At 33.3% G+C, this 72,089-nt stretch overlaps 3 protein-coding genes and 2 pseudogenes across 4 annotated transcripts in view; 3 read left to right on the top strand and 2 right to left on the bottom strand.

Moving 5' to 3' along the window:
• The first annotated feature begins 10,676 nt into the window (after positions 1-10,676).
• Positions 10,677-15,972, top strand: LOC100794410 (neutral ceramidase 1-like; annotated as a pseudogene).
• Positions 15,973-20,330: 4,358 nt separating this feature from the next.
• On the bottom strand, positions 20,331-21,840 carry LOC102659806 (protein MAINTENANCE OF MERISTEMS-like). The gene is made up of 4 exons (XM_006603075.1): positions 21,628-21,840; positions 21,144-21,521; positions 20,862-21,026; positions 20,331-20,741 (listed from the first exon to the last, which is right to left on the bottom strand). The coding sequence occupies exons 1-4, from the start codon at positions 21,838-21,840 to the stop codon at positions 20,331-20,333; spliced, it is 1,167 nt and encodes a 388-aa protein (XP_006603138.1).
• Positions 21,841-31,923: 10,083 nt separating this feature from the next.
• Positions 31,924-33,947, top strand: LOC121174014 (protein MAIN-LIKE 1-like). The gene is made up of 5 exons (XM_041011961.1): positions 31,924-32,035; positions 32,117-32,268; positions 32,354-33,013; positions 33,094-33,690; positions 33,765-33,947. The coding sequence occupies exons 1-5, from the start codon at positions 31,924-31,926 to the stop codon at positions 33,945-33,947; spliced, it is 1,704 nt and encodes a 567-aa protein (XP_040867895.1).
• Positions 33,948-47,176: 13,229 nt separating this feature from the next.
• On the top strand, positions 47,177-55,220 carry LOC100795472 (neutral ceramidase 1-like; annotated as a pseudogene).
• Positions 55,221-66,591: 11,371 nt separating this feature from the next.
• The window catches only part of LOC100796518 (protein EIN4), a 7,613-nt gene continuing 2,115 nt past the window's right edge, over positions 66,592-72,089 (bottom strand). Inside the window, exons 1-2 of one of the 2 annotated variants that reach the window (XM_006602045.4) lie at positions 69,488-72,089; positions 66,592-67,195 (exon numbers count right to left, since the gene is read on the bottom strand). The exon at positions 69,488-72,089 is cut by the window's right edge and continues 2,115 nt beyond it. In XM_006602045.4, coding sequence (XP_006602108.1) covers positions 66,668-67,195 — 528 coding nt within the window. In that variant the 5' untranslated portion in view covers positions 69,488-72,089 and the 3' untranslated portion in view covers positions 66,592-66,667. The other variant, XM_041012091.1, reaches the window with a different exon arrangement.

Below are 72,089 nucleotides of genomic sequence, written 5' to 3' on the forward strand. Positions count from 1 at the left end.
ATTTGGAGTGCTCTAAAATTCAAACTAATTTTGTCTCTTTACCCTCTATCTTAGCAGAATGTGTCTTAATGGGGGCCGTAAATCCGTATCTGGTCTCACATGGGGCATATGTTTCCCCCTCCATCAATCTATTCTGTTTCGACTTTCCCATTCCCTTCCAACCGTTTTTTTATTCCTATTATTTCTCGTTATCTTCCACCCGTTTTGTCTCTCTCTTATCCCTATGAATAGTTTATTGATCCCAGTCTTTACACTGTATATCTCGAATCCCCTTTTCTTGGATATCAATGTTGGTTCTGTGAATGAAAAAAATAAGGGTTAAAAATAATATCTTTTATTATTTTAAAATATATCATTTAAAACATGAAAAGAATATTAATAAATAAATTTATTTTTATAGAAATTAATTTCACATTAGAACATATTTATTTTAATCTCTCGTTTGTATAACTTTTACAATTACTCGTATTTTTTCAAATTCTCTTTTCACCAAATTTGTTTTTTATAATGATTTATTTGGAGGAGATATTTTTGTATATTATTTCTGTCCCCTTAATTCTTAAATTATAAAATTAAGCATGTTCTTCAAAGTCAACATGATATTTTTGTATTATTTCTGTCCTCTAAATTAATGATTAATTTTAAAAAAATCCATATATATACGATTAAATAGTAATCTAATGTTATAAAAATAATTCAAATTACTGAATACCTCTAATTACTGACATACATGGCACGGAATAGATTTGTTGATAATCCCACATCGCCTTGTTACTCGGACCAAATTACCAAATTAACTTTTCAAAGTCGACACATAAACCCCAAATAGAGAATCTTGTATCATCGTGTTGAAAGAGAAAAAATGATAAGTTCATGTTAATTACTGGATTGTTTTTTATTTGAATAATTAAGTGTGTGTTTGGGAGAGTATTTATAAATTTAATTTTATAAAATCTGATTTAACTTTTAGAAAAAGTTTAAAGTAGTTTTAAACACTTTAATTGGATACATTTTTAATAAATTTTATATAAAATTCTTAACTCAACATGTAAAATTTTGGTTCTACTATTCTCGTGTTTAACCACAAAATAAATGGCAAGCCAATGATAACTTTACAAATGTGACATATTGTGGTTTCTTCTTGTATGATTGTGATAGCTATGGTACATTGTCGGGCAAATTTTCGTTTTTTAAGATGAAAGAAACATTAAAAAAGAAAATATTAAATAATTTATATGAAAGAAAAAATGCAGGGAGTAGCAGGTTCAAATATTTGCAAAAACAAGTCAAGATCTCAAAAAGAAATACATAAGAGATAATGAATTATTATTGACAAACACTCACTTTCTCTTTCATCTTTTTCTATTTAATTTTCTTTTTATTTTTCACTTTTTCCCCATCATATACTTTATCAAATTTATTATTTTGCTTTTCTGCAAATTGCTTGATAGTAGTTAGAAAGAAACTTTGCATAAAAGCATCAAATAGTAAATGAATTCTAAGGTGGAAAAGTGACTCAAGTCTCCCATCATGGGACAGTAATTTTCTTCTATTAGATTTCTTCACTGCTAGATCTATGGCTAAAAATGATTTGTTTTTCTTTTTTTTTTCCCCTTATTTTTCTTCTCTTTGCTTATTAATGCCTCATTTATAACACCATCATTAAATATAATCTTTAATTTATGCCTTTTCAAATTTTATTTGAGTTAATTAATCACGCATACTCTTTCATTTTGAACAGTTTTTAAATACTTTTATCTTTAATTTTTAAATTATATATTCTTAAGTTTAAAAGTATATATAAATAGACGTCATTTAAAAGTACCTCGATCGTCATTCTCTTACCTTGAGATTCGATGAACTTTCCGAAAGAGTTTGACGTTAAATAAATAAATAAATCCAAAAATATACTTTAGAAGCGGGGAAATGCTTTGGTTAAAAAGAGAAAAAATGGATCTGTGAGGAACAGAATTAGAAGCGGGGAAATATGCTTTTGGTAAAAAGAGAATTTGAAAAAATAAGTGAGTAATTGTAAAAGTTACGTGAACGCGAGATTAAAATAATTATGTTCTGAAATTAATTTCTATAAATATATTTATTATTCTTTTCAAGTTATAAATTATATATTTTAAAATAATAAAAAATATTTTTCACACATAATTTGTGTGTGGTACGATGCATCGCACCTACACACCGTTATAAACTAATGAGAGTTGGAAAAGATAAAATTATAATGATATAAATCTTTTTTAGCGCCTATTTTTTCATTCACAAAACCACGTTGATATCTTGTATGAGCTTAAATTCTTTTACTATATGGATCACCAAGTATTTTCGAGCTGTTCACGTTTGGTTCCATTATTTTAATATTTCTCGTTGCTGTGTTTAGCAGGGTGAACCCAAGACAAATGATCAAGAACCAAAGGTCATCAGTTTGTAACTTCTTAGAGAAGAAAAATGCTGTTGTGCTACGTTTGTAGGAGATTTTGAATATCTATAAAAGTAGGAGATTTTGATTTACTTTTTTCTTTCTTTACTTTCATATAAATATGTAAATTTGTTGTTTATGATTGAGTTGTACAGTGATAATGATTAATATTTTTTATCCGTGAGAATTTAAATATTATAAAAATAGGGGAGTTTTGATTTACTCATTTCTTCCTTTACTTCCATGTAAATTTTTTTATTTTTTTCTTTAAGTTGAAAATCGGTCTATAGCGAAAACACTCATTTATGAATAGCTCCTGTATGAAAAAAAAATTGAAGTTATAGTTCATATACGCTCTTATTACTTTTTCACTAAACAAATTATATTTGAAGTTATATGCATATTTGCAACTTTATCACTAAACAACAAGAAGATGGCTACGTGATAAAAGATGAAGGGTTTAGCACGTATAAGTACTGTATAATAGTTGTTGATGTAAAATTTTTAAGGGGTTTCTTAAACTATCAATTATAGGAAACAACAGGATCTTCATATGATTCTCACAAACAATCAATAAATAATAGATAATGTTTTGTGTACCTTCCTCCATAGGAAGACTTGTATCTTTCTCCATAGGAATTTCTCTCCGGTGCACTTTGATTTTCTTGAAAAATGAGAGAAATAAGATTTCACTTCCTTAGGCTTTTCTTTTTTGCCTCTCTCCATTCGTGATGGTTATGGTGATAGAGAACACTTTTCTGATCAGGAAGGGGACCTTATTTCACGTTAGTGGGTATTAAGTCTCTTTTATAACCACTACTCCCATCAAGTAGCAATTAGCTCTAGAAACTTCTCTTATTAAGCCCAATTACAATTGAACCCTTAATCGTTAATTATTTATTTATTAGTCCCTATTAAGTCACATGCCTCTCACATGAGACATTAATTCTAACATTCTCCCACTTGGCTCATGTGACATTAATAAACATTATGGACTAAATAAATAAATAGATTAACTAACATAATGCGCATTAAAAATTGACTAAATTGTTCTATACATTAGGTACATCATAATTTCATGATTAAGAATAAAAACCAATTCGAGTCATGGCGGTTGGACATCATCTAATCAACATAGTCCCTTCCATGTACTACAAATTAGTCTTCTCCTTAATATGATCATTAGTTAGGAGTACATAATTAGTCCAACATAATGTTTTCATTCAAGACAAAACCTGTTAACATTACTCTAACGCAAATATGCATACAAACATAGAGAATAAGTAATCAGAAATATATCATAATTGAGCTCAGAGTGTCAGCAAAATTACATAAGGTAAATTTCATTTAATGATAATCAATAACAATAATGTTCATACTTTCAACATGTTCTATAATGTCTTGGGCAATAATCCCTTATTCACAGGGTCAACTATCATAAAATTTGTGCTAATATGTTCTATTGACACTCTTTGTTTTTGAACTTCTTCCTTCACGACAAAGTACCTCAATTTCATATGCTTAGCACCCTTAGAGTACTTGTCGTTCTTACAAAAATATTGTTGCGGAGTTATCACAATACATTTTCAGCGGCCTAGCAATACTGTCGACAATTCCAAGCCCTGAAATAAAGTTCCGTAGGCAATTAGCCTGAATTGTAGCCTCAAAACATACTACAAATTTAGCTCTCATATGCAACAACAACTGATGCATACAAAATTACTTTCATTTGTTTTCGTTCCATATCATTTCTAGGACATTGTGCGAAACTAACTTTGTCTCATTTCTAAATTAGAATAGGCGATGTTAAACACCTTTTCATCTTGAATCTCTTTAGCACTTTATCGATATATATACTTTTTGAGATAAGCCTAACAATCCTTGTGATCTATTATGGAATATTTCTATCCCTATCACATAGCTTACCTCACTCATATCTTTCACTTCAAAGTTTCTAGAGAGAAATTTCTTAGTCTTATGAAGAACACCAAGATCGTTAGCTGTAAGCAAGATATCATCAATATACAGAATTAGAAAATAACCTTACTCCCACTGACCTTCAGATACATATACCGATAAACAGTATTTTTCTTAAATCTAAAGGAAATAATGGTATCATTAAACCTCAAATACCATTGGCGGGAAGCTTGCTTTAAGACTATATATTGATTTTTTTAGTATGCACACCATGTGTTCATTTCCTTCAACTGAGAACCTCATTGGTTGATCCATACAAACATTCTCCTCTAAATCTTCATTCAGAAAGGTGGTTTTTACATCTATTTGATGTAGCTTCAAGTCATAATGGGCTACTAATGCCATGATAATCCTGAAATAATCCTTTCGTGAGACTAGTAAGATGTCTCTTTATAATCAATATCATCTTTCTAAGTAAATTCCTTAACAACAAGTCCAACCTTGTAACTTTGAAGGTTCTCATGAAAGTCACGTTTAGTCTTGAAAACTCACTTACAACCCTTTGGTAATTTTACAAAATCCCAAACACCATTATGTTCCATGGAATTTATCTCTTCTTTCATGACATTTAACCACTTCTCAGAATTATCACAACTTACGGCTTGTGAAAACGAAACTGGATCATTATCATTAATGCTTTTTCATTCATATTCAACTGAGCAATATAAGAAGGTACCGTGACGAAACTTCCTCACACCTCCAAATCTAGCGTCAAAAACGAAACTCCCTCCACACCATATAAAAAAAGATTATGTTGCAATATGTGATTTTTATTTCTATATAAACAACTACACACGTGTGTCAAAAAACATGATTTTGTTCCTAATTTGATAAATAATGTTGTCATAAAATAATGTAATTAACTTATATCAATTAAATAATAGTATAAATTCTAACACATCAATCTTAATTAATTTCATATCTCATACAATTTATTATACATGATCAAGTTGATTTTGGTCTAAAATCTAATAAATCAAGTTGAAATCAGTTAAATTTAAGAGATCAGTAAAAAGAATAAGAAATCAACTTTTCATTTTAACCTTTTAATATCATTTAATCCGTGGAGTGATCAAGTTGGTTAGAAGGAAGAAATAAAAAAATTACAGTACATTTATCTTTAATGACTTACATATATATATATATATATATAAATAATAAAAAGTAAAAGAATGAATAAATAAATTTACTATTCAATTATTTTATCCACTGAATTTATTATTCAAATTTCTTATAAAAAAGTAAAGAAGTAAGTAAAATTTGTTATAAAGAAAAACCATAAAAGAAATAAAAAATAAAAAAAAGCATATAAAAAACGTAAAAGGAAGAAGAAAACGTTAAAAAAAAATTGTAAGAGAAAATAAAATTGAAAAAGATCCGGTGGAAAAGAATTATATTGGAAGACATGGTAAAGTGTATGTGCTTTTGTAACAAGGAAAACAATGTAAAAAGCAAAGAAGTTATGCAGAATTCGTTTTACTCCTTATTCTGAAACAGAAAGCGGATTCGTGAATCTAAGATTGGTCGACATATTCTGTCCACATAACATGGTGCAAATATAGTACAATTAAGAAGGAACTAATAAAAAAGCGGAATGTAGTAAATCACTCCCCTTTATTCGGAATGTAGTAAATATTGAAAAAGATTCGGTGGAAAAGAATTATTTTGGAAGACAAGGTAAAGTGTATGCGCTTTTGTAACAGCGCATAGGCGCGCGTAGAATGAAACTACGACGTGTTGAATAATGTTGGTGGGCGCGAAAGAGTAAAGACAAAGATCACATACACTAAAAAGTAAGAGAAATGAACAACAATAAGCTATAGAAAAAATAGAATTTACGGCTAAGGGGTGTACAAGTATCGTTTGGATTGGATTTGAAAAAAATCTATGATTTAACTCAATAAATAGGTTGAGTTTTTAAGGAAAAAAATTTAAAATTCAATTTAAATTAACTTATTTATAAATAATTTGAATTTAATAAATCATTGAATTAAAACATCTAAATTTATTTATTCTTTTTAAATTTGATATTTTTTATAAATTAAATTTTTTATTAAATATTATTTTTTATGTGTGATCTCTAGTAAATTTTTTCTTTGAATTGATTTTTAATATTTAAATAATTCTATCTCATCTCCATGTCGTTATTCCAAAATCATTATCTTGCTGACAGATCAGATTTAATGATAGTTTGGAAGCTTTCTATTTAGTCAATGCTTCACCAAATCTTGTGCTTGGTCATGTTGTAACCAATATGCATATTATCATGTTGCTTGTGTGTTACAAAACACAATTTTGTCAGATTATGCTTTTAGCTCTAGTGGGGGTGGGGGAATACTTTTGGGGATATCGAGTTGAATTCCAGTTGGGACATGTTAGGTGCACCAGAAGTTCTTCCGGTAATTTCTCCGGAAGAAGGTTCTTCCGGATGAACAATTTGTTCTACCGGAAAAACCTTCTTCCGGAAGAAGGTTCTTTCGGATGAACAATTTGTTCTACCGGAAGAACCTTCTTCTGGAAACTTTTCGGAAAAACCTTCTTTCGGAAGAATAACAATTTGTTCTTCCGGAAAAAGGTTCTTCCGGTAGAACACAAATTGTTCTTCCGGAAGAAGAAATTATTTTTTTTAACGCAAGGGCAATTTTGCCCATTCACCTAATTGCTGGGTGCACCAGCAATGTTGCTGGGTGCACCTAGCATGTCCCATTCCAGTTATGTCTGCTGTTTCAATTCAATGATTTTTGGGGTGACGGAAATGTGACTCCCCGACTAAAAATAGTACCAAACAATATGTGAATGGTACATGGGTTCTGATTGGGCTCGGGCAAATGTTACCCCCTACACGTGTTTACTAAAATACTACCAAACATTATGTGTCTGCAGCTTTCCTACTTCTTTTTCTTTTATTTTCATTTTAATAAAACAATGTTAAAGTCAAATTACCATATAATATATACTTATGCTTAAATGTAATTTTAATTTTTTAATTTATTTAAATTCATAATTTTATTTATTTTTAATTTAAAATAAAAATATTTTTCCCATGTTTTTAAAAAACCATAATTTTATAATCTCTTTTAAAATAGAGATATTTAACCTTTCAATTTTACAAAATTTATAATCTTGATTCTTTTATCATATATGAAATATTTACTACTAAGAGATTAATATGATATAATTAAAATCAAAATTTAATTTTAATTATATGACATAAAATTATTATTTTTTCACATCATAATCAACTTTAATTTTTTAACTATCGTGAGATATTTTGTCATGTTGCAGAATTTAATCTTCTTTTACATGTTTTTTTTTTTATATTTATAAATAGTCATATTAATACTAAATTTAATCTTCTGTTACACACAAGTAACCATGCTTCAACCATTTTTATTGTTGAAGGACCTTAGCACTTATCACACGCAAACATTTTTAGCTTCATTGCAGTATCATACTCTCTGAATGTTCTTGTGCTTAGTGTTGCCATGTATGGACCGCCCCTTTGTCTAGAGTCCTTACCTTGGTCTTTGGAAGGCCTGATCCACATCTTGGCAATGTTGATTAAAACAATATAAGTTCAATATAATAAATTTTAAAATAGGAATAGCTAGAAGGGTATAATGTACCAAATACGGATGTAAAAAAAGTTGTTTAGAATAATTGAAAAAGAGTATTTTTTTTTTTTACTAGTTACAGCTTGCGAGTATAATGTACCAAATTTTCTACAAACTTGTGAATCATACATTTCTGCCACTGCTGAATATCATTTAATTAAGTTTTAATGGGCACACAGACAAACTTCTGCATAAACATTAACAAACTCAGTCCTAAACTTAAGAATCTGGCATCTTCTGCTGCCGGAATGTCTGTCACAAAATTTCCCACAATATATGAATACAAGTCTTCTTAGGTTTATCCTTAAAAATGCAAGTTTTTTCATAAGATATTCAAATGTATTTTTGGTTACAGCCTTGGTCATTATATGTGCGAACTGGTTTTCACAGTTGCTATGAGCTAGACTAAGCCAGCTTGTTCTCTTTCTTAGATTGCATGAAACTTAACTTTTGTGTGCCTAATCCTATCATGCTTGACTGGAGTGTTAGCGATGGCAATAGTTGACTTATGATGATCCCACGATAAAGAGTGAGGAAAAGCAGAAGGCTTGATTAGTTTTGGAGACTCCATAATTAATTACAATACAAGTTAACTCCAAGGCTACAAGAACAAGGTAGGAACCGAATAAAACAAAACGGTTGAAACGGAATCACGAAACACGGACACTACAATCTATTTATAATTTATAATAAATTTCAACCTGCAAACAGAATCTGACCTCACAACACTTTCACTATTCATTTAAATATAATAAGTTAAATTGTCAAATGCAGAATTTGTAAAAATAAAAAAGGTTGAAACAAAAACAAACAAACTCATTTCTTTCTAGAGGGTATCGAGAAACAGAAGAAATTGGAGATTTACATTGTGAAGACAGTGAAGGGGACATCTGTATAAATAATAGTTGATTTAAGTTAAATTGTCAAATGCAGAATTTATTGAAGATATATTTTTGTAATTGCATAATATTTTATTTTTTTAGTTTTTAAAATAAGATTTAGTAAATAAGTTGGTTTCCTATATTTTAGGAGTAAGTCAGTATTAATGGATTAGCCTACTCAATAAGTGGTTTCTATTTTTAAGGAGCAAGTTAGTTTTAATATTTTGTTTCGCTAATATTTTGTTATCTAATCCTCTTCTGCATTCGCATTGTCTCTCTTCTTTCTTCTGTTTTTTTTATAATTTTCTCCACAAAACCAGCAATTGGTATCGAGAGCCTTATTCTTACGAGACATGTTACCATGGAAGGTGAAGCAAGCTTTTCCCACATAACTCTTCCAATCTTTGATGGAGAGAATTATGATATTTGGGAAGTGAAAATGCAATCCTACATGGAGTCTTTGGATTTGTGGGATGCTGTGGAAGAGGATTATGAAATATATCCGCTGTCTGAAAATCCCACCATGGCCCAAATTAAAAATCACAAGGAAAGAAAGATGAAGAAGGCAAAGGCGAGGTCATGTTTGTTCACTGGTGTTTCACAAATGATATTCATCAGAATCATGACTCTTAAATCACCCAAAGCAATTTGGGATTATCTGAAAGAGGAATACGCTGGAGATTATAGAATACGAAGCATGCAAATACTGAATTTAAGGAGGGAATTTGAGCTTCAAAGGATGGAAGAGTCAGAGACAATCAAAGAATACTCAAACAAATTGTTGGGTATTGCCAACAAGACAAAGTTGTTGGGAAGTGATTTTGCTGATTCGAGAATTGTAGAGAAAATTTTGGTAACGGTGCCAGAGAGGTATGAAACATCTATAGCTTCATTGGAGAACACAAAGGATCTGTCGAAAATCACATTGGCAGAAGTGCTACATGCCCTGCAAGCTCAAGAGCAGCGAAGGTTGATGAGGCAAGATTGTGTTATCGAAGGTGCTTTGCCCGCCAAACATCATGAAGTTGATGAAGCAAAAAGGATTTTTTCAAGAAGAATCAACCAGCAAGCAGTGAAAATAGTGCAAACAACCAAAACAAAGGTAAGGATAAAAAGAAAAATTATCCACCTTGTCAGCATTGTGGCAAAAAAGGTCATGCTCTTTTCAGATGTTGGAGGAGACCAGATGCAAAATGTAACAAGTGCAACCAAATAGGACATGAAGCGATGATCTGCCCCAACAAAAATCACCATGATGAGGGAGCTCAGATTGCTAATTAAGACGAGGAGGACCAACTGTTTGTGGCCACATGCTTCTTGAGTAGTGAATCAAGTGAAAGTTGGTTGATTGATAGTGGTTGTACGAACCACATGACATATGATAAGACTCTATTCAAGGATTTGAAACCAACCAATGTCTCAAAGGTCAGAATTGGGAATGGTGGCTATATTCCAGTAAAAGGAAAATGAACTGTTGCAATTTCAACGTGTTCAGGTATCAAATTAATATCAGATGTTCTTTATGTACCTAACATTGACCAAAACTTGCTAAGTGTAGGTCAGTTGATTAAAAAGGGATTTAAAGTGTCCTTTGAACATCAACATTGCTTTATCTATGACATTGTTGACCGGGAAGTTCTAAGGGTTAAAATGAAAAGTAAAAGCTTCTCATTTGATCCAACAGAGGAGAAACATACAACCTATTTCACTCAAGTCACACCCACGGAACTCTGGCACAAGAGACTTGGTCATTGCCATCTTGAAAGAATGCTAAACATGAAAAAAAGGAAATATGCAAAAGAAAATTTGAAGAAGCTTCAAATGGAGGAATGCAAATCTGTTAGCACACCAATGAATCAAAAGGAGAAGTTCAGCAAGGAAGAAGGTATTGATAACATTGATGAAGGATATTATGGGAGCTTGATTGGATGTCTAATATATCTCACTACAATAAGGCCAAACATTCTATTTTCTCAAAAGAATAAAACTGGAATTTTTGTTGACAATCAAGTCGTCATTGCTATTGCAAACAATCCCGTGTGTCATGGGAAGACTAAACATTTCAACATCAAGGTCTATTATTTGATAAAGATGCAACAAAGTGGAGAAGTGAACTTAATTTACTGCAAGTCAAAGATCAACTGGCTAACATGTTTACAAAGTCACTACCCATCAACAAACTTGAACTCTTAAGACAAAGAATTGGAGTTTGCAGTTCCAAAAGCAAGGAGGAGTGTTGAAGATATACTTTTGTAACTGCATAATATTTTATTTTTTCAGTTTTTAAAATAGGATTTAGCAAATAAGTTGGTTTCTTATATTTTAGGAGTAAGTCAGTTTCAATGGATTAACCTAGTCAATAAGTGATTCCTATATTTAAGGAACAAGTCAGTTTTAATATTCTGTTTCGCTAATATCTTGTTATCTAATTAGTTTATCTTTTGCTATCTATTGTATCGCTGCTGAGAACAATTTGAATGAGAATAGAATAATTCTATTTCTTCCGCATACGCATTATCTCTCTTCTCTCTTCTGTTTTTTTATAATTTCCTCCACAAAACCAACAGAATATTGTGGCGGGCAGTGATGAGTAGGGCTTTCCAAACATAACTGGAGATCTTCCGCGTAAAGTCTGAAAGTGTAATTACATTAGTGGGATTGTGGAAAGTGCAAGTAAAATGAATTGGGCTAACAAACCAGATCCAACTTCAACAAGCTTATTTACTTTAGTCAAACTAATTTAAGAACATTATAGTAATTATAATTATTTTTTTTAAAAAAAATCTCTCAGCTATCTGACCAGTATTAAATTTTCATTTAGTTATTAAAGGAAGTAAATCAAATTAATAATAGAAATTTAAAACTAAAGGTTAGGTAGTCCACATTGCGGAATTTAAAACTAAATTTAATCATATTAAAGGAAAAACAGATTCTGTTGTATTTGAAGATGATGTCTTGCTCCGAAGAGTCTCAAATATAATTCCTAGCCGTCATGATAATCGTATGTTACTTATGCTTTTTTTTTTGATGCAATTAACTTCTTTTCCAACACAGATTAAGAAACAAGATAAGTATCCCAACTAAGAAAAAGGATAAGTATCCAATGTAATATTTGTAGTTCTATATGCCAGGTGAATTCATCATTTGGAATACTATCTCTTATTGAAACCCTAGAAGTTGATGGTGATGTAGTGACTCAGTACAAATTGTGTCCTAAAATGGTTTGTAGATGAACCAGCCATGAATGATATGACATATGACTTTTTACATATTACATTGTCAGGTTCATACTTTGGTTGAAGAACTAAATAATATTTTACAATGTAAGTAACCAAGTCTATTTTATTTTTGTTTTCTTGACTAATCAAGGCTTTTAATCAGTTCATACCTTCTAGTTGGGAAGTAACAAGTAGTTGATTCTTGATCATATGCATATACTGACAAGCATTTGTCTGTATGTCTTGAATCATAGATCAAATCAAGTAATTGCTATATTGTAGTCTTGACACTTACATTCATCTAATTCTTGGCTGCATTTGGTATGTCTAAATGTTTTCAACTGCTAATTTTCCTTGTACTTCGCTAATACGGGGAATCACATAATCTATTTATGCAAATTTAAGGTAGATCCTTTGCAATAATGTTATGAGTCTTTTCAGCTTTAAAGTCCTAATATTGGTTGACTATTGTTTGCATACAAGAGAAAGATGAAAAATGAATTATACTCTAATTTAAAATTCATTGGTGCAGACCATGAATTACTGGAACTTGCTACCTCCTTCCAGTTTCCTCCTGGTAGACCTGTAAGCAAAACTTCGAGTGTTGCTAAACGTGTGAGAAGTGCTCATAGGAAGGTTGACAAGCCTTGACTTGTATCTGCATTCTGTCAATCAAATTGTGGTGATGTTAGTCCAAATGTGCTTGGAGCATTTTGCATAGACACTGGATTACCTTGTGACTTCAATCGTAGTACATGTGGAAGGAAGAACGAATTAGTCTATAGCCAGGGACCTGGGTAATTATTCATTGATACTCTTGTTGTCATAAGTGAATGGAAATGCCATCTAAGCCTTTGGAATTACTAATTGCATCCCATAACTTGTGTGGCAGCTACCCAGATGAACTTGAAAGTACCCGCATTATAGGAGAAAGATAATTTAGAAAAGCAGTGGATCTTTTCAATGCTGCAGATGAAGAGATTGAAGGGGACGTTGATTTTCGACATGCATATATAGATTTCTCCCAACTTGAGTTAACTATTTCTGATCAAGGATATTCTGAGGTTGTAAAAACATGCCCTGCTACAATGGGGTTTGCATTTTCGGCTCGAACAACAGATGGACCTAGAGCTTTTGATTTTCAGCAAGGTGATGATAAGGTAATCATTGTTTTATACCTTATGCTTGCCCATTATCCTAGACTTGCAGTCTTAAATATTTGTCACGGTGTATGCTTATTATTTGTTCTGATACACATCAGGGCAATCCTTTCTGGAAGCTGGTCCGTGACATGCTTAAGACTCCAAGCAAGGAACAAACAGATTGTCAGTGCCCAAAGCCTATTTTGCTAGATACTGGTGAAATGAAGAAACCATATGATTGGGCTTTAGGTTACGCACACATCCTGAATAGAATGATTTTGTAGTCCCTTCATTCAGTTCGATTATCTTTTCTATGTTGATCGAATAGGGACTCTCTTCAGCTCTGAACAAATATAACATTGTCTCATCTTGGTCTAATCTTTTATTCTGGGATAGACTTCTTTTGGAAAGCCACCTTAATTGCAATCACCCACAAGTTGATAGCCTTGCAATCACCCACAAGTTGATAGCCTTGGGCTTGAGGGGGAGTGTTGGAAAACTACCTTAATTCCAGTTACCCTTAGTCTACTTTAATTGCAACCTCTTTGGAGGCTTCCTTAATTACTGCCTCAATGGTGACATTTTGTCCCACGTCGACTAGAGACATGCCTTAAATAGAGGTTATAAAACCTGGGCAATCCTCACCTTATAAGATGGATTTGTGGGGTGGAGTTGGACCATAAGCCCAAATTCTAAGTTTGAATTATCCTGTATCTGTGGTATACATTTTTTCATGACCTTTGTTTTTTGTTGTAAATTGCTAAATTGTTTGGCTTCATCTGTTTCTTTATTTTCTATTTTTGAGCAATTTTGTTTCCAAGTGATTATATAAAGTTATCAATGTATATGTGTCAAGTTTGATGTAAAGCTTGTAATTAGATGGAGCTATGGACATATATGTCTAACTATGATCACTTGATATCAACAATTGTAGTTTCCTCAATCTTATGTAAATTTCTTTTCTTTTCTTATTTTCTTGGGGGAGGGTGGTATAAATGTCTTGGGATCTTGATTGATAGATTCCAGTTCCAACTCTTGTGTGTCTCATTGTCTCTCTTAAACTTCATTTTGTTCTAAATTCAATTATCTGAAAATGGTTTCTGTGTGAAATATAAATTTGATAAAGGCAGAATATAATGATGTTTTATTTCAAGATATGTTTCACAAACCGACCTAAAGAAGGGCATTGTGCAGTTAGTAAATTGAATTGAGTTTTCAAGTTGTTTAAGAATTTTATATAAATGAGGATCTATTATGTAATTACACGGATTGCATATATTATGAATCCCGTTCATGTCCTCTGTTAACAGAAGTTCTATATACAACTTTTACTGTATCACTTTCAGTCATGCAGATCTTGTACTGAGTACTAATAAAAAGTGCTAATAAAAAGATAACCATTACTGGTATAAACCTTTCTTATTCATGTCAATTTTGCAGCCTTCAATACTTCCAATTCAGATCCTCCGAATTGGGCAGCTTATCATTCTTAGTGTACCAGGAGGTACCATCTTGTCTCCTTCTCTCTAATTTAGCCGTAATATGGTATTGCTGGAATTTCTACCTTCACATCCTCAACTGTTGTTTCAGTTATGACATAAACTGTTATAATTGTTTTCATTCTGACAGAATTCACAACAATGGCCGGGAGGCATCTTCGTGATGCAGTGAAGACAGTGCTAACTAGTGAAGAATATTTTGAATTTGATGACATTCACATTGTTATAGCAGGGTTAACTAATACTTATTCACAGTACATCACTACATATGAAGAGTACCAGGTGCAAAGATATGAGGTCAGTTGTAAGAGAGACATGAAATCGCAGCAAACATTTCACATTTCTTAGATTGCCATAGCAAGAACAAATGCAACATCGGCGAAAATTTGTTTTTAGTGATCCAAATTCTTAATCAAATCATATTACTTTGTATTGACAAGACAGATGGAAATTGGAAACAGACACTCAGTTTTCTAGCATGTTTGAAAATTTGTTCCTGCTTCTGTCATAGATAGACCAATCATCATGCACACTTGTGTGCATATGTGCCAACGTGCACATGCATGTGGAGAATATTACAGTAACAATATCATTTTTTCTGCAGCTATTCCATGTAGCTTTCTGACTTTTTTCTTGTTCTTAGGGTGCTTCTACGCTATATGGTCCACACACACTCAGGGCATACATTCTGGAGTTTAAGAAACTTGCGGAAGCAAATAAGCATATTTCCACCTGTTGTGGTGGATGCAACCCCCCTTGGTGTAAATTTTGGGGATGTTTGCGCTGATGTACCACGGAACTCCACCTTCAAGAGTGGTGACTTGGTGACAGCCTCGTTCTGGTCTGCATGTCCTCGTAACGACCTTATGACTGAAGGCACCTTTGCACTGGTGGAATTTCTCCAAGAAAAGGATGCTTGGACTCCTGCTTATGATGATGATGATTTCAAACTGAGTTCTAGGAGCAAAGCAACCTTGGAATGGAGGATACCGCAGGGTGTGGCTCATGGTGTGTACAGATTAAGACACTTTGGTGCTGTAAAGGGCTTATTTGGATCAATTCATTGCTTTACAGGTTCATCCACTGCGTTTGTAGTAGCCTAAAGGGAGGCATGTTGTTTCAGCCATTACTATATTTGTGATTTGTTTTTCTGAACTTTAGCTGAATCTATTCAATCCTAAAGAAGGATGTTTCACTATGGATCATCATCTGTTACCAGCTCATCTTTATCCTCTTCCCCACCCAGCTAACCGAATATTTGCTTAGTGTTGATATGGCTAAACTTACTCTTTAAAACTTGTTAACTACGTCTAGTTCAATCATTTACAATTTGAAAACTGCAGTTACATTTTTAAATATATTTATCATGAATAATCATCGAATGAGGATTTCACTGTAAATTATTTATAGCTTACTGTTTCTTATGTTTTAAGATTCTGTTATTAAAATGAAATTCTTTGCTGTGTTTTTCCACCATATCTCTGATGTTGGATGTTAGATGCAGTGGAGGTTCCTCCTTGTTTGAGACTCAATTTCATCCAACACATCTATAAAATCCTGATAGACAAAAGGGATTTTTGTAACATTCGAATTATAATTTTTTAAGTATAGATCATATCTATTTTTCACTCGAAGTAATGTTACTTAAATTGGTTGGGGATCACTTTAGGTGGAAAAGTTATCCCTCAAGTATTTAACATAATTGCTTATAAACTTGAAACATCATTAAATAAAAATAACTCTTTGTATCACTTAATTCACGCACTTGGTGATAAATTACAAAACTCGAATCTATAGTAGGAACTTCATGAAAAGTATGATTTAATGCAAAGAAGATCGATGGGTTTCTGGGTTGCATAAATATGAGTAGAATGTCAGGATTGGGAACGAGTACAATTATGGGTATAGATACGTGATTTTCTAAAAACTTAGGGTACGGGTATGTTATATAAATTTTAAAAAAATCTATGTACATGAGAATAGAATTTAGTATTAATATGATTCTATTTATAAATATAAAAAAACATGTAAAAGAAGATTAAATTCAGCAACATGACAAAAAATATCTCATAATAAATACCTATAATACGTAGATGTTCACACAATAATATTAACACCTAAACATGACTATCATATCACACCATATCAATTTCTTGTGTTATAGTCTATGTTTTGTTGATTACTTGTTTACAATCTTTTCATATGAATAAGAAAATGTGCTCTAATTTCTTTCATAATAACAAGTATCCATATGTATCCAAATTAAGTATTCATTTTTTCTTGTAAAATATGTTTGGTATGTACCCGTACGTACTCACATGTATCCAACGAGTATCGAGTATGAGTACATATGAAGTACGTGTACGATATAATCTTAGAAGTATTCATGCATTGGGTTTATTATATATTATTTTTACTTTTGAGTACATATGAAGTACGTGTACGATATAATCTTAAAAGTATCCATGCATTGGGTTTATTATATATTATTTTTACTTTTGGGAGCAAAAAGTCTAGTAGATGAGAGCCAACAACAGAATAAATAGTTAGGCTTAAATATAATTGTATTTTGTATTTCTATTTTTAAGAATTCATAATTTTGGTTTTTTATTTCAAAATATAAACATTTATTCTTCATATTTTATAAAATCTACATTTTCTTTAAAATAGATATATTTAATCTTAAATTTTATATAATATATGATTTTGATCATGGGAGGCAAGCACTAACGTACGTATCAAAGCCATAACATATTGTTGGACAAAACCAGTTATTTTTATTGTTTGATATTCTTAGAAATTCTCCAAGTTCACAATACCGTTTTGAGCAACTTCATAAAACTGAGTCACTCTTTCATTAGTAATTATAAAACACATTATTTTATTTTGTTTCTTATTTTCAAGAACTTGTTCTCAAAATAATAAAACCATAACAATGCTTGAAAATAGGAAACTATAATAACATGACCTTTTTGTAATTACTAATAAAATCATATTTTCTTAAACCCAAGCATGCTTTCAAAACTGTTCTCACAGTTTTTCACCTGCTCTTTGTAGGATTGTTCTAAGTTCATTTGCTATCTGATGAAGTACAATAGATAATAGATAATAGATAAACCAGTCAATCACATACTATTTCACTGTTATTTACTTCTGAAAGTCTTAATAACCAGTTCTTTTTTACGTTGATTGAAAAAAATATTTATTATGGAAATTATAAAAAATTATAAACAATGCAGTTTTGTATATTGTAATAAAAAATTTATTCCTTTAAATTCTTTAAATAATTTCCTAAAAACACCCGCCGGTAAACATTCCTTTTAATATGTCTCTAAATTGTGGGTTTAGAAATCGCTGGGAAAAGAGATGTGACTATATTCCAAGACTTTTAATATGTCTCTAAATTGATGTAAGTAACCACTTTAGTTATCATAAAGTCACAGGATGGATTGCTTGCCATAATGAAACAACTTGATTGATTAAGTAGCGAGTTTCTAGCTAGGAGATTAACTTATTTTAAAATAAAATATTATTATTATTATTTTTTACTTTTTTTCCTTTTCTTTCTCCCATTTGATCGGCATTAAATTTTCAAATTTTGTCCTTTTTCTCATGTTATTAGGTCCAGTGATTTTTATTCGCTTTCAGGGTATGAAATTGATAAATGATGACAATGTCAACACAATGTTAATGTGTAATGATCAATTTTCTTGTGTTGGTCCGATTGAGTTATTATGCACCGTTGGAAGAACACCAGATGAAATAATAAACTTACTTGAACGCACTATGCCCCGTACTCATGACGCAATCCTGTATTACAACGGGAAATAGAACATGCCACTGCAGAACAAATTTGTTGGATGCGCGTTCACAGGAAAAAATCCTAAGAAATTTCAAATTCCTTCAACATGTACCATCGATGAACTGAAGACTTTAATAAAGCAAGTTGCACCTAAAGGGATTCCCCCTCTTGGAATTCACGAATCACAAACGGTAAGACGATTGTTTTTCTGCCAACCAGCTCGCTTTGAGTATTCAGATACGCTTATAAAATATGAAATAAATGAGCTGAGGACCAACGAAGAATTGCTGAAGGTGTTAGTACAATCTAACTACTGGAAAAAATATGGACCAATAGAAATTTTAGCTGTCTTTACTAAATATGTTGTGAAAATCGAAGACGAGGTCACTGGGACATTGTTAAACAACTGAATGCGATGTTTATTTTTTTGCTTTTTCGTTGATGTAACCTTTATCTATTTACGGCGTGTTTAATTCCCATAATAAAATTGAATGTGTTGTTTCAATGGTCCAAAAAATTAATTGTTAGAAGGGTCGGATTCCTATTTTTTTGGATTTTCTGGCTTTGTTTTTAGGTGTTATTTGACGGAATCGGGGAACGGAAATAATTTTTTTGGGATCTTTGACGTCCAAACATGAGAAATAGTGGCCCTCCATTGTCTCACGGAACTGACACACCCACGGAAAAAAAATCCCAAACATGGGTACTTGAACATGAAAAATGGTCTCTTTCCTATTTTTTTGGATTTTCTGACTTTGTTTTTAGGTGTTATTTGACGGAACCGGGGAACAGGAATAATTTTTTTGGGTTCTTTGACGTCCAAACATGAGAAATAGCGGCCCTCCATTGTCTTACGGCACTCGCACACCCACGGAAAAAAACCCCAAAAATGGGTACTTAAACATGAATTTTTTTTTAAGTGATCTTTGTAGTATCTTACATGGCGATTTCATTGTCATGTATTTTTTTTTTAATATTTTGTTTTTGGTACGAGCTTATTATTTTTTATATAAAAAAATTATATATTAATAGTGTAAATTATGATCGAATCATAATTTATTATATATGATAATTACTTTAAAAATCTTACTAACACATAATTATGAATTATGAATGATTTTAAAAATATTTATTTTTAATGTAATTCTTACGAACAAAACTCATGATTTTAGGTTCACTTTTTTTAAAAATAAATTTAAAACACTCGAAAACTTCGCTTAAGGACCACAATCGGAATCAGAATCCATACGTCAGTTAATATCATAAAATAATAAACTGTGCAAAACAAGTCAACTATATTAAACAAAAAACTGTAATAATTACAAATATTCATGTCAACTACAAGACAAAAAATAAATACAATAATCAATGCTCCGTGCGGCGTCTCTAATGAGCCCTGACACTTCCATCAGCACTGGCTCCCCCTCTGGCGATCGTCAGACAGTCCTGCATAATCTCATATAACTCTGTGCCTGCAGTGACCATCCTAAGGTTGAGCACACACTCCAACCTCTGTACAATCGCCTAATATTCGTCGTAATCATCCTGTCACAGTCATTAAAAACATTTATTATAAAATTTAAAATAAATAACAACTCATCAAACATTAAACGCGCAAAAAATCTTACCACATGTGGAGGGGGGTCAAATGCCACTGGAATCTGGGGGCTGGGCGGCTGTATGTACTCCTTAGGGTCTGCAGCTGGTGCATCTCTCGGCTGGTCACCTGCCTGGGTCGGTATCATGAATGGGTGAGATATGCGGAAAAATCACTCCATGTAATCCACAGATACCTGCCCAGACACTAGACAAAGCTCACCCGCAGGTAGTAGGTGCTCCTCAAAATGCATCCACCTGCCATCTATATCATCGTGTGACAATCGAGCACTAACAGGCGGCAGAGGGATGCTCTGGATGTAACCAAACTGTCGTACCACCCTCTCCGGTCGAGCTGTGACCACCATAGGACCCCATCTCAGCTGACCCTGGAATGATGAAATCAGCTCAAAAGCCCTAACCCCCCGATGCTCCGTGTACGGCAACCAGGACACATCTGTGACGGTCAAAGCATCACAACGTGCCCTGTAAGGTGCTCCTGTGATTCCCTTCATGTGCGCCTTCAATGTCAACCACCGGGAAGCACGTGGGGACGTCTCCTGATATGTATCATTTGTCACGCACTGGTGCACACTAGGGAAGTGCTCATAGATCCAGCACTACACAAAAAATGAGGTTAACATAACATAAAAACATGTTTAAATCATAATCGAACGTAACATATTAAAAAACACAAAATTTACCTGTAATAGTGTCAAGTACCTCGCAAGCTGTCGTGTGGTGGTCCTAGAAGCCTCATCTAACTGGTCATACATATGAACCAGCGCGGCAATTCCCCAAGCATAACCACCACTCTGAGCGAGGTCCCGAAAAGCGTATAGGTTAACCACATGCACGTATGTTGCACTCTTATTAGCAAAAAGAGTGCAACCGACTAGGTGCAGCAGATAAGCGCGAGCTGCTACAATCTACCGCCGGGCCTGACATCTCATCTCATAAATGTCTTGAACCCATCCTAGTCGTACATATGCCCCACGTGTCAGTGTTGTCTCGACTCTAGCTTCCTCGGCAGACACCTCAAGCAACTCTGTTAGCAAAAATCTCGCCTCATCCGCAGAAAGAGCATGAAAACTGTGCAACGCGCCAGTGATGGGCAAATGAAGGAGTGACGACACATCATCCAATGTGATCGTCAACTCTCCTACCGAAAGGTGGAAGGTGCTGGTCTCACCGTGCCACCTCTCCATGAATGCGGATATCAGTCCAGGATCGTCAGTAATAACTGAGCAATCGATCAGTGGACTTAATCCTGTGGCAGCAGCTAGTCCTTCAATCTCAGGCACTGGCCTCCCAATCAGTGTCACTTTTCTCCCATGTGGCACCAACTTCAAATCAGGACGTTCCTGATTTGAAGTACAAATTATACAATTATTAAAAAAAATTAATGACAAACAAATAAATCAACAATGATAAATAATTAACAAATTAAAATATCTGTCCACTCCAAACAGCATGTGCAACATGGTCCGCAAATGATGCCAGCATTGACGGGTCACTTGACCCACCAGGGAATCCCTCAGTAGCATCATCAGCATCTGACCCCTCAGCACCATCAGCACCCTGTACGTCCGCACGCATCTCAGGTGCCTCCGCAACCAGATCAGGGACATCGTCAGTCATGTCAGCAACGTCCTCAGCCATATCACGTGCATCCGCAGTCATCTGATGAACCCGTTGCCTACGGGCTGAGACAGTAGGCCTACGCCACTCGGAAACATCAGCTGCATCATGATCATCATGTCTATCTATGCCTACAAGTCTACTTATGACACGACCTAAACCTCGTGTTCTAGCCATGATCTGCAAATCATGTCGAACACGTATTTTTTTCGGTCAAAATATACACAACTTTCTTTATAAAAATAAAATAAGTTTATTTATAAACAAATAAGACTAATTTAAATCAAATTATTTTAAAACATACACAACATAATTTTAAAAAAAATTAAACAACTTCATTTATAAAAAAAACACAACTAATGTAAAAAAAATTAATTAGTAAACATCCACAACTTAATTTAAAAAACTTAATTTATAAAAAAAAAACTCAACTAAATTATTTAGTAAACATCCACAACTTAATTTTTAAAAAAAATAAACAACTTCATTTATAAAAAAAAACACAACTAATATAAAAATAATTAATTACTAAACATCCACAACTTAATTTAAAAAAAACTTCATTTATAAAAAACCACAACTAATGTACAAATAATTAATTATTAAACATCCACAACTTAATTTTAAAAAAAATAAACAACTTCATTTATAAAAAAAAATACTTCATTTATAATAAAATAAACAACTTTATTTATAATAAAATAAAAAAGTTTATTTATAGACAAAAAAACACAACTAATTTCAAAATATATAATTAGTATTTTAAAAAAATTAAGTTGTGGGAAAAAAAACATACACAACTTAATTTATATCATATATAAAAAATAATTAGTATTTAAAAAAAATTTCCAAATCACACACAACTTTATTTATAAAAATAAACTACTTCATTTATAAAAAAAATACATAACTAATTTAAAATTAAATAATTAGTAAAATACTCAACTAAAATGATATAAAAAATAAACAAAAACAATTAACAAAAATAACCAACTTAATTTATACAAATAACCAACTTTATTTATAAAAAAATACACTAACTTTTTTTTTGAAAAAAACAATATTTTTTAAAAAAACAAACTTCCGGAAGAAGTAGTTCTTCCGAAAAATTTCCAAAAGAAGGGGTCTTCCGGAAAGTGCTTCTGGAAGCACTGAAAGGTCATTCAGAAGAACCCTTCTTCCAGAAATTTCCCGGAAGAACTACTTCTTCCGGAAAGTTTTCGGAAGAGGTGTTCCGGAAACTTTACGGAAGACCAGTACTTCCGAAAGACGTTTCAGTACTTCCGGAAGAACCCTTCTTCCGGAAATCTTCCGGAATACGTTCTTCAGGAAGTTCCGGAAGAACTCCAAATGGATCTTCCGGAAGGCACCACCGTCACCAAGCTTTCCCCATTTTTTCCGGCGTCTTCTACCCTAAGGTTTCACTAACGTTCCACTAACCTAAGGTTCTACTAACCTACCCTAAATGCTACAACTATAGTGCATAACAAAACCAAAGGAAGGTTACGGCCACCTACCTCGAATGCAAATGGGTCCAAGGGCTCGCGGAGAAGGCTTGCGGAGAAGAAGACCACCACCACCGAGGCTTGTCGCGGAAGAGAGAAGAGAAGAAGTTAGAAAGCTTTCGCGGAAGAGAGAACTGAAGAAGATAGAATGCTTCCGAAAGAGGGAAAAAAAAACTTTTTAAGTTTTTAAATGAAGGGCAAAATGACCCTTTCAATAAATTGCTGGTTGCACCAGTAATATTATTGAATGCACCTAACATATCCCTTAATGTTCTTCCAACGAATCTCCCTAGATTCAAGAGTATCATACTCATACGCAAGGACGCTAAAAATATTTGCGTGTGATAAGTGCTAAGGTCCTTAAACAATAAATATAAAAAAAAAAGCTAAAAATATTTGCGTGTGATAAGTGCTAAGGTCCTTAAACAATAAATATAAAAAAAAAAACATGTAAAAGAAGATTAAATTCTACAACATGACAAAAAATATCTCACGATAGTTAAAAAATTAAAATTGATTATGATGTGAAAAAAATAATAATTTTATGTCACATAATTAAAATTAAATTTTGATTTTGATTATATCATATTAATCTCTTAGTAGTAAATATTTCATATATGATAAAAGAATTAAGATTATAAATTTTGTAAAATTGAAAGACTAAATATCTCTATTTTAAAGGAGATTATAAAATTATGGTTTTTAAAAAATATGGGAAAAATATTTTTTATTTTAAATTAAAAAGAAATAAAATTATGAATTTAAATAAATTTAAAATTACATTTAACCTAAGTATACATTATATGATAATTTGACTTCAACATTGTTTAATTAAAATGAAAATAAAAGAAAAAGACGTGGGAATACGTGAGTTTTGCCCCTCCTGAATGCCACTTTCAGCACCACTTAAACGTTGAACAAGAATCCATCCTCCTTTCCGGAGTGGAACATTGACTTTAAGATAGCTCATTCCTAGAAATTTCTAATCCCTCGTCCAAACATAGGGTTTCTAAAATTTCCAAAGTCCTCATTTTTAAATCCCTCGTCAACACAGGATTGGATAAATTTTGTTGTTTTGTAGTATTCCTATATATAAATTTAAGATAGCTTCTACTCGAATGCCAATTTCAGCACCACTTAAACTTTGAACAACAACCCCCCTGTCGTTCCCTCTCTAAACAACAAACAATTATATTTATTTCCGGCTTCAGTATGAAAATCCACAAAGCTTACCTTGTTCTTATAGGCTTGGAGTTAACATGTATTGTAATTAATTATGCAGTCTCCAAAATTAATCCCTTTCAACAATTAAGCCGTCTGCTTTTCCTCACTGCCACATTTTCCCATGTACTTGCATCCACAGCTGACATGACCAAACAGATTACCATCATAACATTTCACCTGTCAGGGATAACTGCAGTTGAAACACTCTTATGGATTCTGGTTCCTGACTTTATGTGGTACTCTATCGTCAATTTGCTTCTTTTATTGCTAGCCAAATTCATCTTCTTCGACCACGTCGCTCAGCTGGTGGTTTCCTTCTTCCAATATATCAGTCGGCTGCTGCTCCATCTTTCATCTTCAATTGTTGATTGGATGTCAAATTCGGAGGTGCAACCACAGGAAGATCGGGTGTAGCATATATCTATATGTCTTGTTTTTCTCCAAAAATATGTTATGTTGCTGTACTAGTTCCTTTTTTAAATTTCTAATGAAAGAGTGACTCAATTCTCTGAAGTTGCTCAAAACAGTATTGTGAACTTGGAAGATTTCTAAAATATCAAATAATAAAAATAACTGGTTTATTTTTGCTAATCGTAGCCTTTTGTCCAACAATATGTTATGGCTTTTATACGTTAGTGGTTGCCTCCAGCTTACTCCAACTGAGAGAGAGACTATAATTAATAGTTTACATGTTTTAAAATTAATCAACTATAATTAATTAATTACACGTGATTTTTTAGCACTGAATTGTACGCATATGCATTAGTGTGCTCGTATTCAAATAATTTGATGATTTAATTCCAATTGAACTCCTAAGAATGGACCTAGATGGAGCAACTAAACAAAGATTAATGCGAGTAGAGGACGAAGGTAAATGCTAGCGTGCCACCCCTCTGATTGGTATGCAGAGTCTACATTAGTTTGGAGAAAGGCTGCACCGTCTTACTTCAAGTTTGGAAACTGTTCCCACGGTGCGTGAGATTTTAATTGAGAGAATTTAGTCCTTACATAAGCTCAAAGATAATTTAATTTTTAATTATTAATTCTTACATAAGTCACATATTTTTTACATGAGATATTAATTCTAATAGATCCATCTTAATTAATTTCATATTTCATACAATTTATTATAAACGATCAAGTTGATTAAGTTAGTATGATAAATTAATAGAACATAAATTTGATCTAAAATCTAATAAATCAAGGTGAAATCGGTTAAATTTAAGAGATTAAATAAAAAGAATAAGAAATCAAATTTTCATTTTAACCTTTTAATATCATTTAATCCGTGGAGTGATCAGGTTGGTTAGAAGGAAAAAATAAAAAAATTACAGTACATTTATCTTTAATGACTTATATATATATATATATATATATATATATATATATATATATATATATATATATATATATATATATATATATATATATAAAATAAAAAGTAAAAGAATGAATAAATAAATTTACTATTCAATTATTTTATCACACTGAATTTATTATTCAAATTTCTTATAAAAAAGTAAAGAAGTAAATAAATTTTTTTATAAAGAAAAACCATAAAAGAAATAAAAAACATAAAAATAAAAAATAAAGCATATAAAAAACGTAAAAGGAAGAAGAAAACGTTAAAAAAATTGTAAGAGAAAATAAAATTGAAAAAGATCCGGTGGAAAAGAATTATATTGGAAGACATGGTAAAGTCTACGTGCTTTTGTAACAAGGAAAACAATGTAAAAAACAAAGAAGTTATGCAGAATTCGTTTTACTCCTTATTCTGAAACAGAAAGCGGATTCGTGAATCTAAGATTGGTCGACATATTCTGTCCACATAACATGGTGCAAATATAGTACAATTAAGAAGGAACTAATAAAAAAGCGGAATGTAGTAAATCACTCCCCTTTATTCGGAATGTAGTAAATATTGAAAAAGATTCGGTGGAAAAGAATTATGTTGGAAGACAAGGTAAAGTGTATGCGCTTTTGTAACAGCGCATAGGCGCGCGTAGAATGAAACTACAACGTGTTGAATAATGTTGGTGGGCGCGAAAGAGTAAAGACAAAGATCACATACACTAAAAAGTAAGAGAAATGAACAACAATAAGCTATAGAAAAAATAGAATTTACGGCTAAGGGGTGTACAAGTATCGTTTGGATTGGATTTGAAAAAAATCTATGATTTAACTCAATAAATAGGTTGAGTTTTTAAGGAAAAAATTTAAAATTCAATTTAAGTTAACTTATTTATAAATAATCTGAATTTAATAAATCATTGAATTAAAACATCTAAATTTATTTATTCTTTTTAAATTTAATATTTTTTATAAATTAAATTTTTTATTAAATATTATTTTTTATGTGTGATCTCTAGTAATTTTTTTTTGAATTGATTTTTAATATTTAAATAATTCTATCTCATGTGCATGTCATTATTCCAAAATCATTATGTTGTTGACAAATCAGATTTAATAAGAGTTTGGAAGCTTTCTATTTAATCAATGCTTCACCAAATCCTGTGCTTGGTCATGTTGTAACCAATATGCATATTATCATGTTGCTTGTGTGTTACAAAACACAATTTTGTCAGATTCTGCTTTTAGCTCTAGTGGGGGTGGGGGAATAGTGGGGTCCCCCTGTTGACTACAAATAGTACCAAACAATATGGGCTGTTGCTGGTGCACCCAGCAATTATGTTAAGTTACACAATTGCCCCTTATAATAAAATTAATATATTAAATTTTTTTTAATAAAAAAGCCTTTCCCCCGTTTTGTTTGAAACTTTCTTCCGCGACCAAAAGCGCTTCTTCTTCCTCCTTCGATTTCTTCTTCTTCTTCCGCGACCCAAAGCTTCTTCACCTTCGAGTTCTTCTTCTTCCGCGACCAGAGCTCCACGCGTTCAGCAACGAGTTCTTCTTCTTCTCCCCGCGTCCAGGTCTTCTTCTTCGCGCGCGTCGTCCTCCATTGCCGGCATTTGAAGCTTTTAAGCATTCGTGTTACGCCCTATAGGTTAGTGTTCTAACCTCATTTTTCTCCTTTAATCGCTTTTGATAGCCATAGGGTAGAAGACATGTTTGGTCTGGTTTGGTCTGTGCTGGTTTTCGTTGCGCGAGGTAGAAGACGAGCCTTCTTCCACGGAAGGTTCGTTTCTTCCGCGCGTGTATCGGTGCTGTTGGAGGTCGGGCAGAAGATCGTTTCTTCCGCGGACTCCAGCAGAAGATGGAAGATATGGCACTTCCGGGGATTCCGTGGAAGAACCATCTTCCGCGAGAAGGAAATGTCATGGACTAGATACCCACGGAAGAAGCTTCTTCCGCGTGTGTCAAAGACGTTCCATTTCCTTCTCGCGGAAGATGGTTCTTCCGCGGACTCATGTAACATCCCAATTTTTCGTAAATAAATTTAAAAAGCTTTTTAGTAAAAATAAATAAATAAATAAATATAGAGCAAATAATAGGCTGAGTACCCTAGGTATAAATAGTTATGTTAAGTCAGCTGCCTCCTTTTGGTCTCATTTTCGTTTTTCCCCTTCTCTTCTCAAAACTCTTTCTTTTTCTCGCAGCCCACCAAACGTGTCTCAGAAAAATGACGATCTCGAATCCGTTCACCGTTGGATCGTCGTGAAATTTGAGTATCATGTTTGCAACCCAATTCCGAACATTCTCACCGTTGGGAATTTCAAAATCATATCTGAGCTTAGAGGAAAACCCTTTGCATTGTAGCATTTTAATTTCCCGCAGAAACCCAAAACTGTCTCGGTAAAACTACGATCCCAGTTTCGTTAGCCGTTGGATTTTCATGAAATTTGGATATGTTGTTCGAAATTCAATTCTGCATGCTTCCACCGTTGGGATTTGCGCGATAATATTCGTGGATGGAGAAAAAGGAATCGCATGAAGACAATACAAGTGGAGGTTTCAATCTCTTCTCCGTCTCTCTGACGTTTGGGAATTCTATCGGAGCAGTCGGAGGAATAATTGAAAGAATTTCAGGGAACCGCTAGAGATGTTGCTATCGCTGGCTGAAGACACGTGAGTCCGCTCAGAGGTAAGGGATGAGTTATTCACAGTTGGGGATTAGTGAGAACATGTGTAGGGATCCTTAGATGATTAAATTGGGGTTTTATTTTGAGATGTTTATTAAATTGCAATTTTTCCTTTATTATTATAAATAAAATATTGATGTCCTAATGAAAATTGCTTGATAAATTGTGCTCTTGATATTTGTATATTTCGACCTATGATTTTGATATAATTGTGTAATATTATTTAAGGGGTTTTAGTTCTAATGTTGTGATAGTCTTTTATATAAATTGTTATATTGAGGATATGAAATGATGATTCAAATTGTGAGTATGTGATGAATTGTAGAAGAACATGTTGCTTTGAGATTATAATATTGTTATTGAGATTGAGTATAAGTGTAAAGTTCAACATGTGTTAATTTGTGTGATACGTGTAAACATGTGATGGTGAATTGTGATACTATGAGATGTGAAATTGTGAATGAGTTCTAGTTGTGGATAAGTGTGTAGTTAACACTTGATGTGAAATTACTTGTGTTGTAAGCTATGAATTGTACAATAACCCGACCAGCGTTATCTTGAGAAAAGCGTTGATGCGCAATGTTAAAGAGAAAATGTTGGTTTCCTATTTAAGAACTAGTGTTAAATCGTAGCGCAATTGTGTTGAACGTGTTTAAAACATGAGTGTAAGGTCGTGGGTATTGTATAATTCATGAGCAGTGTCTGCATGTAAAAAAAATTATTTTAGGGGTTGGACCTGAATCAGGAGAGAGAGGCCCTGACGGACTTTTCGGAGTGTAGGCCTTGAGGGTCACCGGGTTTGAGTGCTCCTTTAAGCCTATGCTGATCCCATAAGGTTGGAGCATTCTCGCAAAACATCGTGACCCTGACTGGTCTCCCTATGATCTTACTTAGTGAGAGTGACCTGACAAACCCATTGTGTAGTGTGTCTTGTTATGTACTCCTAAGCGTCCCAGGGTGGTTTTTCACTGACATGGTACCACATTGCATATAGGATTGAGTCTTAGCATAACTATTGCATATTATTGCTAATTGATGTGTTATTATATCTTGATCGAAGTGTGGGATTCTTTTGTAATGTGATTGATAATTGAAAAGTGAATTTTGAATGAAGAAGTGGTGAAGTTATGTGAGCTATGTTTAAGCAAGTGATATCTCATTTATATAATATGTATATTTAATTGTCTTGTTTCTCTATTAACTAGGAATGTGATAACTCACTCCCTGTGTGTTATTGTGTTTGGATCCTGTGATGATCTTGAACTTGTGTTCGGGGGAGCAGATGAATAGGTGGATGACTATGAAGAACCTCATGCTAGAGGACACGGGAACACAACGCTCTGATAGGATGTGACATTAGGATATAGGTTCTATATTAATTGTATGAAGCTTAGACGACCTTGTTGAGTCGAGAATACTTTATTATTTATTTGGACAAGTTTGAATATGATGTAGAAGAAAATGAATGTGAGCCTTTTTCCCCTTTGAAAGACTTGTCTAAAAAAAATGTTTTAAAAATACTTTTAATTAATATTTGAATTTTTTTATTTCTTATTAGTATATATGTGAGGGGTAGAGGGTGTCACAACTCCCGCGGAAGAGCCATATCTTCCATCTTCCGCTGGCATCCGCGAAAGAAAGGTTCTTCCGTGGGAGTGCTTTTCCTTCCTGCGGAAGAACTTTCTTTCGCGAGTACCTATTTTATAGAATTTTGGATTTTTTTTAAATTATTCCAGAACCATCTTTTGTTCATATTATTATTTAGTTTGTGTTATTTATATATGCATTTGTATGTCTAAATTGATATTATATTTGGTGTGATTTATATATGCATTTATATGTGTAAATTGAATTACAATTTGGTGTGATTTGAGTAGGATGATTAATGAAGCTAAGCTGTGACTTACACTGCCCATAAAAGTTTTGAGAAAACAAGATGATTGTTTCATTTATAGTGTGAGACAGATAAGAGTATCATAATTCTTGAACCTCTTACGCTTATTAACACCCTTGTAGGCATATGAGAGACTTCCAAATCTTGGATGAAACAAACCGTGTGGCATTTCCAAGTTAATTAATCTGGCAAGTTTTCCCCTTATAGGCACAACCTATTGCTTGATAGCATCTCCATCAAGCATTGACAAGCAATGCTCCTGGTCCTTCATGCCAAAATGAAAGTTATGCTTGATGCACATATACTTGCACTTTATATCAACCATAATGTCATTAAATCTAATATCATCACTTGATTTTAGTGTATTAAACGTCAGCCACTTGGACTTTGTATTTTCGTTATTAAAAACCTTATTATGTGTGTTTGGGTTGAAAATACAAATGCTAACTTTCAAAGTCTTCAACTTATAAATGTGGGATGCCACAAAGTCACAATCTTGTTTGCACCTTATGGTGTATTTATCCACCCTCGTAGTGTATTGTGGTGTCACAAACAATTTCCCCCTATGGTGAATTTCTATAGGGAATGACACGTAGGTTAATTAAACAATGTAAAAAAAAAATATATTAAACAATACCACAAGCCACACAAGCTTAGTTGGAAAATAATTTTTAATTGTGGGCACAAAACATCTATGTGCTACTTACATCATCACTTTAAAAGAGAATGACAACCATGGGCAAGACAAGACAATGTGTAACCCTTATGGTGCATGTTTGCTAACGATATTAAAACACATATATAATGAGAAATTTCCATGTCCAAAAATAAGAAATGACGCGGAAGCTACTCTTTGTAGCTTTTGTTGGATCTACCTCTATTGGTAACAAACGTGTCACTAAACACCCTAGTCTTTGATTTATCACCAAGTTTATGATCAAGTTCACAAGCTCCTCATATAATTTATCACCAAGTTCACCATGTTCACAAGCTTCACAAATTTATGACCAAGTTCACAAGCTCCTCATATAATTTATCACCAAGTTCACCAAGTTCACAAGCTTCACAAATTTATGACCAAGTTCACAAGCTCCTCATATAATTTTTTTGATTTAACTTGAACTTAGAGATGAATTAAAGGAATCTATACCACAGTAATTGATTCTAATAGCAATGTATAAAGGAAAGAAAAATAAACCTTCTGGTTTAATAACTAGAATTGTGTCTTGAGAGAATCACAATGACAGGATTTGACTTCTATTAATCAATTAAATTATATTTGGTGTGATTTATATATGCATTTGTATGTCAATTATTTGGATAAATTATGTTGAACTATATATATAATCTGTGGATTTGGATAAATTATGTGGATTAGTTAGGATTCCAAAGCTTTGTTACACAAATTATTTGAGTGTTTAATTTGACGAATAAAAGTAAATGTTCTTCATGATTTCAGATCATGGTTAGAACACGAGGTCTACGTCGTGTGGTAGGCACAGGTAGAGGCAGAGACCTTAGTCAGGATGTGGCTGAGGATGTTCCTCGGCGTCGTAGGCCCACTGCCTCAGCACGTAGGCAACGGGTTACCCAGAGAGTCGAGGATGTTCCTTAGTTGCCTGAGGATGTGCCTCATGCGTCTGATGGTAGCCCAGAGAGGACAGGAGCTACCGATGTTGCTGAGTCTGATCGAGTGGCTAGTGATGGGACAGCTACTGATGATGAAGGGTTCCCCGATGGGCCACACGATCCATTTGTTTTGATAGGATTTGTTGATCATGTGGCACACAGCATATGGAGTGGACAGGTACGTACTTATTTTATTCCAGTAATTAGAAAGTAGTTTCTTTTATTTTGAAATACACAAATTTATAAACTGTTATTCAATTTAGGAGCGACCCAATCTCAAGTTGGTCTCCCATGGTAGGAAAGTAGACAAATTTGGGAGACTGGCTGCTGAGATCGAAGGTATGATTACGACCACCGGATTGGATACATTGATCAGGTGTTCTATGATCACCACTGATCCTGGACTCATATCCGCCTTTGTTGAGAGGTGGCATAGGGAGACGAGCAGCTTCCACCTCCCAGTAGGGGAGGTGACGGTCACTCTAGACGACGTTTCGTCGCTCCTGCACATTCCAATTACTGGCGCGCTGCTTTCATTCGAGCCACTGGCTACATCTGACGCAGTGGCCCTTTTGACGGAGCTACTTGAGGTCACCCCAGACGAGGCTACAGCTGAGACACGTCAGGCAGGTGGGCCTCATGTTCGGTTGTCCTGGCTTCGGGACATGTACCAGAGTAGGTGCCGGGCCAGGCAGTGGGTTGCTGCAACTCAGACGTACCTACTTCATTTGGTTGGTTGCACTCTTTTCGCTAACAAGAGTGCAACCCATGTCCATGTTGTGCACCTGCAGGCATTCAGAGACCTGGGCCAGGCAGGAGCATTCTCTTGGGGAGCGGCCGTTTTGGTCCACTTGTACGATCAGCTTAACGAGGCGTCGCAGGCCCCTACATGGCAGATGGCTGGTTACATTTCACTACTTCAGGTGAGTATTGCTGCTTGTAATTTAAATTAAAGTAAAATTCAATCCATGTTTGATTGTTGATGTTGACTTAGCGTTTGTAGTGCTGGATTTACGAGCACTTTCCATCAGTCCACAGGTCTGTTGTTGACGATGGTTATGCTGAGGCTAGCCCATGTGCCTGTAGGTGGCTTACGGGTAAGGCCCAAATGACCGGGATTAAGGGAGCCCCTTACAGAGCACGTATTGATGCCCTAACAGTGACCGACGTCTGTTGGATGCCATATGCTGAGCATCGGGGAGTTCGGGGCTATGACTTGATCTCCTCGTACACGGGGCAAGTCAGATGGGGTCCGATCATCGTCTACCTTCGACCAGAGAGGGTGGTTCGGCAAATGGGGTACATTCAGATCGTTCCTCCGCCACCGGTTCGTGATTTGTTGACAGGTACTGATATAGACGACCGGTGGTTACACTTTTCAGATCATGTGGCGCCTACAGGAGAGCTCTGTGTAGTTCCTGGGCAGGTGGCCCCAGACTACATGGAGTGGTTTTTTCAGATTTCGCACTCCTTTGTGACGCCAACGGAGGACACTGCTGAGCCGAGACCTGTGCCTCCCCCTCCCACTCATGATGATGACTTCGTCGAGCCACCTGTCGCCGAGGTTCCAGTTGCGTCAGATCCCCCTATGCATTCTGTGGTAAGCTGTGTACTTTTTGTTAACTTAATTATTTTTTATAAATTCATACTGACTTGTTATTTTCTTTGAGACAGGTTGATTGCACAGCATGTGTCAGGATGGGAAGGATTGCTGAGCATTTGGAGCGCGTCATCAACCTCAAGATGGTGACTGCAGGGACTGACTTATATGATATCATTGATCTTTGCCTGAGGATAGCTAGAGATGACGACCTAGATGACAGTCTTAGGCCACGACAGAGACCCCGCATAGATTAGGATTTATCTTTTTTATTGTATTTGTTTATGTATTTAAATTTTAGTATTTGTTTTTGTATTTGTTAAAACACATTGACTTAGATAATGTCTCTATTTCTTTATGTATTTAAATTATCTTTTTACTTAAATTGTTAATTTTAGTATTTGTTTATGTATGTCATAAATATAAGTTAGAAATTTTTAAAAATAAGTTAGACATATTAAAAAGTAAGTTAGAAATTTCAAAAAAATAAGTTACAAATTTTAAATAAATAAGTTAGAAATTTAAAATAATAAGTTAGAAATTTTTAAAAAATAAGTTACAAATTTAAAATAATAAGTTACAAATTTTAAAAATATAATTTAGTCATTGAAACAAATAAGTTCCAAACTTTAATTGATTGAAACAAATAAGTTAGAAATTTTAATTGAATGTAATTGAATGGACAAAATAAGTTACAAATTTTAATTTTTACTTAGAATTATTGTATAATTTAATCAACAATAAGTTACAAATTTCAAAAAAATAAGTTAGAAATTTTAAAAAAAATAAGTTAGAAATTTTAAAAAAATGAGTTAGAAATTTTAAAAAAATAAGCTAGAAATTTTAAAAAATAAGCTACAAATTTTAATTAAATATATTTGATTGGAAAAAATAAGTTACAAATTTTAATTTGCACGAACGGGTCACAAACATTTATTCCTTATAAAATTTTTTGATAAAAGTTGATAAGAAAAATTTTATTCCTTTTTTATACATACTACACATTACAATCGGGTCACAAACATAACAAATTGACACACTAAGACATATTACATCGACTAGAACATCATGGACACAAATTTAATTTGCACGAATTAGCCTAACATTTAACTAGCATTCAATCACGCAAGGACGTAACCACAACGTCCTCATTTTCCATAACCACTTTACTAAAGAGAGCCAAAATTTCTATTGGCACAAATTGTTTCCAGTAATTAGACTCTACCAGCACCTTTAGCACGTCGTCGTCACATTTCAGCTCAACAATTTCAAATTCTAAAACTTTCTCAGAATACTCCAAATGACTAGGTTTTCGATAAAACAAACGCCTTACAACTTAGGATTCGTGAATCCCATGAGGAGGATTCCCTTTAGGTGCTACTTGCTTGATCAAATCCTTCAATCGATCTATGCTACATCCTTTTGGAATATCAAATTTTTTTGGATTTATTCCGATGAACGCGTAACCCACAAAGTTGTTTTGGCATGGCATGTTCCACCTTCCGTTGTAATATAGAACCGCATCATGTGTAGGGATGCTGGGGCGTTCAAGTAAGTTTAAAATTGCATATGCTGTTCTACCAACGGTACATAACAACTCAATCGATCCAATAAATGAAAATTGATAATTATACATTAACATGGTGTTCACATCCATGTCATTTTTCAATTGCATACTTTCAAAGTAAATGTTGTTACCTGTATCTTCCATTGGTCGCCGGTAATGAATTTCATCCACAACTTGATTGTTGTTTAGCTGAAGACTGTTGTGTATTCTGCTTTTGAGAGTTGAAAAATCGCATAGGTTTGGTACTCGCATGGGCACTGGACTAGAACTTTGGAAATAAACCCCACACTCGTTGTGAATGACGGTACCATTTGGAAAAATGAATGCCAACCTCGAGTTCACGATCGTCTGGAACGAAGTCTCTCCTAAGAATGCCATGGTTTATCAAAAATTAATTTGACAAACTCTGAATACCAGTTGCTGTTGAGTACCATGGACATCCCCATCTATCATTTATATAAATGGCCCAGCCAGGCACATGGCTTCCCTTTTACCAGACCCGTGACTATTTTACATTGTGAAGCGTAAAACTAAAGAAACCTCCTGTCACGTCGTTCACTGTCGGGTCACGTAAGTCATTGTCGTCTAAGAAAAAAGTTGGTTTTGGGCCATGTAAACTTGCCTAAGTACCCCTGTTCGGGGTTTTTTTTAAATTATCTGGGAAAGCCGTGAGACTCTCCAAAGGTCGCCTGTCTCATGTTTGCATGTCAAAGAATCCAAAAAAAATAACAAGAGACACCGGTTCATTCGAACAGGGCCTGCAACGGAAGGCCCAAAACTCAAAAAAGTTAGTTTCGGGCCATGTAAACTTGCCTAAGTACCCCTGTTCGAGGTTTTTTTAAAATTATCTGGGAAAGCCGTGAGACTCTCCAAAGGTGGCTTGTCTCATGTTTGCACGTCAACGAATCCAAAAAAAAATAACAGGAGACACCGGTTCATTCGAACAGGGCCTGCAACGGAAGGCCCAAAACTCAAAAAAGTTAGTTTCAGGCCATGTAAACTTGCCGAAGTATCCCTGTTCGGGGTTTTTTAAAAATTATCTGGGAAAGCCGTGAGACTCTCCAAAGGTCGCCTGTCTTATGTTTTCATGACAACGAATCCAAAAAAAATAACAGGAGACACCGGTTCATTCGAACAGGGCCTGCAACGGAAGGCCCAAAACTCAAAAACGTTAGTTTTGGGCCATGTAAACTTGCCTAAGTACCCCTGTTCGGGGTTTTTTTTAAAATTATCTAGGAAAGCCGTGAGACTCTCCAAAGGTCACCTGTCTCATGTTTTCATGTCAACGAATCCAAAAAAAAATAACAGGAGACACCGGTTCATTCGAACAGGGCCTGCAACAGAAGGCCCAAAACTCAAAAAAGTTAGTTTCGGGCCATGTAAACTTGCCTAAGTACCCTTGTTCGGGGTTTTTTTAAAATTAACTGGGAAAGCCGTGAGACTCTCCAAAAGTCGCCTGTCTCATGTTTGCACGTCAACGAATTCAAAAAAAAAATAACAGGAGACACCGGTTCATTCGAACAGGGCCTGTAACGGAAGGCCCAAAACTCAAAAAAGTTAGTTTCAGGCCAACATTTCCTTTTGAGGGACGACACGTGGCCTGCTACTCTGACCCTTATCTGGCATGTTCATCCTTCTTGGCGCGGCATTTAATTCGTCGTCAGAAATAACTGAATGACACCTCGCTTGTTTCTCTTTCGGCCGTCATCGGTCTTGTCATCGTCGAAAGAGCCCTTGCGCTTGTCGGCATAACCTTTTCTGGCGACCTCCTTGCCTTTTCCTTTGGCCTTGTTCGTCATTTGTACAGAGAATGCAATGAGACCAACGCCAATTGCATGGTCAGAGTTAGAGAAATGGAGAGATGAAGAAGTGTGTGACTGGAGTGTGTGTAACTCTGAAGAACGAGGAGTCCAAAATGAATTTTACTGTAAAAAATTTGAGGAAAAATGTGACCGACACATATCATGCGGTGCGTAGAAGAATCTACCATTGGTCAACTTGTGAGAGGAAAAAATCATTTAACTTCTTCCGTTGACTCTCGCGGAAGAAGTTCTTACGCGTAGTTCCACGGAAGAAGGTTCTTCCACAACACTTCTTCCGCGAGTGTCAACGGAAGAAGTTTGGCAAAAACGCTGAAGAGCATTTTTGCCATTTTGAAAATTTGCTGGGTGCACCAGCAATGCTGTTGGGTGCCCCTAGCAAATCCCAACAATATGTGAATGATACATGGGTTCTGATTGGGCTCGAGCAAATGTTACCCCCTACACGTGTTTACTAAAATACTACCAAACGTTATGCGTTTGCAGCTTTCCTACTTCTTTTTCTTTTATTTTCATTTTAATAAAACAATGTTGAAGTCAAATTACCATATAATATATACTTATGCTTAAATGTAATTTTAATTTTTTAATTTATTTAAATTCATAATTTTATTTATTTTTAATTTAAAATAAAAATATTTTTCCCATGTTTTTAAAAAACCATAGTTTTATAATCTCTTTTAAAATAGAGATATTTAATCTTTCAATTTTACAAAATTTATAATCTTGATTCTCTTATCATATATGAAATATTTACTACTAAGAGATTAATATGATATAAATATAATCAAAATCAAATTTTAATTTTAATTATATGACATAAAATTATCATTTTTTCACATCATAATCAACTTTAATTTTTTAACAATTGTGAGATATTTTGTCATGTTGCAGAATTTAATCTTCTTTTACATGTTTTTTATATTTATAAATAGAGTCATATTAATACTAAATTCTTATTGTTGAAGTCATATTAATAAATAGAGTCATATTAATACTAAATTTAATCTTCTGTTACACACAAGTAACCATGCTTCAACCATTTTTATTGTTGAAGGACCTTAGCACTTATCACACGCAAACATTTTTAGCTTCATTGCAGTATCATACTCTCTGAATGTTCTTGTGCTTAGTGTTGCCATGTATGGACCGCCCCTTTGTCTAGAGTCCTTACCTTGGTCTTTGGAAGGCCTGATCCACATCTTGGCAATGTTGATTAAAACAATATAAGTTCAATATAATAAATTTTAAAATAGGAATAGCTAGAAGGGTATAATGTACCAAATACGGATGTAAAAAAAGTTGTTTAGAATAATTGAAAAAGAGTATTTTTTTTTTACTAGTTACAGCTTGCGAGTATAATGTACCAAATTTTCTACAAACTTGTGAATCATACATTTCTGTCACTGCTTAATATCGTTTAATTAAGTTTTAATGGGCACACAGACAAACTTCTACATAAACATTAACAAACTCAGTCCTAAACTTAAGAATCTGGCATCTTCTGCTGTCGAAATGTCTGTCACAAAATTTCCCACAATATATGAATACAAGTCTTCTCAGGTTTATCCTTAAAAATACAAGTTTTTGTTAGAATTAATGTCTCATGTGAGAGATATGTAACTTATGTAGGGACTAATAAGTAAATAATTAACGATTAAGGATTAAATTGTAATTGGGCTTAATAGGAGAAGTTTCTAGAGCTAAGTGCTACTTGATGGGAGTAGTGGTTATAAAAGGGGCTTAATACCCACTAACGTGAAATAAAGTTCCCTTCTTGACCAGAAAAGTGTTCTCTCTCACCCATAGTCATCACTAATGGAGAGAGACAGAAAAAAAAGGCTTAAGGAAGTGAAATCTTATTTCTCTCCTCTTTTAAAGAAATCAAAGTGCACCAGATTGAAGTTCCTATGGAGAAAGGTACACAAAACATTATCTATTGTTTATTGATTGTTTGTGAGAATCATAGGTTTCAAGATCGTGTTGTTTCCTATAATTGATAGTCTAGGAAACCCCTTAAGAATCATAGGTTTCAAAACATTATCTATTGTTTATTGATTGTTTGTGAGAATCATAGGTTTTAAGATCGTGTTGTTTCCTATAATTGATAGTCTAGGAAACCCCTTAAGAATTTTACATGTGGTATCAGAGCATGTGTTACGAAATTTATGATTCTCCAAGAATGATTTAATTCCTCCAAATTATGCATGAACCCTAATTATGAAATTTAGAGATAATTTAATTTCTCTCAATTATGCATCAACTCTACTTATGAAATGGGATTTTTTTCCGTTGCAAGTATAAAATCTTATATTAAAAAGGGTATCAATTAAGTTAATGAATGCGTAAAATTATATTATTTTGATTGTATTTAATAAAAAAAAACCTATGATGTTCGTACGTAATTGATACTTTGAATTGTATGTATTAAATTTGAAGGAAGATTTTAAATTTATATTTTTTTTGTACAATTTAATTTGATGATAATAAATGGTGTTGGCTTTTCCTTAAACATATATTGAACGGAGAAAGAAAGCCATGAAAGCTGTAGAGTTTTTTTTTTTTTTATTTGTGATGGAGAAAGCTCCGCATGTATGTTACGATTATGGTTGGGGTGAAGGAATTTTGGAAATTACGTTTTCGAGAAAGGGAATGAAAAGCACAAAAATTTCAGCCGTACATGAATTGTTTTATTTGGAAAAGCTGCTGCTATGTACGTTGTAGGAAGAATAGGGAAATTTTGCAAATTGCTATTTGTAATCTTATTTTTTATTTTTCCAATCCCACTTGCTTATTTTTTTTTCCAAAAATGATTATTAAACGTGATTAAATGATTGAAAGTTTATATTCTTTAATTAAATTAACCTGAATGTTTTGCAATTATTGATAGCAGTAAATATATATATATATATGTGCTACATATTTCTTTAAACATGTTTGAATGCAAAACACAAATAAATGTGAATATTATTTTATGGTCTGGAATAAAATTAATAGAATGACTATGAATTGTTAATAGCAATAAGTATGTGCAGTCATATATATTTGGTTGGAATTAAATGTATGTTGAATTTGTTAGTCGCCAAAGTGACCAAATTTGTAAGGTTATTTAATTCCAAAATTAATGATTATTTTGATTACTCATAGAATAATGGATGCTAAATTATATGGTTATTGGTTTATGGATAATTGAAATTCATTGTTATAAGGCATTTATGGATCGCCCAAAGGTTGATTAGTTGTTCTTATAATTAATGAATATAATTGTAGGCAATTTGTGTGTATCATTAGTTTTATTTATATGCCCAAAGGAAATAGATACTACTAATTGGTGCATATTTAATTGTCAAATAATGTTAAAATTTTATTAGCATCATTATGTTTGTATGTTGTGTGTTGGTGTATCACCCAAAGGAGAACATCAATATACATTGACTGTTATTTGAATGAATCATATGTATGACATGTATTTTATGTCTCAAAACTCTTATGTGAATTTCATTATGTAATACATGTTTTAAATTCATTAGATCTTATGTATCATCTGTGCCAATTTTAATGGACTTAATTTCTCTAACAGAAATGAGCAAGTCCAATTTCACCTTAGTGTTTTGGATCATGATCTTGCTATGTTGGAAGAGAAGTTTGTTACTATTATTAATACTAGTAGCGATGAAGAGAAAGTTCATTATAAAGTTTGGAAAAGATCGGATAGACTCAGTCTAATGTAAATGAGAATGACTGTTGCAAACAGTATTAAGATAACTCTTCCAAAAATCGAAAGTGCTAAAAAGTTTATGTGATTAGTGGGAGAGCGCTCTCAAACAACTGATAAGTCTGTTGCTGGGACATTAATGAGTACATTGGCCACCATAAAGTTTGATGGTTCACGTACTATGTATGAACATGTCATTGAGATGACAAACATTGCAACAAGACTAAGACCTTGGGAATGACTGTGAATGAGAACTTTCTTGTTCAGTTTATTCTAAACTCATTACCGTCTGAGTTTGGCCCGTTCCAAATGAGCTATAATACCATGAAAGATAAATGGAATGTGCATGAATTGCACATTATGTTAGTTCAGGAAGAAATGAGGCTTAAGAATCAAGGAAGTCATTAAGTCCATTATGAAAGCCACCAAGGGAATCAAGGAGCTGGAAAGAAATTTATGAAGAAGCATGATAAAGGCAGAGGTTAATTAAAAATCAATACTCTTTGCAAATCCAGAGGAAGGTATCAAAGTGAAATAATTGTCAATTTTGTAGGAAATCAAGACATTTCCAAAAGGATTGTCTAAAGTATAAGTCTTGGTTCGAAAAGAATGGTGAGCTTAATGCTCATGTATGTTTTGAATCAAACTTAACTGAAGTTTCCCATAATACATTATGGATTAATTTTGGATGTATGACTCATGTTTCTAACATTATGCAGAGATTCCTTACAATCCAAATCATAAGCCCAAATGAGAAGTTTATTTTCATGGGGAATAGAGTGAAACTCCAGTGTAAGCAGTTGAGACTTATTGTGTAAAACTCGACACTGGACATCATTTAGATTTACTGAAAATTCCTTATGTACCTAGTTTATCTAGGAATTTAGTTTCATTATCTAAACTTGATGTTACTGGATACTCTTTTAATTTTGGTAATGGATGTTTCAACTTATTTAAGCATAATCATCTCATTGGTACTGATATTCTTTGTGATGGTTTATATAAGTTGAAAATAGACAGTTTGTATGCTGAAACTGTTTTAACTCTGCATCATAATATTGACACTAAACGTAGTTTAGTGAATCAACAATCTGTTTTCTTGTGGCATAAACGTTTAGGTCACATTTCAAGAGAAAGGATAGAAAGATTAATAAAGAATTAAATTCTTCCTTATCTAGATTTTACGGATCTAAATATTTGTGTGGGTTGTATTAAGGGAAAACAAGCAAACATACAAAGAAATGAGCTACAAGAAGCACTCAACTTCTTGAAATTGTGTATACTGATATTTGTGGACCTTTTGATGTTAGTTCTTTCGGAGAGGAAAGATACTTTATCACCATTATTGATGATTATTCACATTATGATTATGTCTACTTACTGTCTGAGATTTCTTAGGCAATGGATGCCTTAGAAATTTACTAGAATAAAGTAAAAAGACAATTAGACAGAAATGTGAAAATTATTAGATATGATAGAGGTGGTGAGTATTATAGAAGATATGATGAAACTGGACAACACCCAGGTCCATTTGCTAAGCTTCTTCAGAAACGTGGCATTTGTGCATAATACACAATGTTTGGTACACCACAACCAAATGGTGTATCAGAAAGGCGCAATAGAACTTTAATGGATATGATTTAGAGTATGTTAATCAATTTGACTTTACCCGTATCTTTGTGGATGTATTCCTTGAAAACTGCCATGTATTTGTTGAATAGAGTTTCTAGTAAGGCAATTCCAAAGACACCTTTGAACTGTGGACAAATAGGACACCTAGTATAAGGCATTTGCATGTTTGGGGTTGCCAAGCAGAAATAAGGATTTATAATTCGCAAGAAAGAAAATTGGATACAAGAAAAATTAGTGGATATTTCATTGGTTATCCAGAAAAATCAAAGGGGTATATGTTTTATTGTCCTAATCATAGTATGAGAATTGTCAAAATTGGAAATGCAAGGTTCATTGAAAATGGTGAAATCAGTAGGAGTACGGTTCCACGAGAAGTGAAAATTAAAGAAGTTAGAATGCAAGTCCTTTTAGCTTGGGCCTCTAGCAGTAAGGTGATTGCTCCTTTTAGTTGATGTTACAAAATTAATAAAGAGGAGCAACACAATAATGAACCCATGATGCATAATGAACCTATTATGGAAGAACCACAAAAAGTAGCATTAAGGAGGTCTCGAAGAAAAAAGAGACTAGCTATTTCGAATGATTATGTGGTATACCTACATGAAACGGAAACAAACTTAAGCATTAATGATAATGACCCAGTTTCGTTTTCACAAGCTATAAGTTGTGATAATTCTGAGAAGTGGTTAAATGTCATGAAAGAAGAGATAAATTCCATGGAACATAATGGTGTTTGGGACCTTGTAGAATTACCAAAGGGTTGTAAGAGAGTTGGTTGTAAGTGGGTCTTCAAGACTAAACGTGACTCTCATGGCAACCTTGAACATTACAAGGCTAGGCTTGTTGCTAACGGATTTACTCAGAAAGATGACATTGATTATAAAGATACGTTTTCAATGGTCTCATGAAAAGATTCTTTCAGGATTATTATGGCATTGGTAGCCCATTATGACTTGGAGCTACATCAAATAGATGTGAAAACCGCCTTTCTAAATGGAGATTTAGAGAAAAATGTTTGTATGGACCAACCAATGGGGTTCTCAGTTGAGGGAAAGGAACACATAGTGTGCAAACTAAAGAAATCAATATACAGTCTTAAAGTATGCTTCCCGCCAATGGTATTTGAGGTTTAATGATGTCATTGTTTCCTTTAGATTTAAGGCAAATACTGTTTATCAGTGTATGTATCTGAAGGTCAGTGGGAGTAAGGTTATTTTCCTAATTCTGTATATTGATAATATCTTGCTTGTAGCTAACGATCTTGGTCTTCTTCATGAGACTAAGAAATTTCTCTCTAGAAACTTTGAAGTGAAAGATATGGGTGAGGTAAGCTATGTGATAGGGATAGAAATATTCCATAATAGATCACAAGGATTGTTAGGCTTATCTCAGAAAGTATATATATCGATAAAGTGCTAGAGAGATTCAAGATGGAAAGGTGTTTAACATCACCTGTTCTAATTTAGAAATGAGACAAATTTGGTCTCGCACAATGTCCTAGAAATGATATGGAACGAAAATAAATGAAAGCTATTTTGTATGCATCAATTGTTGTTGCATCTGAAAGCTGAATTTGTAGTATGTTTTGAGGCTACAATTCAGATTAATTGGTTGCAGAACTTTAATTCAAGGCTTGGAATTGTCGACAGTATCGCTTGGCCGCTGAAAATGTATTGTGATAACTCCGCAGTAATATTTTTGTAAGAACGACAATTACTCTAAGGGTGCTAAGCATATGAAATTGAAGTACTTTGTCGTGAAGGAAGAAGTTCAGAAACAAAGAGTGTCAATAAAATAAATTAGCACAAACCTTATGATAATTGACCCTTTGAATATGGGATTACCGCCCAAAACATTATATAACATGTTGAAAGTATGGGCATTATTGTTATTGATTATCATTAAGTGTAATTTATCTTATGCATTTTAGTGACACTCTGAGCTCAATTATGATATGTTTCTGATTACCTGTTCTCTATGTTTGCATGCATGTTTGTGTTAGAGTAATGTTAACAGGTTTTGTCTTGAATGAAGATATTATGTTGGATCAATTATGTACTCCTAACTAATGGTCATATTAAGGAGAATACTAATTTGTAGTACATGGAAGGGATTATGTCGATTAGATGATGTATAACCGCCATGACTCGAATTGGTTCCTATTCTTAATCATGAAATTATGATGTACCCAATGTATAGAACAATTTAGTCAATTTTAATGCGCATTATGTTAGTTAATTTATTTAGTCCATAATGTTTATTAATGTCATGTGAGCCAAGTGGGAGAATGTTAGAATTAATGTCTCATGTGAGAGACATGTGACTTATGTAGGGACTAATAAGTAAATAATTAACGATTAAGGGCTAAGTTGTAATTGGGCTTAATAGGCGAAGTTTCTAGAGCTAACTGCTACTTGATGGAAGTAGTGGTTATAAAAGGGGCATAATACCCACTAACGTGAAATAAGGTCGCCTTCCTGACCAGAAAAGTGTTCTCTCTTACTCATAGCCATCACTAATGGAGAGAGACAGAAAAGAAATGTCTAAGGAAGTGAAATCTTATTTCTCTCCTCTTTCAAGGAAATCAAAGTGCATCGGAGAGAAGTTCCTATGGAGAAAGGTACAAGTCTTCCTATGGAGAATGGTACACAAAACATTATCTATTGGTTATTGATTGTTTGTGAGAATCATAGGTTTCAAGATCGTGTTGTTTCCTATAATTGATAGTCTACGAAACCCCTTAAGAATTTTACAGTTTTTTCAAAAGATATTCAAATGTATTTTTGGTTACAGCCTTGGTCATTATATGTGCGAACTGGTTTTCACAGTTGTTATGAGCTAGACTAAGCCAACTTGTTCTCTTTCTTAGATTGCATGAAACTTAACTTTTGTGTGCCTAATCCTTTCATGCTTGACTGGAGTGTTAGTGATGGCAATGGTTGACTTATGATGATCCCACGATAAAGCAGTAAGGAAAAGCATAAGGCTTGATTAGTTTTGGAGACTCCATAATTAATTACAATACAAGTTAACTCCAAGGCTACAAGAACAAGGTAGGAACCGAATAAAACAAAACGGTTGGAACGAAATAACGAAACACGGACACTACAATCTATTTATAATTTATAAATTTCAACCTGCAAACGGAATCTGACCACACAACACTTTCACTATTCATTTAAATATAATAAGTTAAATTGTCAAATGCAGAATTTGTAAAAATAAAAAAGGTTGGAACAAAAACAAACAAACTCATTTCTTTCTAGAGGGTATCGAGAAACAGAAGAAATTGGAGATCTACATTGTGAAGACAGTGAAGGGGACATCTATGTAAATAATAGTTGATTTAAGTTAAATTGTCAAATGCAGAATCTGTTGAAGATATACTTTTGTAATTGCATAATATTTTATTTTTTCAGTTTTTAAAATAGGATTTAGTAAATAAGTTGGTTTCCTATATTTTAGGAGTGAGTCAGTTTTAATGGATTAGCCTAGTCAATAAGTGGTTCCTATCTTTAAGGAGCAAGTTAGTTTTAATATTTTGTTTCTCTAATATCTTGTTATCTAATTAGTTTATCTTTTGTTATTTATTGTATCGCTGCGGAGAACAATTTGAATGAGAATAGAATAATTCTATTTCCTCTGCATAAGCATTGTCTCTCTTTTCTCCTCTGTTTTTTTATAATTTCCTCCACAAAACCAACAATTGGTATCGAGACCCTTATTCTTACGAGACCTGTACCATGGAAGGTGAAGCAAGTTTTTCCCACGTAACACTTCCAATCTTTGATGGAGAGAATTATGATCTTTGGGAAGTGAAAATGCAATCCTACATGAAGTCTTTGGATTTGTGGGATGCTGTGGAAGAGGATTATGAAATATATCCGCTGCTTGAAAATCCCACCATGGCCCAAATTAAAAATCACAAGGAAAAAGAGATGAAGAAGGCAAAGCTGAGGTCATGTTTGTTCACTGGTGTTTCACAAATGATATTCATCAGAATCATGACTCTTAAATCACCCAAAGAAATTTGGGATTATCTGAAAGAGAAATATGCTGGAGATGATAGAATACGAAGCATGCAAGTGCTGAATTTAAGGAGGGAATTTGAGTTTCAAAGGATGGAAGAGTCAGAGATAATCAAAGAATACTCAAACAATTGTTGGGTATTGCCAACAAGATAAAGTTGTTGGGAAGTGATTTTGCTTATTCGAGAAATGTATAGAAAATTTTGGTAACGGTGCCGGAGAGGTATGAAGCATCTATAGCTTCATTGGAGAACACAAAGGATCTGTCGAAAATCACATTGGCAGAAGTGCTACATGCCCTGCAAGCTCAAGAGCAGCGAAGGTTGATGAGGTAAGATCGTGTTGTCGAAGGTGCTTTGCTCGCCAAACATCATGAAGTTGATGAAAGCAAAAAGGATTTTTTCAAGAAGAATCAACCAGCAAGCAGCGAAAATAGTGCAAACAACCAAAACAAAGGTAAGGATAAAAAGAAAAATTATCCACCTTGTCAGCATTGTGGCAAAAAAGGTCATGCACCTTTCAGATGTTGGAGGAGACCAGATGCAAAATGTAACAAGTGCAACCAGATAGAACATGAAGCGGTGATCTGCCCCAACAAAAATCACTATGATGAGGGAGCTTAGATTGCTAATCAAGATGAGGAGGACCAACTGTTTGTGGCCCATGCTTCTTAAGTAGTGAATCAAGTGAAAGTTGGTTGATTGATAGTGGTTGTACGAACCACATGACATATGATAAGACTCTATTCAAGGATTTAAAGCCAACCAATGTCTCAAAGGTCAGAATTGGGAATGGTGGCTATATTCTAATAAAAGGAAAAGGAACTATTACAATTTCAACGTGTTCAGGTATTAAATTAATATCAGATATTCTTTATGTACCTAACATTGAACAAAACTTGCTAAGTGTAGGTCAGTTGATTAAAAAGGGATTTAAAGTGTCCTTTGAACATCAACATTACTTTATTTATGACATTGTTGGCCGGGAAGTTCTAAGGGTTAAAATGAAAGGTAAAAGCTTCTCATTTGATCTAGCAGAGGATGAGCATACAACCTATTTCACTCAAGTCACACCCACGGAACTCTGACACAAGAGACTTTGTAACATCCTAATTTTTATAATATAGATTAAAAAGGATTGTTATTTATAAATAAATAGAGTTTTAGAAAAATGATGAGATTTTATAAATAAATAAATAAATAAGGAGATATAATTATTAATTAAAATAATGATTTGAGAGAAAATAAAAAGGATATTTCATTTATTTGTTTGATAGAAAATAAAATATTTTTTTATAAAATAAATAAATATAGAGCAAATAATAGGCTGAGTACCCTAGGTATAAATAGTTATGTTAAGTCAAGTGCCTCTTTTTGGTCTCATTTTCGTTTTTCCCCTTCTCCTCTCAAAACCCTTTCTTTTTTCCGCAGCCCACCAAACCTGTTTCAGAAAAACAACAATCTTGTACTCGTTCACCGTTGGATCGTTGTGATATTTGAGTACCACGTTCGCAACCCAATTTCTAACATTCTCACCGTTGAGAATTTCAAAATAATATCTGAGCTTTGAGGAAAATTCTTCGCATTGTAGCATTTTAATTTCCCGTAGAAACCCAAAACTGTCTCGGTAAAACTACGATCCCGGTTTCGTTAACCGTTGGATTTTCATGAAATTTGGATATGTTGTTTGAAATTCAATTGCGCACACTTCCACCGTTAGGATTTTTGAGATAACAGTTTTGGAGGGAGAAAAAGGAATCGCATGGAGATAGTATAAATGGAGGTTTCAATCTCTTCTCCGTCTCTCTGACGTTTGGGAATTCTATCGGAGCAAGTCGGATGAAGGAATCTCAGGGAACCGCTAGAGATGTTACTATCGCTGGTTGAAGACACGTGAGTCCGCTCAGAGGTAAGGGATGAGTTTATCACAATTGGGGGTTAGAATGAACATGTGTAGGGATCCTTAGAGAACTAAATTTGGATTTATTTTGGGATGTTTGTTGAATTATAATTTTTCCTTTATGATTATAAATACAATATTATTGTGTTCTATGTACCAATTGATGTCCTGATGAGAATTGATTGATAAACTTGAGTGTTCTTGATGTCTTTGTGTTTAACCCATGATTTTAATTAATTGATTTTGATACAATTGTGAGAAACTATTTCAGAGGTTTTACACCCCATGCTGTGATAAAATCTTTTGTATAAATTGTTATGTTTAGGTTATGAAATGATGATTCAAACTGTGCGTATGTGATAAATTGAACATGTAACAGATGATGAAATACATGTTTATTGAGATGAGATGTATGTATTGAGTTGTGAACTATGAACTGTGCAATCACACAATTGTAAGACCCTTCAAGGGCGACGAGTATTGTGATGGGATCCACTGTGGGAACCCGACGAGTTAAAATAATTTTGAAAACAATTGAGTAAATGTGTGTATTGCATAGTTCATAAGTAAAGTGTATATGATTCATGAGGTGTGATAACATGTTAAATTGAGATTATACCATGGTGATTGGGATTAAGTGTATGTGATAAATTGAGTATGTATATGATTGAGATATATATGTGCATTGAGGTGTCGTGTGCATTGAGTTGTGAACTATGAATTGTACAATCACACGACCATAAGTCCCTTTAAGGGCGACGAGTTAATGCTAAGTCCTTTTTAGGGCGACGAATTGATGCTAAGTCCCTTTTTGGGCGACGAGTTAATGATAAGACCCTTAAAGGGCAACGAGTTAAAATTATTTTGAGAACAATTGAGGAGTCGTGTGTTTTGTACAGTTCATAGATAGAGTCTGTGTGCTAAAATGTTTTCTGGGTTAGACCTGAATCAGGAGGGAGAAGCCTTGACGGACTCTTCGAAGTGTAGGCCTTGGGGGTCACACGGTTTGAATGCTCCTTTAAGCCTATGTTGATCCTATATGGTTGGAGCATTCTCGCAAAACACTGTGACCCTGACTGGTCTCCCTATGATATTACCTAGTGAGAGTGACTTGACTTACTATTGTGTGGTTTGTCTTGTCATGTACTCCTAGGCGCCCGACGAGGTTTTTCACTGACATGGTACCACATTGCATATAGGCTTGAGTCTTAGCATAACTGTTGCATACGCTTGCTAATTGTTTATTATGAAATTGATGTGTTATTATGTCTTGATCGGAGTGTGTGATTCCTGTGTATTGTGATTGATGATTGAAAGATGTGATTGATGGATGAAAAGTGTGATTGATGAATGACAAAGTGATGAAATAATGTGAGATATGCTAAGTAAATTGTATTTAGCTACTATATGTTGTGTTGTTTCTCTCTAATAGTTAGAAATGTGATAACTCACTCCCGATTTGCTGTTTGTGTTTGGATCCTGTGATGATCTTAAACTTTGTGTTCGGGGGTGCAAATGAATAGGTGGATGACTATGAAGAACCTCATGCTAGAGGACACGGGAACACCACGCTTTGATAGGATGTGACATTAGAATATAGGTTCTATATTAATTGTATGAAACTTAGATGACCTTCTTTGAGCCGAGATGACTTTATTATTTATTTGGACAAGTTTGAATATGATGTAGAAGAAAGTGAATGTGAGCCTTTTACCCATTTGAAAGGTTTGTATTTAAAAATGTTTTAAAAATACTTTTAATTAATATTTGAATTTTATTCCTTTATTAATATATATGTGAGGGGTAGAGGGTGTCACAGACTTGGTCATTGCCATCTTGAAAGAAAGCTAAACATGAAAAAAAAGGAAATATGCAAAAGAAAATTTAAAGCTTCAAATGGAGGAATGCAAATCTGTTAGCACACCAATGAATCAAAAGGAGAAGTTCAGCAAGAAAGAAAGTATTGATAGCATTGATGAAGGATATTATGGGAGCTTGATTGGATGTCTAATGTATTTCACTATAACAAGGCCAAACATTCTATTTTATCAAAAGAACAAAACCGAAATTTTTGTTGACAATCAAGTAGCCATTGTTATTGCAAACAATCCTGTGTGTCATGGGAAGACTAAACATTTCAACATCAAGGTCTATTATTTGTTAAAGATGCAACAAAGTGGAGAAGTGAACTTAATTTACTGCAAGTGTAAAGATCAACTGGCTGACATGTTTACAAAGTCACTACCCATCAACAAACTTGAACTCTTAAGGCAAAGAATTGGAGTTTGCAGTTCCAAAAGCAAGGAGGAGTGTTGAAGATATACTTTTGTAACGGCATAATATTTTATTTTTTCAGATTTTAAAATAGGATTTAGTAAATAAGTTGGTTTCCTATATTTTAGGAGTAAGTCAGTTTTAATGGATTAGCCTAGTCAATGAGTGGTTCCTATCTTTAAGGAGCAAGTTAGTTCTAATATTCTGTTTCGCTAATATCTTGTTATCTAATTAGTTTATATTTTTCTATTTATTGTATCGTTGCTGAGAACAATTTGAATGAGAATAGAATAATTCTATTTCCTTCGCATATGCATTGTCTCTCTCCTTTTCTCTGTTTTTTATAATTTCCTCCACAAAACCAATAGAATCTGTAAATTGTGGCGGGCAGTCATGAGTAGGGCTTTCCAAACATAACTGGAGATCTTCTGCGTAAAGTCTAAAAGTGTAATTACATTAGTGGGATTGTGGAAGGTGCAAGTAAAATGAATTGGGCTAACAAACCAGACCCAACTTCAACAAGCTTATTTACTTTAGTCAAACTAATTTAAGAACATTATAGTAATTATAATTATTTAAAAAAAAATTTCTCAGCTATCTGACCAGTATTAAATTTTCATTTAGTTATTAAAGGAAGTAAATCAAATTAATAATAGAAATTTAAAACTAAAGGTTAGGTAGTCCACATTGCGGAATTTAAAACTAAATTTAATCGTATTAAAGGAAAAACAGATTCTATTGTATTTGAAGATGATGTCTTGCTCCGAAGAGTCTCAAATATAATTCCTAGCCATCATGATAATCGTATGTTACTTATGCTTTGTTTTTTGATGCAATTAACTTCTTTTCCAACACAGATTAAGAAACAAGATAATTATCCCAACTAAGAAACAAGATAAGTATCCAATGTAATATTTGTAGTTCTACATGCCAGGTGAATTCATCATTTGGAATACTATCTATTGTTGAAACCCTAAAATGGTAGTGACTCAATACAAATTGTGTCCTAAAATGGTTTTGTAGATGAACCAGCCATGAATGATATGACATATGACTTTTTACATATTACATTGTCAGGTTCATACTTTGGTTGAAGAACTAAATAATATTTTACAACGTAAGTAACCAAGTCTATTTTATTATTGTTTTCTTGACTAATCAAGGCTTTTATTCAGTTCATACCTTCTAGTTGGGAAGTAACAAGTAGTTGATTCTTGATCATATGCATATACTGACAAGCATTTGTCTATATGTCTTGAATCATAGATCAAATCAAGTAATTGCTATATTCTAGTCTTGACACTTACATTCATCTAATTCTTGGTTGCATTTGGTATGTCTAAATGTTTTCAACTGCTAATTTTCGTTGTATTTCGCTAATACGGGGAATCACATAATCTTGTTATGCAAATTTAAGGTAGATCCTTTGCAATAATGTTATGAGTCTTTTCAGCTTTAAAGTCCTAATATTGGTTGACTATTGTTTGCATACAAGAGAAAGATGAAAAATGAATTATACTCTAATTTAAAATTCATTGGTGCAGACCATGAATTACAGGAACTTGCTACCTCGTTCCAGTCTCCTCCTGGTAGACCTGTAAGTAAAACTTCGAGTGTTGCTAAACGTGTGAGAAGTGCTCATAGGAAGGTTGACAAGCCTTGACTTGTATTTGCATTCTGCCAATCAAATTATGGTGATGTTAGTCCAAATGTGCTTGGAGCATTTTGCATAGACATTGGATTACCTTGTGACTTCAATCGTAGTATATGTGGAGGGAAGAACGAATTATGCTATAGCCAGGGACCTAGGTAATTATTCATTGATACTCTTGTTGTCATAAGTGAATGGAAATGCCATCTAAGCCATTAGAATTACTAATTGCATCCCATAACTTATGTGGCAGCTATCCAGATGAACTTGAAAGTACCCGCATTATAGGAGAAAGACAATTTAGAAAAGCAGTGGATCTTTTCAATGCTGCAGATGGAGAGATTGGAAGGGGCGTTGATTTTCGACATGCATATATAGATTTCTCCCAACTTGAGGTAACTATTTCTGATCAAGGATATTCTGAGGTTGTAAAAACATGCCCTGCTGCAATGGGTCTGCATTTGCGGCTGGAACAACAGATGGACCTGGAGTTTTTGATTTTCAGCAAGGTGATGATAAGGTAATCATTGTTTTATACCTTATGCTTTCCCATTATCCTAGACTTGCAGTCTTAAATATTAGTCATGGTGTATGCTTATTATTTGTTCTAATACACATCAGGGCAATCCTTTCTAGAAGCTGGTCCGTGACATGCTTAAGACTCCAAGTAAGGAACAAACAGATTGTCAGTGCCCAAAGCCTATTTTGCTAGATACTGGTGAAATGAAGAAACCATATGATTGGGCTGTAGGTTACTCACACATCTTGAATAGAATGATTTTGCAGTCCCTTCATTCAGTTCAATTATCTTTTCTATGTTGATCGAATAGGGACTCTCTTCAGCTTTCAACAAATATAACATTGTTCATCTTGGTCTAATCTTTTATTCTGGGATAGACTTTTTTTGGAAAGCCACCTTAATTGCAATCACCCACAAGTTGATAGCCTTGGGCTTGAGGGGGAGTGTTGGAAAACTACCTTAATTCCAGTTACCCTTAGTCTACTTTAATTGCAACCTCTTTGGAGGCTTCCTTAATTACTGCCTCAATGGTGGCATTCTGTCCCACGTCGAGTAGAGACATGCCTTAAATAGAGGTTATAAAACCTGGGCAATCCTCACCTTACAAGATGGATATTTGGGGTGGAGTTGGACCATAAGCCCAAATTCTAAGTTTGAATTATCCTATATTTGTGGTATACATTTTTTCATGACCTTTGTTTTTTGTTGTAAATTGCTAAATTGTTTGGCTTCATCTAATACTTTATTTTCAATTTTTGAACAATTTTATTTCCAAGTGATTATATAAAGTTATCAATGTATATGTGTCAAGTTTGATGTAAAGCTTGTAATTAGATGGAGCTATGGACATATATGTCTAACTATGATCACTTGATATCAACAATTGTAGTTTCCTCGATCTTATATAAATTTCTTTTCTTTTCTTATTTTCTTGGGGGAGGGTGGTATAAATGTCTTGGGATCTTGATTGATAGATTCCAGTTCCAACTCTTGTGTGTCTCATTGTCTCTCTTAAACTTCATTTTGTTCTAAATTCAATTATCTGAAAATGGTTTCCGTGTGAAATATAAATTTGATAAAGGCAGAATATAATGATGTTTTATTTCAAGATATGTTTCATAAACTGACCTAAAGAAGGGCATTGTGCAGTTAGTAAATTGAATTGAGTTTTCAAGTTGTTTAAGAATTTTATATAAATAAGGATCTATTATGGAATTACACGAATTGCATATATTATGAATCCCGTTCATGTCCTCTGTTAACAAAAGTTCTATATAAAACTTTTACTGTATCACTTTCAGTCATGCAGATCTTGTACTGAGTGCTAATAAAAAGATAACCATTACTGGTATACAGCTTTCTTATTCATGTCAATTTTGCAGCCTTCAATACTTCCAATTCAGATCCTCCGAATTGGGCAGCTTATCATTCTTAGTGTACCAGGAGGTACCATTTTGTCTCCTTCTCTCTAATTTAACCATAATATGGTATTGCTGGAATTTCTACCTTCACATCCTCAACTATCGTTTCAGTTATGACAGAAACTATTATAATTGTTTGTAATTGTTTTCATTCTGACAGAATTCACAACAATGGCCAAGAGGCATCTTCGTGATATAGTGAAGACAGTGCTAACTAGTGAAGAATATTTTGAATTTGATGACATTCATATTGTTATAGCAGGGTTAACTAATACTTATTCACATGACATCACTACATATGAAGAGTACCAGGTGCAAAGATATGAGGTCAGTTGTAAGAGACATGAAATTGCAGCAAACATTTCACATTTCTTAGATTGCCATAGCAAGAACAAATGCAACATTGGCAAAAATTTGTTTTTAGTGATCCAAATATTAATCAAATCATATTACTTTGTATTGACAAGAGAGATGGAAATTGGAAACAGACACTCGGTTTTCTAGCATGTTTGAAAATTTGTTCCTGCTTCTGTCATAGATAGACCAATCATCATGCACACTTGTGTGCATATGTGCCAACGTGCACATGCATGTGGAGAATATTACAGTAACAACATCATTTTTTCTGCAGCTATTCCATGTAACTTTCTGACTTTTTTCTTGTTCTTAGGGTGCTTCTACGCTATATGGTCCACACACACTCAGGGCATACATTCAGGAGTTTAAGAAAATTGCAGAGGCTCTCGTCTATGGCGAACCAGTAGAACCTGGTCCTCAACCTCCTGATCTCTTGGAGAAGCAAATAAGCTTATTTCCACCTGTTGTGGTGGATGCCACCCCCCTTGGTGTAAATTTTGGGGATGTTTGCGCTAATGTACATCGATTCACTGAAGACATAGACCGATGTAGAATTGTTAATATTCTAAGACGGTCACGAGACATAGATCATCTTAGAATGCAATGCATCTACATTGGTCCTTCATCATTGACCGTCATAGAATGAATTGCATTCTACATTGGTCATTCGTACATGACCGTCGTAGAATGAAATGCATTCTAAGACGGTCGTCTGAACGACTGTCTTAGAATGCAGAGCATTTTACATCGATACATTCACAAGACCATCGTAGAATACCCACCATTTCTATATTGATCATTGAGCGACATTGTCTTTGAATGGCGACAACTCTATGACGGTCTTCTGGCAAAGACCGATGTAGAATGATGAGTATTTTACAACGGTCTTCTTTGAAGGACCGATGTAGTATTCCAACCATTCTAATACCGTCTTAGGCACCCGTCGTAGAATCTCATTATCCTTTTAACGACGTCTGTTACGATGACGATCGTAAACCAATATAGAATGCTTCTCAGGATCGATGTAGAACCTCCATTTTGCTGTAGTGTTCAATTTTCTTTTTTTTTTCTTATAATGTGGTAATAAATTTTGTGAAAATTGAAACTTATATAAAAAATGATAGTTATTATGATTTTGATGGTGGAATTTAATTTAAAGAATTAAAATTTATTAGAGTTTTTAACAATTTAATGAAAATGTAGCTGCATGATATTGAGTTGTTTAGATAAATAATATTAACTATTTTTGTTACTGTTGCGTGTAAGGAAAGCCGTGGCGGAGCTTGGACTTGATATCTAGACGTCATGGTTCCTCCAAAATTTTATGAAAGTGACATGTACATGTAATATAATACGACAGGGGTTGGTTTGACCGGGATTTCAAGTGTGTTTTTTTTCTTTCTAATTTGAACGAATCTTATTCATTATATATTATTTATTAAATAAGTTGGTTTGGTTAAGGTATCCAATCAAGAAAACTAAAATAAAAAATTAATTTTCAAAAATAAAAAAATGATTTTGTCCTAATTTGATAAATAATGTTATAAAAAATAATGTAATTGACTTATACCAACTAAATAATAGTATAAATTCTAAAAAAATTACGCATAATTAATTGATTAAATAATAAAACTCCAAGTATTTATAGTTTCACTGTTCATAATTCAAAATGTTGTGATTATAATTTTTTGGTAGAATTTAGAATTACTAAATATGTTCTTTATTGATGATTTATAATTATCCATTATGATTAATATGTTAGAAACATATTTAAAAGTTTAATAGTTAAAGATACTCATTCATAGTAGAATATCCTGATGAGTATGAAAGTTATTAACGCTTAATAAGTAATTGGAAATAATGGAAACCAAAATAATAATCTGGACCAATGTCACATATTTGGCAAAATGAAGATGCGTTATATTAAAAAAAACCACAGATAAACATTAGCATAAAAAAGAACTAACCCCTATTACACAGACAAGTAACCATGCTTGAACCATGATTAAAAATTGCTTCAATTGTATAGATCTAATAACAAGATAGGGAAATCTCAGCACTGCCGTCAATTCTCTCAATTAAAATCTCACGTTAAGTAAATACATAATAGTCATATAACTTATCATATCATTAATGAGTTTAGCAAGAAAATCACATTTTTTTTAATAAACAATATTTTTAAAATAACGTGATAAGTTATTGGAATATTACCTGACTAACCTCGGCATCAGGTAAACACGTGCAGGGCGAGTCACACTCTCATTGAGGGAACAACTCGTGGTCACGTATGCAAAAGAACAGATCTCCATAATTTAATCAGAATATATTGGTTATAGCTATAGGCGCACGCAATTCACCCAAAACTTTCTAGAAGTAAAACCAATAGCTGAGCAACGTCATCTTTAGGTGATCCCTGTTTCGAACTCTGCTGGAGCAGGCAAGCACACTAACGTATAAAATATTATTTCGCACGGTGATCCCTGTTTCGTCGTTGTTTTGAATTCCTATAAATCTGGCTCTACTCGAACGCCACTTTCAGCACCACTTAAACTTTGAACCACAATCCCCCTGTCGTTCCCTCTCTAAACAACCTCCTAGTCGTTCCATAAAAAGTTCGCACCATAAATAACCTCCCAGTCGTCCCCTCTCTGAACAACAAACAATTATATTTGTTTCTCGGCTTCAGTATGAAAATCCACAAAGCCTACCTTGTTCTTATAGGCTTGGAGTTAACATGTATTGTAATTAATCATGGAGTCTCCAAAACTAATCCCTTTCAACAGTCAAGCCTTCTGCTTTTCCTCACTGCCACATTTTCCCATGTCCTTGCATCCAAAGCAGACATGACCAAACAGATTACCATCATAACATTTCACCTGTCAGGGATAACTGCAGTTGAAACACTCTTATGGATTCTGGTTCCTGACTTTATGTGGTACTCTATCGTCAATTTGCTTCTTTTATTGCTAGCCAAATTCTTCTTCTTCTTCGACCACCTCGCTCAGCTGGTTGTTTACTTCTTCGAATGTATCAGTCAGCTGCTGCTCCGTCTTTCATCTTCAAATGTTGATCAGATGATGCCAAATTCGGAGCTGCAACCACAGGAAGATCAGGTGTAGCATATGCAACCTGGTCTCATCAATATATCTATACGTAGGTTTCTACCTGTTTCTACCTTTTTGCTACATATTATATAATCTTATTTTTCTCCAAAAATATGTTCTGTTGTTGTGCTTGTTCCTTTAAAATTTCTAATGAAAGAGTGACTCAATCTTCTGAGGTTGCTCAAAACGGTATTGTGAACTTGGGGGATTTCTAAAATATCAAATAATAAAAATAACCGGTTTATTGTTGCTAATCGTAGCCTTTTGTCCAATAATATGTTGTGGCTTTTATACGTTAGTGCTTTCCTCCAGCCGACTCCAACTGACAGAGAGACGATATTTTTTAAGTGCTTTAGTTGATCAACAGAGCGTATAAATTATTATAAATCTTTAATATTATCTTGAATTTAATAAAAAATCTCAATTATTTGAAAAGAAAATAATGATTTGAAGATAAAATTTCAACTTTTATTAATTCTCAACTTTCAAAATTTTGATTAACTCGAAATATTTCAATTTGTGTTACTTGTAACTTGGGGTATCTTTGTTGAAAAATTCATCAAATTCCAACAAAATGAAACCCAACACTTTCTCTCAAGAAAAAAAAAAAATCAACACCCTCGTTACGAAGGACGAATCCAAGATTTAATGACTAGGGACCACAATCAATTACATACGTAAACATTAATATTCACCCTAAATAGTAGCTTTAAAAGCTTAGTCTGCCATGTTATTAATAATGTAAATAAGAAAATAATTGGATGCCAGATTATAATTAGTCATTTAAAATCTTCATCACAAGTCAATTAAAGACAGACCTCAACTAATAGGAGTATATACATATGAATAATCACTTTATTATTAATTAATAACTTATGAAAGTGGCCACTTGAAACTTTTCATTTCCCCGTGCCACCGGATTACAGAAGTCAACAAATTAGATTATATCAAATGAAGCACAGGCGACAGAACACACACTATGCACCCGCTTAATTCATCCAAATTATCTTTCTGGCAAATCCACCCGCTTAATTCTGCGTGGTAAGTATTTTCTCAACTTTGTAATTTGCCGGCTTAATTTGTTTTCATCTTCATAGTAGAATCCACAATCCAAACAATCAAATACATAAAAAATTCAAACTTTTTTTTTTACAGAAATAGAATCATACTTTTTCATTCATATTCAACTGAGCAATATAAGAAGGTACCGAGACGAAACTTCCTCACACCTCCAAATCTAGCGTCAACCCTCCACACCATATAAAAAAAGATTATGTTGCAATAAGTGATTTTTATTTCTATATAAACAACTACACACGTGTGTCAAAAAACATGATTTTATTCCTAATTTGATAAATAATGTTGTCATAAAATAATGTAATTAACTTATATCAATTAAATAATAGTATAAATTCTAAAAAAAATTACGCATAATTAATTGATTAAATAACAAAACTCCAAGTATTTATAGTTTCACTGTTCATATTTTAAAATGTTGTAATTATAATTTTTTGGTAGAATTTGGAATTACTAAATATGTTCTTTATTGATGATTTATAATTATCCATTATAATTAATATGTTAGAAACATATTTAAATTAAAAGTTTAATAGTTAAAAATACTTATTCATAGCAGAATATCCTGATGAGTATGAAAGTTATTAAGGCTTAATAAGTAATTGGAAATAATGGAAATCAAAATAATAATCTGGACCAATGTCACATATTTGACAAAATGAAGATGCGTTATATTAAAAAACCACAGATAAACATTAGCATAAAAAAGAACTAACCCCTATTACACACAAGTAACCATGATTAAAAATTGCTTCAATTGTATAGATCTAATAACAAGATAGGATAATCTCAGCACTGCCGTCAATTCTCTCAATTAAAATCTCACGCACAGTGGGAGCAGTTTCCGAACTTGGAGTGACACAGTGCAGTCTTTCTCCAAACTAACGTACACTCTGCATACCAAACAGAGGGGTAACACGCAAGCATTTACCTTCCTAGTCGCATCAGGACATCACGCTGCTAACAAATTTAATCATGCTGTACGTGATGTTGACCGTACCTACGTGGCTACGTTGGTATGAAAACGAGATAACTTTTGTGATGGGCTACGTGGCTGGTTTTGTGTTAACTTACTAAAAATCTCAATAAAAAAAATAAGAAAATTTAGAAAATAAAAAAATAATTATACATTCTTTTGTTATTAGACCAATTAATGGCAGACCTCAAGTCATTAATGACACACCAAACAGAGGGGTGGCACACTAATGCATATGTCTTCAAATCACTATGGGGAAGCTTTTTTTTTCCTACGATAGGAATTCTTTTGTAAATGTTGCCTTTTTGAAGTTTTGACTTCCAATCCCCAAATCACCGCCCTCCTAAGTCTCCAAACAAGACAGAACAATAGCTATCTTCCAAATCTAGCGTCAACCCTGCACACCATCCGCATCAACACTCCACACCATGTTGCAATAAGTGATTTTTATTTCTATATAAACAACTACACACGTATGTCAAAAACATGATTTTGTTTCTAATTTGATAAATAATGTTGTCATAAAATAATGTAATTGACTTATATCAATTAAATAAAATTATAAATTCTAAAAAAAATTACGCATAATTAATTGATTAAATAATAAAACTGCAAGTATTTATAGTTTCACTGTTCATAATTTAAAATGTTGTAATTATAATTTTTTGGTAGAATTTGGAATTACTAAATATGTTCTTTATTGATGATTTATAATTATCCATTATAATTAATATGTTAAAAACATATTTAAATTAAAAGTTTAATAGTTAAAGATACTCATTCATAGCAGAATATCCTGATGAGTATGAAAGTTATGGTGGCACATTTGCGTGTGAATACATTGGAAAGTTTGATATATAGACCTGTTTCCGTCTTAAATAAAACTCCGTCCCACTTACGGGGAGATTTCCAAATTTCATACATATTTACTTTTAATCCTCTCAATATGTCTTAAAAAAAAAGTAGTTGCCCAACTCAATCATCTGCTGAAACATAAAATATCTCAGTATGGAGAAGCTTTTTTTTTTTTTTTTCTTCCTACCATAGGAATTCTTTTTGTAAATGTTCCCTATTCAATATGCTTTTGCCAAAAGTCTCCCCTCAAAGCATCTCTTTTAGTGGACCTAGGCGCCGCACAATTGAATTTGGTTCAACACGAGCAAGAAAACTTGCACCCTTAAATTGATCAACAATCAAGTTATATAGAACTTTTCCCAATTGGTCCATGATTACGAATTTAGCTACTGTTGAAGGAAATGAATATCCCTTTATTTAATTATTCAGAATTACTTAAGGAAATGAATATTGCATATATGATATAATAAATATTTATTTTTAATAAGAAAATTTCACTTCAATATATATTTATTTGAAGGTAATTAATCATTACTTAAAATGAAACAGCTTGTTAAGGTGGAAGTTAAAGATAAACAACATACACATGTACGCTTGGGTTGTTTGATATAGTTGTTAGAACACGTAGTCCAGGTGAAAGATTGTTGAAATTATTATTAGCATATAATTAATGTCATAATGAGGAAAAGTAGAAGGGGCTTGACCGTTGAAAGGGATTAGTTTTGGAGAGACTATAATTAATTACAACACAAGTTAACTCCAAGGCTATACATATGCAGTACTGTAGGAACAGTTTCCAAACTTGATTCTTTGTTTGTTTAATTTTGTTGCCATGATTTTTGATGCAGATAATGGAAGCATCCACGAAAACCTACAAGCAGAAGAAATTTGATCAAAATTAAATATAATTAGAATGAACAAGGAAACATTGTAAAAAACAAAGAAGTTATGCAGAATTCGTTTTACTCCTTACTCCGAAACAGAAAACAGATTCATGAATCTAAGATTGGTCCACATAAAATGGTGCAAATATAGTACAATTAAGAAGGAACTAATAAAAAAGCGAAATGTAGTAAATCACTTCCCTTTATTCAGAAGTTTTACATCACTTTGCTAAAGAAACTAAGATTGGTCCACATACAGAAAAATCAAATCGAGAATCAAAGAAAAAGTACTGTGAATGCATTTGCTAGGCATGAAGGGGACATGGCCAACGTTGTTGTAAGCAGCGCTGGAACGATGTGGGCCCCAACGTTCCAAGGGAGAGAATTAATTTTATTTAAAAAGTACAAATATCGTTACACCTTTTCTCGCGTACTGATTTTATTATTAAATAAAATTATACAATTGGTTTCAACTTTTTTTATATTTTTATTTATGAATAACAATAAAATAATATTACACGAATATTTGTACAAGCTACTTAATTTGGTTGGCCATTGTTTTGGAATTGGATTGGATAAGCACCTAGGAGTAGTACTTAATTTAGAGAAAAATACAAATTGTTTTCTTTTTTTAGTTATTGTACTTTTCCATTTGTGGGGGCATGAGGAGCCACCTAATTCTACCACACAACATAAAAGCTCGATAGATAAAAAAAATAATTAATATAAAAGTGAGGTTTTTTATATTTCTAAGCAACGCTAAAATTTGAAATTAATAGGATGTTTATTTCAAAATAACTAATATTAGTAACACTTGTATATCAGACATTTTTATGACTTGTTAAGAAATTCAACTACTGTATAAAAATAAGAATACCAAAAGATATAAAGTATATTTGTTCTTTTCAAATTTAATATTTTCTAAAAATATAATTTAAGTGACATGGTTTTATATGCCTAATCCCGTGTTTACCTGTGATCTTGATGTTATATATGGTGGTGTAATTTTGAATAAAATGACCAAAAATATATAACATTTTAAATAAAATATTTTTTTATATTTTTTTTATTTATACCATTGACTTTTCATCCATGTGTGTTGTTAAAAAAAATACTATAAACTTGTATTATTTTCTTCTTATGACAGACAACATGAAAATTGGTACAGAATAACTACGATGAGTAAATACTATAAACGTGTGAAGACAGGGAACAAGTGTATTAATTTATAAGAATAAAAATCACTGAACTAATAACATGATTTTCGCTTGGGAACGGTGGTTCTCTTTCAACTTTGCAACACGAATCTTTGGGTATTTTCTTTTTTATTTTTTCCGCTCTTCCAATTTTTTAACGTTTTCTTCTTTCTTTTACGTTTTTTATGTGTTTTATTTTTTATTTTTATGTTTTTTTTTCTTTAATGGTTTTTCTTTATTACAAAATTTCTTTTACGTTTTACTCCTTTATTTTTTTTATAAGAAATTGGAATAATAAATTTAGTATGATGAAATAATTCTATACACTTAAATGTATAAAATTATCCATCTGTACATTTAAATGTCATATAAATTATTTAATGTTTTCTTGTTTAATGTTTCTTTCATCTTAAAAAATGAAAATTTAACTAAATATTTCCATAATTTCCATTAAATATTGTCACATCAAGTGTGGTTGCTTTCTTGCATGGCCTTGTGTGTGATCGAGGACGATGACTAAGGTTTAAGGTGGGTAAGGCAAATTCCTTTGCACAATGAGCAAGTTTGGATAGGTATGGTACATAGCACTAATTTGACCTGTACCGTAAGATGTGTATATTATAACAGTGCGCTTCCTTAAGTTTGGATAGCTATGGTACATTCTAGGGCAAATTCCTTTCCACTGATTTGATATTTTAACTGTGTTGTTCTCGTAAAGTGTATATTATGTAATTAATTATAATTCTAATTAGTATAAAATTTCTGAAAAATTAAAATTTTGGTTAGAATTATTTTTTATTATATAATTAATTATATATAATTCTAACTATTATAAATTTTTTAAAAAAAATCAAATTTTAGTTAAAGAGTCTTATTTTTTATTATATAATTAATTATAATTATAAATATTATAATTTTTTTTAAAAAAAAATTAGTTTTCAACTGAACCAAATAATATTGTGTGATCTATATAGATAATTTTATTTAATAGAATAAGATTTTATTCTTATTGTTATTATTTATTGTATTATAAAATTTAAAAATTGAACTTGATATGAAATTCATAAGTTAAGATATAGTTACATTAATTTTATAATTTTATTTAAATAGATAAATATAATAAATAATTAAATCTATACATTAATGTAATTAATTTGTTGTTATTAATTTAAAAGTTAGGATTATTTTATTTAAAATAATACTAAAATAATTTTATTTGAATGCTTCTCAACTAATAAATTAATATACAAGAAAAATGACTACTTTTTTTTTCTCAACAAAAATATATATATCATTAATAAGGAATAGTACCAGGGATACTAGGGTTATAGATATAGCGGTAGATATATAGCTGGTTCAAGTGTATACACGAGAGCAAGCTAATACATATGAAAATTCAGAATTACAACATCACTCCTCCCCTCCTAGTTACTAAATACTTCCTTTATGTTAGAGGACCACCCTCCTAGTTATTAAATGCTTCCTTTATGTTAGAGTACCATTGGTTGAAAGTGTATGGCAAAGTCCTTCTCCATGGATTTGACCCACTTTCAGAGTAAGAAAGTTGTTTCATCCAATATTTTACTTCCATCAAAGGAGTGATTTTGAAATACTATTTTATTTCTGTGATTAATGACTACTACCGTACCTATGTAAACCTAGCTACAACCATAGTTATGCAAACTTACACGCATGCGAATGAGTTTGACTTACGCACCCAGACGTTGTTGTGATTGAGATATAAATACCCCATTCAACTTCTTGTGTCACACCCCTCCTCCTCCTTCTTCTTCTCAATCTTCTTCTTCCAGTATTTTCATCCTTCTGATCGACACACACAATGGAAAATGGCATAGGCTTGTACATTTTGCTGTTAGGTTCAGTTCAAATTAAGTATACAGAGGCAGAGACCAATCCCTTTCTATCAACTCCAGCCATGCCCCTTTTCGTCGCCTCTATCACTTGTCATGTCCTGGCATCCATGGCTGACACGAACTTGCAAGCTCCATTCATAATATTCCACCTGTCAGGAATAGTTGGATGTGAGGTACTCATGTGGGTTCTTCTCACTGACATTTTCTGGTACTGTATGGTCAACATGGTTGCTTCACTCATAGCTTTCTTATGCTTCTTCATTAATCACATTCCTAACATCTTTGCTGATCATGAGATGCCAATTATAGAAATGCAGCCGCCGGAAGAAGAGGTGTAGTAGTATTTGTAAGAAAAGCCTGGTGCATGTGTGCTTGTGTACTCATGTTATGGTTCGTGTGTGACCCATCCAATAAATAAGTTGAGATTTTATTATTAGTTTTACTCGTGGGTAGTTTTCTTTATATACATGCATTTATATTCTGAGAAGTTTGGGTAGTTTAAAACCTTGTTGTTGTTGTATAAAATAGGAGTTATATATTTGCTGTAAAAGACAGCAGGCTTGTTAAGGCAAGGCCAGTTAGGCGCTTGGCTTTGGCCTATTAATTAATAATAAAGAGATTATTCATATTTATATATTCCTATTAGTTGAGGTCTGTCATTAATTATCTGAAGAGTGAATTTTCATGAAGATTTCAAATGACCAATTAATATGTTGGCATCCACTTATTATTAATTTTCTTATTCACGTTACTAGGCTTTTAAAGCTACTATTTTGGGTGAATTTTAATGTTTACGTATTTGATTGATTTTGGTCGATCCCTAGTCATTAAAATCTTGGATTCTTCCTTCGTAACAAATGTGTTATTGATTTTGTTGGGTTTCATTTTGTTGGAATTTGATGATTTTCAACAAGATATCGAAGTCTATATTTCAATGGTTATTATTTTTTGTTTTTTATTTTTCTGATCTTCCAGCATCACACCTCTGCAGGCGCTTACAAGAAACATTGATCAACATGAAACTTAGGGTATAAAAGCTTAGAAAGGTCTACTCAAATGGATATATGTTAAGTTGATAAGTAAATAAAAAATGCAAAAAGTAGAAAATGCAGGATCATCACGTGCCCATTGATTCTTGGTTTCTAATATCAAATAAGAACAAGAAGAAATTCAATTAAATAATTTTTTGAAATCACCAAATTAAATTTCCTAATTTGACAAATCAAAGGCATTAATTATATTGAACTTATATTTTTTATTAATCAACATTGCCAAGATGTGGATCAGGTTTGGCCTTCCAAAAACAATATCAATGATTTATAATAATTTATCAAATCATTTGATATTTTGATTTATAATAATTTAAGACAATATCAATGATTTATATTAATTTATACACTCTGATGAACTAAATCCCTCGACAAATAGTTAATGGTACAAATTTGGGTTATAAAACAATTTGTAAGATTCTGAAGCTGAGGAAATAATCAAATTTAAAGAAATTTGTAAGATAAAAGGTTAGGATTAGAAGAAAAAAGAAAGTAGATGATATGATATTTTGATTGGTATATTTTAAAGATAAAAGGATTTAAAACTATTAAGTTCAAGTTACATGAAATAATCATAATATTAACTTAATTTGCTAATGACTGACTAGTCTCACTCACTGCCGGGGCCACTTGATTGACTTTGGAATAGATTAACAGTTGCCAAAACTAATTTGACCGAAAATTTTCCAAACACTGAACATCAACTGATGAACCCGTATTTTGATTCTTCTCCTAATATCGTCTCTCTCTCAGTTGGAGTCGGATGGAGGCAAGCACTAACCTATAAAAGCCATAACATATTGTTGGACAAAACCGGTTATTATTTTTGTTTGATATTCTTAGAAATCCCCCAAGTTCACAATACCGTTTTGAGCAACTTCAGAAAACTGAGTCACTCTTTCATTAGTAATTATAAAACACACGTTATTTTATTTTGTTTCTTATTTTCAAGAACTTGTTCTCAAAATAATAAAACCATAACAATGCTTGAAAATAGGAAACTATAATAACATGACCTTTTTGTAATTACTAATAAAATCATATTTTCTTAAACCCAAGCATGCTTTCAAAACTGTTCTCACAGTTTTTCACCTGCTCTTTGTAGGATTGTTCTAAGTTCATTTGCTATCTGATGAAGTACAATAGGTTTTTGGATCAATCCATTCATTCCTACAAGTAGGCATTTCTCCCTCAAATGTTCTTGTGCACTTGCTATAAGAGCTATAATCAAGTGCCAACTATGGCTATGGAACTTCTGGATTTTCTTTGCCACTTCAAAGCCATCCATTTCGGGCATGTGAAGATCCAACAGGATAATTCTGAATGAGTTACCAGCACCACTTATATCACTCAGGCACTCAAACCCTGATGAGACAGCAATTACTTGACAACCAAGCTTCTCAAGTAGCTTCTTGGTCACGGTCCTGTTTACACCATCATCCTCGGCTAACACGACCTTAAGGCCTCTGAACTGTGAACTCGAACAATCTTTAGGTGCAAATATGGATTTTTCAAGTGATGTTCCTATCTGAAACTTGAGAAGAAGTGTCATGCCTTGCACCAAACCAAGGGTGTTCGGAGATATCCATATATTACCTTGCATCATCTACATATTATTCCACATTGTAAAGTCAGAGTTACGAAAACAATCATACAATGATGAATTAAAAAATATTACATAAGGTTCATTTGCTGAACAAATTAGCAGATAGGCAAGTTCAGAGAAAGAAATTTGGGTTTGGGGCAAAACACTTCAGCATTTTGCTTGAGATATTCACCCACTTAACCCCAAAATGCATGAACCTTCTTATTGGTCGCCTAATCCAACCGACGAAAGAAAAAAATAATTTTTTCTAGTCTAGTTTATGGTAGGAAAACTCTATAACTAATTGGCAGTCTAGTTTTTGAACAGCCTAGCTTCGACGGCTAGGAACCTCCATTAGAGAGAAAGATAAGGAAGAAACTTGTATTATTTTTCTGGTGCCCAATACATTCATGTTTACTCCTATATGTATATGCATCAATGATGCTGTGATTTGAAAAGAAGATAACAGGATTCTAGCGAATTCTAGCAATAACAGTAGACAGCAATAACAGAAATTTAGACAAGTATCAGACAGCAATATTCCTTGTCCTGCCACCTCAGCATTCCCTTAACATAATGTATTACACAAAATCCCTTAGGTGCTGAGGTTTGGTGATCTTTCTGGTGGGCCTCTGATGTATGCTAGTGCTTGTTCCTATCGTGCCTGGTTGTATTGTATCTGATGGTGGTTGCTGTGTTACTCCCTCCATAACAATCCTACAATTAAAAAAAATGGTAATCGTTGCAATTTATTTCTGCTAATATAATCTCCATGGTTCCTGTGATGCGTGTGTGGTCAGCCTGCTGGAATCCGTATTTTCAGAGTTATCTAGGTTAAGCTCCCAAAAAGGGATATATGAGGTAAACACAAAAGGATCTCTCCAATACAGGGGAAAATAGCTTCTCTGCGACGATGTTAAGCCAAGGACATCATGACTTGAGTTAGATTACGACAGAAACAGCATGTCGGCTCTTAGATGAATCCCGTAAGGAGAGAAATCCATGCAAAATTGTGTCAAATATAAGTAATCAACAATTCTGTATTAACAGATTGCCCATAGTTACACTTTCCTAATGAATTGTTAGAACGAACGAAATTAACAAATACTTTCACTAAAGTTGAAGTTATCATATTAATTCATAAAATTTTAATGAAAAAAATGGCAGCAAAAGTGTTAGATCAGTGCATGGTCAATTTGGAGTATCCTAGGGTGCCACAATTATTCAGGAACATATGAGCCAAATTAAGCTTAATGCAAACATGAAAAGCAAGGAACAATGATTCCACTACTGAGCACCATGCATATATCATTTCCAAATGCTAAGGTGATAACCAAAATTTTTGAGGCATGTAGAAGGTGAAAAGGTTGTGATATTTTATTTCCTGTGGGTTCAAGTTTGATGCATCGAATCTCAAATTCATCTCTAGAAAAAAAAAAGGTTGTATAGGCACCAAAAATCATTGAAGTGAAACAGCAGACGTCAATAGCTGTTTTAGAACTCGATATCCCCATAATTATTCCTCCCACTCCCATTAGAGCTAGAAGCAGAATCTGACAAGAGGCAAGCAAACTTTCAAAGCAAAATTGTGTTTTGTAACACACAAGCAACCTGATAATATGCATATCAGTTAGAACATAACCAAGCACAAGATTTGTTGAGGCATTGACTAAATAGAAAGCTTCCTAAGTATTATTAAATCTGATCTGTCAGCAATATCACCCAATCTAACTCATTATGATAGTTTCACCACCCATTCCAAACATCATAAACAATTCCACATTGGACAATTCTGAAAATTCAGATCAGCAAGCAAATTTGTCAAACCAAAGATCATCCTATAAGCATAAAATGTAGTGAGTTAAACAAAACATTTGGTCCTTACAGATGACAACACTTAAGAATCAGTCCTTGTATGAAAAAAGCTTAAGTTTTAGTCTCTATAAGGCTATAAGGGCATATAGGGACTACAACTTAAGAGACATAGTAAAAGCAGGGGCCAATGTGTACTAATAAGTAATAAGAGTGTATATGGACTATAACTTCAATTTTTTTCATACAGGAACTGATTCATAAATGAGTGTTGCCAATAAAGACCAAATGATTAGTTTAACCAATGTAATTCTAAGGTCTAAAGCTAACTGCTAACAATTTATACAGTTAATGGATAACCACATAAAATTCACTAGAGAGGAGGAGGAATGTGTCCTTTATAAGTTACTGCTAAAAGGTTAACAGGGAAATTATACATCTGACTATAATCAAATAGATGATAATGATACACAAATTAGATATAGATAATGATGCATCTACCTGTACCAACTTTTTTGCACATGCTGAAGCTCAGCCCCTCCTTAGTTTCATTGTAGTACTGCCTCCTACCAGTATAATGTATTGTCGAAATTCCTTCATCTGGCTGAGAACTCTGAGTAATCTGAAAATCAAATTTTATATGTACATACTCATTTTGACTGCTTGATCTCCAGATTCAAATATTTGTATCATTCCTGTCTCCACCATCACTTTCAAGAAAAACTCAAAAATTGAGAGTCCCTTTGTCATTCATGTTCAATAAATAGCCAATCATGTGTAAAATTTCTTGAAAAGCCCTTGCCTCATCACCCATAATTGTTTCAGGCAAAGACTTTTGGACATCAATTTCAAAACCAAAGCCTTCATAAACACACAAGCACTTGGCAGTGGAAGCAGCTTCCCTCATCATCGAATGCAGAAGGAAAGGTTTCATCTCTAACCGGAAGCCTCTCTTTTCATTTTCTGCAATTTCCATTACATCATTAATCAAACTGGAGAGGAGAACACATGGCCAACTTTCAACATTATATCACCAATAATCTTCTGCTCAGACCTCAAATTATCCCCTTGAAACAATGACAGCATTCCCAGAATACAATGCATAGCCCTCCACATTCAATGGCTCATGACATTCTGAAATGACTTCCTTGCCTTGCTGGCCATCATTGCATTCTTTTAAGCCTGTTGCAGTTCTCAGTTTTGCTCTTCCATATTCTGTCTCATTAGCTGAGACTCTTCAAGAGCAGACGCATTAGACAGGGCAACAGCCACTTCAACTATCTCCATCTCACGGTAGGTCCAAACTCTAGTGCTTGAACTTTGAAATTTGATACATGAAGGAACGGCATGTGAATAGCTGCCACAGCACCCACTCCACAGAGTCACCACTACTCAGCAGAATTAGGCCTCAAAATCTTCACCCCCTTGTTCTTTCTTATCTCCCACACATCAGAGTCGTTTACCAGAATAGAATTCTGAAAATATAATCAAAATAAAAGTTAGCAGTCTCACTTCGGGTAGAAGTGGAAAGGTTGAGTGCCATATAAGTGAGAAGAAGACCCATAAACCAGAGCCTTAAGGTTTTGGGTTAGAGTGTGGTGTCAAGTTTCCTTATGTGATGGCTTGTAGTCCACAGGTGTAAATCTCCCCGGTATGGTATGTATATTCTTTCATTTCCAAGGGAAAAAAGAAATGAAAATACAGAATCAGACAAGAAACATCTTCACAAAAAGTTATTTGAATAAATGTTTGTTATAATATTTTAGCTGATCTAAGAAAATTTCAGAACTACATTCATTAATAGCTTAATTATTAAGTCTAAGCTACGGCTGAATGCAACAGCAATATAATTGCCTGCAACTGAAGGAAGAAACTTGGACAAAACAAAAATAAAGAAGAAAATATTGTGAAAGGCATAATGATGTTAGGAGAAATGGAAAGTGTCCTCCTTGTCCTAACTGATATAATAAATGTCATTGTCTGCAATCCCCAAGGATGTAGAGAAGGTCTGCGAAGCAAAACGAAAATCAGCAAGGACATATAGTTAAGTTGAAGAACATCAAGAGCATGATAAAGAGCAGCATGGATGCATGGCTAATAAACAAAGGCAGCACCAATATCATTGCTTCTCACGCAAACAATTTCATGAGATCAAGGGTAATGGAGAATACTTGAGGTCAAAGGAAGGGAACAAATTGTAGTTGAGACTTCAACAGGTGCAAAGCTAAACATTGATACTTTTTAGTACCTGGAATTAGTCAAACTTATTGAGTGAGTCAAATGCTTGAAAAACTCTAATCTCCACATTTTTAATGATAAGGCATACAAGATGCATCATATTTGATCCATGAAGAAACACTTCGGTGATACTTGATAGTAAATATGATAGACAAAAACAAGTAGTGGCGCTCAACTCAATTCTCTGCTGAAATAGAAAATATCTTAGCCACAAATCAAGCTATTTGGCTAGGAAAAATAAAATAAAATTGAGACAAAATTGAAAAGAACCTATTTTATCGTGGGATCATCATAAGTCAACCATTGTTATCCCTAACACTCCAATCAAGCATGGTAGGACTAGGCACACAAAAGTTAAGTTTCATGTAATCTAAGAAAGAGAAAAAGCTGGCTTAGTCTAGCTCATAGCAACTCTAAGAACCAGTTAGCACATATAATGACCAAGGTTGTAACCAAAAATACATTTGAGTATTTTATGAAAAAACTTACATTTTTAAGGATAAACCTCGAGAAGAGTTGTATTCATATATTGTGGGAAATTATGTGACAGACATTCCGGCAGCAAAAGACATTAGATCCTTAAGTTTAGGACTGAGTTTGGGGGTTGTTAATGTTTATGCAGAAGTTCGTCTGTGTGCCCATTAAAACTTAAGTAAATGATATTCAGCAGTGGCAGAATTGTATGATTCACAAGTTTGCAGAAACATATGCTTTATCTCTTTTTAGCATCAATCTAATTTAACAGGATTATTTATTTTTAGATTTATAATTACCCTAACACCAGAGCCAAGCCAATTGTAGGCTTCTACTATTAGTTGTACCTTCTGTAGTCCATCAATAACATTGTGAAGCACGAACCAAAAGA

This window comes from Glycine max, chromosome 18 (assembly GCF_000004515.6).
Source record: "Glycine max cultivar Williams 82 chromosome 18, Glycine_max_v4.0, whole genome shotgun sequence".
NCBI lineage: Eukaryota > Viridiplantae > Streptophyta > Magnoliopsida > Fabales > Fabaceae > Glycine > Glycine max.

Bases quoted from the DNA above. Each gene is read 5' to 3' on its own strand.
- LOC102659806 (XM_006603075.1), bottom strand. From the start codon at position 21,840: ATGACTGCGGATGCACGTGATATGGCTGAGGACGTTGCTGACATGACT. The intron at 21,027-21,143 runs GTACGACTAGGA...TTTGCTAATAAG, and splicing joins CACTGACACGTGGGGCATAT to AGTGCAACATACGTGCATGT. The intron at 20,742-20,861 runs GTAAATTTTGTG...AGTGTGCACCAG, and splicing joins GGTACTTGACACTATTACAG to TGCGTGACAAATGATACATA.
- LOC121174014 (XM_041011961.1), top strand. From the start codon at position 31,924: ATGGTTAGAACACGAGGTCTACGTCGTGTGGTAGGCACAGGTAGAGGC. The intron at 32,269-32,353 runs GTACGTACTTAT...TATTCAATTTAG, and splicing joins ACAGCATATGGAGTGGACAG to GAGCGACCCAATCTCAAGTT. The intron at 33,014-33,093 runs GTGAGTATTGCT...TAGCGTTTGTAG, and splicing joins GTTACATTTCACTACTTCAG to TGCTGGATTTACGAGCACTT.